The sequence below is a fragment of the Oryza sativa genome, chromosome 7 (genome assembly GCF_034140825.1).
Source record: "Oryza sativa Japonica Group chromosome 7, ASM3414082v1".
NCBI classification, from domain to species: domain Eukaryota; kingdom Viridiplantae; phylum Streptophyta; class Magnoliopsida; order Poales; family Poaceae; genus Oryza; species Oryza sativa.
Genome location: NC_089041.1, coordinates 13,849,975 through 13,910,922, shown reverse-complemented (window position 1 = coordinate 13,910,922; position 60,948 = coordinate 13,849,975). Strand labels below are relative to the sequence as shown.

Here is a 60,948-nt window from a genome sequence, read left to right as displayed (position 1 = left end):
CTCAAATTTCAAACAATAATCACTTAGTCCTGCTTACATGTAAACTCAGCTATCACCACTACAGATTATTATTGTCTTAAAAGTTGGGTCCCTTTTAATAAATGGAATTGTTTTAGTACCATAAAAAGAGCCTAGAACATTAGTAATACAATAAAAAAATCACGAATACTTCAGACATATATAGTTCTCCATGTCTTATGTCCAAATCTATTATAGATAACCATCCGTACCAATTAATAGGGTAATACGATTAGAATTAAATGTGAATGTCTCCCTAACATGTGAAGTCGGCTGACACTACCGAGTACCATGTAGAAAAATATTTGCTCGAGTAACAATCTCTCACTAACATAGGAGTTAGTGGGTTTTGATATATCTTTTTTTATTATAGATCCGAACTTTTGTTTATTTTTCTTTATTTTTTCCCCGTGCAATAGTACATTCCTAGGTAGCATCCATATATGTTTTTTTCAGCGAATAGCTTGTACTAAGTATGTAAGCTTAGGCGGATAGATCATAAGCATACAAACATAACAACTTTTAATCTGAGCATCGAGAGGGGATCATTATTTTTTTTCCTGATCTTGCATAGGTAGGTATTATGTATGTTTTTTTTTTGGAGAATGGTGTGTCCTACGTATGTATGCAATTTTTTTTGGCTTTTATCTAGCAAACATTTTGTACGTATTTTTCTTGTCATCGCACAGACACTACTTCAATCTGCTAATGACATTGACAATGGGCACAACACTACAATTCTGTACTGTGATTATGGATGGATACTTTTCGATAGGTGTACAAATTAATGCACAGATTATGCGTCGTGCTAAGTTGTTATATGTATAAGATATTCATAAGGCAGGTTTGTTCATCTTGCCGAGACCAACTTCTACAAAACTTCTTGTGCATAAGAGTTGTTCAAAACGAAAAATTCACACACAAATAATTGTGTCATACGTGCACGTGCAGTAGATTAGTAGGGAGGTTCTTTTTCTACACCCTATTACGTACACGGAAGAAGATTAGGAGTGGTGGAATTTTAAAAGATCTAATATAACGGTCTAAAATATCGGGTCCACCGACTTAAATGAAAATAGAGGGGTTGAATTTTTCCTGCCACGTGGCGATCTAGGAGCGTTTATAGGATGTCTATGTGGCGGCTTGAGAGCGTTTGTAGGAAGATTAATGGACTTTTAGTATATAATAGATAGATGCTTTATTTTTAAATAATTGTTAGGGTAACTAATTAGTCATCTATAACATTTTACTCCTTCATTTTAAAAACTAATATAAATATTTAAAAAATATGTCATATTATGAAATTATAGTATATTTTAAATATGAGCATGAAACTTATGAAACTTTTGTGTATCATAGTCAAATCATCCAAGATATACCCGTTGTTAACGCCAATAGTTATTTGAAAACCAGCCGAGTATTACCCTTTCATATATTCTTTTTCTAATACAAGATAACAAAAATTAGTGTTAGATCAGATAGCGTCTTGTTTTCTCTTAAATTAAAATAAATAGATCGTTTGTTTTTGCTAGACATAAAACAAGTAGAGTATATAACAACTTATACGGATATGCACGCAATTGATCAAGTGATCAGGCTGGTCATCATTAGCTAATTGTCACAAATTAAGAATTAGAATTGTACTAGTAGTTAATCTATTATCTATTATATACTAAAAGTCCATTAAACTTCCTACAAACGCTTCTAAGCCGCCACGTGGTGCTCCTAGACCACCACATAGCATTGTTTAATCTTACCGTTGATTTTCACTTAAATTGGTGGACCCGATATTTTAGACCATTAGATTGGATGTATTATTTTCTTAAAAAAATAATACTTTTCTCATGTTTACTGTGGGCCGGGAAACCAAACAAAAACTCCGTATACGTATCCCATCAAAAAGTATTCCGTAAGTACGTACGAAGCTGCGTAGTAAAAAAAAGTAAACATAGGTACGTAGTGCATTGAAAAAAATCGATGGTACATAAAATAGGATTTTCTACAATTTAAAAATAAAATATATTACTCTATAAATTTATGGAAATTAATATAAAAATAAAGTATCCAATAAATGCTCTTTAAATGTTCTATCTTTAAATGCTATTAGGCCACCACGTGGTATAGTCTGTTCTCACCGTTGATTTTCATTTAAATTGGTAGACCCGTTATTTTATACTATTAGATTAGATCTATAATTGCCGTCGATTTTCATTTAAATTGGTGGACCCGTTATTTTATACCAATACAATTAAATCTATGTACATCGACATCTACTTAAAAAATACACGTAAGTATTCCAGAAAATATCATTCAAAAACTACCAATTAAGTATGTGCATAGTATTCCTGCCAAAAAAAAAAGGAAAAACAAACATATGTACGTACTTATGTACTCCCGTTGCACATCTTTTTTTTTCTTATTTAGATTAGATCAAAAGCAGACTAATCCCTCCGAACACCCCGTGCACGCACATGGGCACGCACACTTCCTCCATCGTCCAATAATCCTTTCTCTCACCTTCCTATATTCTATCTAATATTTTAATTTTTTTAAAAAATATTATAAAGAAAAATATTACCTATTAATGGAAGTAGATCCATAACATTTAACCGGTGAAACCATTAAATCCACATATAAGAAAACACTCTTCTAACTTTAAACATATACGTACTTTTGCCATTTGCGTGACAACCAAATAACAACAAAACAATAAAAATATACTAAAACCATAATGAATAATAATACACATGTACTATGCTATTTCATGTACTACATTCTAACTTTTAACTATAATTCTAAACAAGCATTAGTCCCGATTCATAGCGAAAAATTATTATATTTTGGTATAGAGGGAATATGTTATTTCGAGTTGTATTCTAATTAGACACATGTCATCGAAAAATCCATGAAAAACATAAATGAATTGAAAATTTTAGATTATATAATAGTTAAATTAGATATGACTTATATTTTCGAAAAAAATAACTCCAACAATAAAAAATACACATATATCAAAATGACACTTCTAAATTTATCATAAATGTACTTTTCATGTATTTTGTGTTCTCTATTCATATATTATTGGAAAATTAAAGAACAAATATATTCTTTTGACACCATATTGATGTTTTTAATCTCCTACTTAGCCTTCGTTCTGTCTAGCATTGGTTGAGCATGTCCAGGGCACACGAATCGATGTAGGTCATTAGCAAAATATTAATTAAGTATTAAATATTATAAAATCAAAAGTGAATTTATTTGATTTTGAAAAAAAATTGTATAGAAAATATTTTACAAATACACACCATTTAGCAATTCGGTAAACGTAGTCACGATAACTAAGTGAGTAGCCAATCATATAAGCGTTTTAAAACATAACTATAAATATATTACGTATGTACTAAAACTAATATGTAGCATACAATATATATTTTTTCAATTATGTCCCCACTAATTTATCCCTATGTATATAAGTTCTATATACATACCACTATCTACCAATTGCCAAGTCATGTTGCTTACATGGTATCCATGCACAGTGCGTCTAATAATTAGCTGACATCCAATGAACACGTTTGTCATGAAGCACAGAGGATAAAGGACGATACTAATGCTGCTTTTCATTAGTTAGAGTTGGGAACGTTTCCCGCTGGCACAAAAAACGGAGCAGTTTATTAGCGCATGATTAATTAAGTATTAGCCTAAAAAACTTAAAAAATGGATCAATATGATTTTTTAAAGCAACTTTCCTATAGAAATTTTTTTTGCAAACACAATGTTTAGCCGTTTAAGAAACGTGTGTGCGGAAAATGAGTGAGGAGAGTTGGGAACTCTCAGTTCCAAACTCAGCCTAATGGCATGTATGAACAAATGATAGTTAAATAGAGAGTGCCACCAAGCCACATCAAATAATAGTTGACTACAAATAGATTGTGAGTATGAGTAATAACATTCCTATACTTCTACAAATACTTCTAAGGCTGCGTTCGGGAGTGAGGGTGTACGCAAAACGGAGCAGCATTTAGTGCATGATTAATTAAGTATTAGCTATTTTTTTCTAAAAATAGATTAATATGATTTTTAAGCAACTTTCATATAGAAACTTTTTACAAAAAAACACTGTTTAGTAGTTTGAAAAGCGTACGCGTGGAAAATAAGGAGGAGAGGATGGGAACAGCCACTGCCGAACACAGCCTAAGATGCTATGTGACGCTAAATATAAGAAAAAGGCAAAACATCTTGTCATCAATTTACACTTAAACCGATCAATCCATTTTCAACCATTAGATTAGACATACTCTAATCCCTTGCTTCTAAAAATCAGCTAATCTATCCCGATGTACGTATGCACTCATATGTTAATATAGGATTCTTATAATGGATATAGTGAGATATGACTTTTTTTTATAACAAATAAATAAATTACCCGCGTATCTGCGTTGGCTTTCTAGTTAACTAAAAAGCTGTCCTCTAATTCCCCGCAAAAAAAGATTGTCCTCTACTCTAATCTAATGGGCTGGGCGCCGCTAATGAGCCGTGACGACGTGTGCAGCTAGAGAATAAAACGGACACCTCACCTACCGCTCTCCCCTCTCGTCTCGGCCTTGTGCCGTCGCAGCCATCGTTGGTTAGTGCGTTCCTCTCACTCCCCCGTCGTCGTCGTCGTCGCCATCATGTTTTTCTCGCATGTCACTTGTTTCCCTCGCCAACTAATCAGTCCTAGAAAAGCTAGCTTTGTTACCAGAAAAACTGCACTCGAAATCTAAGTAGAGATTGTTCATTAGTTAATTAATTAATAATTGATTGAGTAATCTTGTATGATTGCCTAAGTAGCCGAGATCGTCGAGCAGCTGCCCTTGCATGATAGCTTTCTTCCCGGTGAAGCAGAAGCGCTTAATTAGCACTGCCTTTTCTTTTTGCCATTTTGCAATCATGCCATTGGTATGTGCCGGTTATTGTCTGCCATTCCAAAGTTGGGATGGGAGGCTTGTGTAGCACACGTGTTTGCTTAGCTCTGCAATTGCTTCTAGATCCTATATAGCGGGTTAATGAAACCGATCAGCTTTCGTGAAACTGTTGGTAGTCGGTTCGTAAAAATCGATCGGTTTTAGCTAGTTTCGTACGATCTTAACCGAACTTGTCTTTTTTTATCGATTTTCAATAGATTGGTGAGTGGTGGGTTTTAATTGAAAAGGAAAAAAGTAAACCTCCTTGAGGTTTGAGTTTTATATAAATTTTACGGGAAAGGTTAAAATCTCATGGTAGATAATATTTTAAGTCCGTATGAGGCCTCACCTTGTAATAGGCCATGTCGCTTACAATGTTGGAGAGATTATATTCTATACAATTGAGTTAGCTCCATTTCCGTTTGCCATTGACATAATTCATTTATGCGACATGTCATTGGGTTTATCAATTACTTTTATAATATACTACTGGAGAGAATTTCTTCAAAATAACCAAAATACCCTACAGTCATACAAGATTGATAATTGATTTATCCCATTAAAAATTAGGAAAAAATGATTTTTAGTCGAAAATATTTCAAGATTTTTTCAATAGATTTTTTTGAAAGGTTATTTTTTGTGTGGCATGACATAGAAATCACTTATACAAAATATAACAAAAAATATTTTGTACTAGGATCGTTTTTTAAATAATAAACAACAACACAAAAGTATTTTACGTAGCATGAAACAAGTAAATTTTATAATGAATTAGCAAAAATAAAGAACTCTTAAAACTTTTGCACGAACTTCTGTAATGTTATAGGAGGCTAGACAAAATTTTCATAACTATTTGAATCTTCTAATGGGGTCAATCAACTTTTAAGTCTTATATGTATCTAACGATATCTTACACATTTTCAAAAAAAAAGTATTTGACCAAATGACATATTGTAGAAAAATTAATACACTTAGTGGCATATTATAGAAAGAGACATATATAGTCGATAATAAATCATTGAGCTAGTATATGGCATAGAGTAGATTCTTCTATAGTGTTCGCATAGGGAAATAAAATTTAAGGATTTAGTGCTAATTCTCATTCAACTTTAGTACAAGATTTTTTAACATCTACGTAAAATATTGAATTAGGTTTTACATAATACTCCCTCCTTCCCTAAATGTTTGATACCGTTGACTTTTTTAAACATATTTGACCGTTCTTTTTATTCAAAAACTTTTGTGATATGTGTAAAACTATATGTATACATAAAAGTATATTTAACAATAAATCAAATGATAGAAAAAGAATTAACAATTACTTAAATTTTTTGAATAAGACGAACGGTCAAACATTTTTAAAAAAGTCAACGGCGTCAAACATTTTGGGATGGAGGTAGTATAGTACAACAACCATGTTAGAATGATACCCCTGTTATGTATGTAGTATCTATAATACCTCCATGATATCTAACGATACCATGATACTTGACACCTCTCATAGACAATACCCTCATGATATATTTTAAGTTACCTCTTCATGATAGCTGATATGTGGATGATACCTGAAGGTACTATCATACTAAGTATCGTGGTGCCCTTCATGATATCTAAAACTATCATCCAGTACCTCCATAAATGGCATTACCGCCACCGTAACTCATCTTTCTAATTGATAGCCAAAGCATCATAGGGTTGGTGAGAAAGAGGACGAGAGCCCTTCCCTAGTCCACCACAACCGATGTAGAGGGAATGGCATACCACCGATATGAGAGACATTAGAACGGCTGTTGGGGGAGGGAATAAGAGAAGGGGATTGGTCAAGCACCGCTTTGCCCTGAGTGCCATCAGAGTGAGGTGACAAGCGGGTCACAGGGGAAAGGGAGGAAGAGAAGTACGTTTATATCCATTTACCAAAGAGAAAGAGGGTGTTGGAGGCCTACAAGCAGGGTTCACCAAACCGTTTTAGGTGGGGTTACCGTCACCCCACGGTTTAACGGTTACCGCGAGGTATACCGTGATTTCAAAAACTAAGAAGGTTACCGCACGTGATAACTATACGATAATCGCATAGTTTTTTAAACCCTGCCTGCGAGATAGAAGGAACGTGTCACAAAGAGGAAGGCAGCGGCGGATGCACTGTTGGGGCTTGTTGGTGCGCAAGCCCCACCTCCAATTCTTGTCCATAATTAGAGATTAATGATTATAATTAAGTCTAATTAGTAATTATTGTAAAATTGGGATCACATTATGCTAGTTGAAGTGCGTAGTGCCTAAAAATTGGAAATACACAATTCATATACAATGCAATATGAATAGACTATACCAATTCATTCATAGATTTTTTTAAGACATATGTTAATATAGCTACAAATTAAAATGGAGAGACATATGTTTTCTTTTGACCATATGTGTATTTGGGTTTCATCGGAAAATACCACGTTGTGTAGTTTCATTTGAAGTTGAAATGATGTTGAATCTCATGTGCTAAATTCATGAAAAATTGCCATATTGGAAAACAATGTGAAGAAATTTACAATATGAAGAGTTACAAAGGATTCGAATCCTCTAGAAAGCCTATAATTTTAGTTCAATCCAAAAGAGCTCTTAAGGTTTTCATTCGGATAAATGACTTTATAGCTACGATAATATAGTCATATAGAAAAAAAATAGCTAACTCGTAGTTAAATAATACGATAAACATGTAATATATCGAAGGAAACTCGATACTATAATTCATGAAAAACTCGAATGGTACGATCCTCCGTCACCCCAGAATAAAAGGGGTGATCTAACTTATAAGTAAATGTTATAGCGTGAAATACTTATATCAGGAATATATAGTTATATTATTGCACCGATAACATTTCTTTATATACCAATAACCGTTTTAGTGGATATACTACCATAACGGTTGTATACATATTTAAAAAACACCCGTTAACATTTGTAACGAGTACAAACAACGCTCAATAACGTTTACCATCTTTTTATTAATTTAGTGGCTTATTACCAGTGGGACACCCACTTTTTCTTTTATTTTGCAAAGAAAAAACAACGCAGTACACATGTCGACTGTGCAGCCTCTGCTACGATTCCGCGAATAATGGTCCGTGACATATCCATCCTTAATCCATCAATTTATATTACTATTATTATTCCAACCCTGAAGAAAAAAGAAATCAAGTTAATCTGATCCCCAAATCATTTCGATTTCGTTTAGTATTTTTTTTGGGAGAGCGTTAGTTGGTGCGCTCCTTTCCTTTCTTTTTCCTTCTTCCCCGCACCGACACTCCCCCGTCTCTTCCTCTCCCCCATTTTTTTCTTTAAAATTCCATCACTAATCCTCGCCACCTCCCCCCTCACCGACGCTGCCGCCGCGCACACGCATCCCCGGCCCGGCCTCTCTCTCTCTCTCTCTCTCTCTCCCGCTCTTCCTCTGCTCCGTCGCGGGGGAGGCGCATTTGCCAGGGCGCGGAATCCCCGGGAGATTCGGAGGGAGAGAGAGAGATGGAGATCTGGTTGTAGGGCGAGGAGCGGTCGGCGGGCGGCGTAGGAGGAAGAGGGCGAGGGTGAGGGTGTGCGTGGTTGATTAGCGGGGGGGAGGAGGAGGAGGGGCGATGGAGGCGAGCGCCGGTCTGGTCGCCGGCTCCCACAACCGCAACGAGCTCGTCGTCATCCGCCGCGACGGCGATCCCGGGGTACGTGTGAGCGGTGCCGCTGATTTTTTCTTCTTTTTTTTTTTAATTTTTTTTGGGTCTGATTTCGTTTTTTTTTTTGTTCGTGGCCGCCGCGCAGCCGAAGCCGCTCCGGCAGCAGAACGGGCAGGTGTGCCAGATTTGCGGCGACGACGTGGGGCTCAACCCCGACGGCGAGCCGTTCGTGGCGTGCAACGAGTGCGCCTTCCCGGTGTGCCGCGACTGCTACGAGTACGAGCGCCGCGAGGGCACGCAGAACTGCCCCCAGTGCAAGACCCGCTTCAAGCGCCTCAGGGGCAAGTCACACCCGCAATGCCGAATTGGTGGCAATTTGCCCCCCCCCTCCCCCCCCCGCCTAGTTCCCCCAATTGCTCACTCGATTCGCCCCTGATCGATATTGCAGGTTGCGCTCGTGTGCCCGGGGACGAGGAGGAGGACGGTGTGGATGACCTGGAGAACGAGTTCAACTGGAGGGACAGGAATGACTCGCAGTACGTCGCGGAGTCGATGCTCCACGCCCATATGAGCTATGGCCGTGGTGGGGTCGACGTCAACGGTGTTCCGCAGCCATTCCAGCCCAACCCCAATGTTCCCCTCCTTACCGATGGGCAGATGGTACTGTCAAAAATTTTGCGCAGCGGAATAGCCTGCTACTCTTGGCTCTTCGTAGCCGAGTACTCAATTGGTTGTTTCAATGTGCTTTCAGGTTGATGACATCCCGCCGGAGCAGCATGCGCTTGTGCCATCTTTTATGGGCGGCGGGGGAAAGAGGATCCACCCGCTTCCTTATGCGGATCCCAATCTACCTGGTGCGCACTTGAGTTATGATCAGCTATTTTTTTACTTGTGATGTTTTATGAATAGAATCAGCTAAAGGTAGTTGTGCTACAGTTCAACCAAGATCTATGGACCCATCCAAGGATCTTGCTGCATACGGTTATGGTAGTGTTGCGTGGAAGGAGAGGATGGAGAGCTGGAAGCAGAAGCAGGAGAGGCTGCACCAGATGAGAAATGATGGTGGTGGTAAAGACTGGGATGGCGATGGTGATGATGGAGATCTACCACTGTATGACTTTGGAAACTTTTTTGGCTTCTCTCTGATATTCTATTTCATTCCATATGTTAAGTCAAACTCGAGTGCTCCATTCTAGTGATAGGATATACTATCTACAGATAATATAAGTAAGACAAAATAATATGTATTGATAAAACTGTCCAATTCATACATAGGATTTTCTCCCCTGTAGAATTGCTTTATCACTTTGGCTGGACAAAGTATGTGATTGCATGAATGCCAATTTTTTAAATATTTTCTAAGAATAACCGAAATGTATTCGTTTATTTGTATTTTTTAGTTCAAGAATTTTTCGTTTGGTACTGATCCGAATTACCAATTGTTAACTGATTTTTACCAGAATGGATGAAGCTAGGCAGCCATTGTCCAGAAAAGTCCCAATTCCTTCAAGTCAGATTAACCCCTATAGAATGGTTATCATAATTCGGCTGGTGGTTTTGGGGTTTTTCTTCCACTATCGAGTGATGCATCCAGTGCCTGATGCTTTTGCCTTATGGCTGATATCTGTAATTTGTGAAATCTGGTTTGCCATGTCTTGGATTCTTGATCAATTCCCCAAGTGGTTTCCTATCGAGAGAGAGACTTACCTTGATCGATTGACATTGAGGTTGGTTACTGTTACTAGCTAGGTATACTTGTTATCCATCATTCTGAATTACCAAGACTAATTGTTTGCTTTTATAGGTTTGACAAGGAAGGCCAAACATCTCAACTTGCACCAATCGATTTCTTTGTCAGTACTGTTGATCCCTTGAAGGAACCTCCTTTGGTCACAGCAAACACTGTTCTATCTATCCTCGCGGTAGATTATCCAGTTGATAAGGTTTCATGCTATGTCTCTGATGATGGTGCTGCAATGCTGACATTTGAAGCATTATCCGAAACATCTGAATTTGCAAAGAAATGGGTTCCTTTCTGCAAAAAGTACAGTATTGAACCACGTGCTCCAGAGTGGTACTTCCAACAGAAGATAGACTACCTGAAGGATAAGGTGGCACCATACTTTGTTAGGGAGAGGAGAGCAATGAAGGTGAATAATTGGGTCTTAAAAAAATTGCTATTTGTTTTGATTTTATAGTAACATTAATTAGGCCAAGCTTGTCTTTTCAGAGAGAGTATGAGGAATTCAAGGTGAGAATCAATGCATTGGTTGCTAAAGCTCAGAAAGTTCCCGAGGAAGGTTGGACAATGCAAGATGGAACTCCCTGGCCTGGAAACAATGTTCGCGATCACCCTGGAATGATTCAGGTATGTTCGGGTGATTTGTGATGGTGCACAGTATATATGCTGGCATTTTGATGGATCCCCTCTTTCCTATTCTTGAATTATGATGATAAAGAAGTTAAAACTTTCTCAATGAATAGGTCTTCCTTGGCCAAAGTGGCGGCCATGACATCGAAGGTAATGAGCTACCTCGATTGGTGTATGTTTCAAGAGAAAAAAGGCCAGGCTATAACCATCACAAGAAGGCTGGTGCCATGAACGCATTGGTAAAAGATAATTTCTTTGATGTTTTTTTGGCTTTCCATAACCTGTACTCCTGTATTAACAAAATATAGTGTATGTTTAATTTTTTTGCTTTGTTGATTCACAGGTCCGAGTATCTGCTGTACTAACTAATGCTCCATACATGCTCAACTTGGATTGTGATCATTACATCAACAATAGCAAGGCTATAAAGGAAGCAATGTGTTTTATGATGGACCCTTTGGTTGGAAAGAAGGTTTGTTATGTGCAATTCCCTCAAAGGTTTGATGGGATTGATCGTCATGATCGATACGCCAACAGGAACGTGGTCTTCTTCGATGTAAGATTTGCCCCATATTTCTGAGATACTCTCCTACACAAGTTATTTAATTTTCTTGCAGTTTATCTAACATTTGCTTGTTACAGATCAACATGAAAGGCTTGGATGGTATCCAAGGCCCCATCTATGTTGGTACTGGATGTGTCTTTAGAAGGCAGGCATTGTATGGTTATGATGCCCCCAAAACGAAGAAGCCTCCGTCGAGGACCTGCAACTGCTGGCCTAAATGGTGCATTTGCTGTTGCTGCTTTGGTGACAGGAAGAGCAAGAAGAAAACTACGAAACCTAAAACAGAGAAGAAGAAAAGATCTTTCTTCAAGAGAGCAGAAAATCAATCCCCTGCATATGCACTTGGTGAAATTGAGGAGGGTGCTCCAGGTACGTGAACTTCTGAACTAAACATTGTGGGTGGTTTTTCCTGAAACACCTTTGTAGTAATAGCATATTTAATCCTTCAATATTTTTGGCAGGAGCTGAAAATGAAAAGGCTGGTATTGTAAATCAACAGAAGCTGGAAAAGAAATTTGGCCAATCTTCTGTTTTTGTCGCATCCACACTTCTTGAGAATGGTGGAACCTTGAAAAGTGCGAGTCCAGCATCTCTTCTAAAGGAAGCAATTCATGTCATAAGCTGTGGGTACGAAGATAAGACAGACTGGGGGAAAGAGGTAAGGACTGGAGCCTGATTGCTGTTAACTGGTTAATTGATTGAAACATTTCTTAACTAGTTAATTATATCTTTGTTGCAGATTGGCTGGATCTACGGATCAGTTACAGAAGATATTCTAACTGGTTTTAAGATGCACTGCCATGGTTGGCGGTCAATTTACTGCATACCTAAACTACCTGCATTCAAAGGTTCTGCACCACTCAATCTTTCTGATCGTCTTCACCAAGTTCTTCGGTGGGCTCTTGGGTCTGTTGAAATATTCTTCAGCAACCATTGCCCTCTTTGGTATGGATATGGTGGTGGACTAAAATGTTTGGAAAGATTTTCCTACATTAATTCCATCGTGTATCCTTTTACATCCATTCCACTCTTGGCTTACTGTACATTGCCAGCCATCTGTTTGCTAACTGGGAAGTTTATCACTCCAGAGGTAAATCTTATTCAACTTTCAGTTCTGTTCCGTATGCAGTTGCTGTGATTTGAGCCTTACATTTCCCTTCCTGTTCTGTTGTGCAGCTTACGAATGTTGCCAGTCTCTGGTTCATGTCACTTTTTATCTGCATTTTTGCTACTGGCATCCTGGAAATGAGATGGAGTGGTGTTGGCATTGATGATTGGTGGAGAAATGAACAATTTTGGGTCATTGGAGGGGTCTCTTCGCACCTCTTTGCTTTGTTCCAGGGACTTTTGAAGGTCATAGCTGGTATAGATACGAGTTTCACTGTGACATCAAAAGGTGGGGACGATGAAGAGTTCTCAGAGCTATATACATTCAAATGGACTACCTTGCTGATACCTCCAACCACTCTACTCTTATTGAACTTCATTGGGGTTGTTGCTGGTGTTTCGAATGCAATCAATAACGGGTATGAATCATGGGGACCCCTCTTCGGGAAGCTCTTCTTTGCATTTTGGGTGATCGTCCATCTTTACCCATTCCTCAAAGGTTTGGTTGGAAGGCAAAACAGGACGCCAACAATTGTTATTGTCTGGTCCATTCTTCTGGCTTCAATCTTCTCACTCCTCTGGGTCCGGATTGATCCTTTCTTAGCAAAGAATGATGGTCCACTTCTGGAAGAGTGTGGTTTGGATTGCAACTAGGGAGTTGGGAACTCCCCCATCGGTGTGTGCTGAAGGAATACACACTTGGTTCTGTGTAGATAGAAACACGAAAGGTGATGTTTTGCTTTTGTCCCATGGTGGTAGCTCAGCCTCATATCTGCAATATTTGGGCAAACCGGAGGCTGCGGCAACCTTGTGAACTTCGGCCACCAAGTACAGCCAAACTGCGTTTGATTGTCCAGCATTATTTATTACTGCTTTGGTGGTAAATTTAATTGGGTGAGCTGAACAGAAGGTGTTGGCATTGCTGTTCATGTACAAACTTGTGTCTCAATAAGGCAGGCAGGAATGGATCTGCTATGGAGTAGAAAGGTGATGCACAGTATTTATGTAGTGAAACGTGTGTGGGTGCCCATTGAAGGGCTTGTTCATTCCTTGTTTCTCTTTTTTACTTATCTAGAACCAAATGGATCATTTAGTGTTAGTAATGTAGTGCATCCAGTGTTGTAAAGGCGCCCTATTTTTGGTTGGTAATTGTAATCAATATATACTTCTGTTGTCTTGACATTTTCAAAGAAAGGTTGTAAGGATGATCGTGATCAGATATAATATACTCGTTTCTTTTTGTGAAACAAAATATGTTGAACACAGCTAGCAGCATTTATTTCTAGAGCAATATACTACTATACCTATGCCTTCAATCCATCATGAAAGTAATCTGTTGGTATTGATTTATGGAGACTTGCACAAGGAAATTACGGGGGTTAGCCAAAGTTTGCCTCATTTGGCCACAAGTTTGGCACATGAGTTTTACCAAGATAGTGTAGTGTTTATTTCTAGCTATAAGTTAGTCATATCAAAGTTTTCTTCAACTTGGCCCTATCTCATAGTGACAACAAATTATGGCAAGGAAGTTATGGTGTGGCTTCAATATTTTTTGCCACAAATTTGGCAACTTAGCAGCTTTGGCATATCCTTAACTAACCAAATAGCCTCTACATCTGTTTGAACGATCCTCTGCTTCTCATGGTCATGGGTGAGGAGCGAGGACTAACAAATGACACAAGGCCCTATATATAGCTCATGAAGGACATTGCAACAGTGTGTGGCTTAAGGCCTTGCATTGGTTAAAGTTTTGGTCCATCCATGTGCATGGCAGGGATTGAGGTCCAAAGGATTCGTATTCATCAAAGTCTCAGGGTTGCGTTAAGTTTCAAAGAAGTTTTGTGCGTGCGACTGCAAGTATCAAAGAAGTTTCGCTAATTTTGAAAAGTTTTTAGCAAGTTTCATCTTTGCCTCAATAAGGTTTCAAAGGAAAGCTCGTGACTATGAAGAAATGTTTTTTTTTTGAAGTTTCAAACAGTAGTGATGAGAGAGGTTTGTACTTATGATGTGCGTGCGTGTGTATTTTCTATGTAAAAGAAAAAAAATCATACTAATGGACATTCAAGGCAATGGAGAGAGCAACACCATCTATTTCGGCTTCTCAATCTTGTTACAATCTTATAGCTACATTTCCTACTTCATAAATTTATGTTGGAGCTACATCTTAATTTGGAGGATTGATTTATTTCTATTATTAACTAAAAATGCTATTTTGACTCCTTGGCTGCCTTCTCCATTAAGGGGGAACTTAGAGTAAGCGCTAACCACGTGGGAAAACAGTTTGAGATTTTTTAGAAAAATATCGCTAAGGTCGGTCTTATCGCTTTTTTACCGCCGGTTTGACCGAAGCACAGCTGTTGGCAGGATCCACTACGGTCTAACCAGTCTCCTCGAGTAAAAACTAGATTTTTGCCACTTTGATTTGCAAAAGCAATTTCTCCAGCAAATCTAAAACAAAATCCAATGAAATGGCCATCTTTTTCACAAAACGAACAAGTATACTTTTCACGAGAAGTAGATGGTTTGGAAATATCAAGTTTTGTTTTTTTAGTGCAAAAGAAAGAGAGGGTAAACTTCCAGCAGATTTAAAAATATTTTTAGGTTTAGATTTCGTCAAAATTTCACCTTTATCAGTTATTCAAAACAACAGGTTGGTGTTTAGTGAAATAATCATGAGCATCAAAACCTATACCTTTATTGTAACTAGTCACTTTAGATTGATCAAAAATCATGTTCAGTTTGTTTTTCTCATCAGAAAATCTTTCCAGAGAACTTTTCAAATATAAAACTTCTTTTGTCAAATTTGTACAATTTTCACAATCAATCAAAACACCTTTGTTTTTGCGCCATCTAGAGCAAGAAAACACTTCATCAGATTTCACAATGTTTTCATGTACTCAACACGAACTAAGACATCTTTTATCTTCATGTTGTTCAATGAGCATGTTAAGCAATTCAAAATACCATTTTGTTGTTTTAACTTTTGGCACAAATCATGTTAAACATCGAATTAGCATTAAAGACAATTTGAAAGCGCGTGTGTGCATGGCAATTCAAGAGCAAGACAAGATTTTAATCTCAAATCATGTGTAACATTATCAACTCTAATTTTTGAAATCTCAATCATTAAATTCTCATAATTATTACAATCATCAACGTTAGGAATAAGAGATTTTAATTTAGCAATTTTAAAACTAAGAGATTCAATAGTAAACTCATGTTTTTTAATCATCTTCTCACATCTTTTGATTTTGGAGCTAAAAGTTAAAATAATTTCTTCAAGAAATTCTCTTGGGGGATTTACCTCATTGTATTCCTACTCTAAATCGGATTCACTATGAGCCATGAAGCACATACCATCATACTCTTTTCCTTGTTATTGTCTTCATCACTTAAGATCTACATCCTCAAATGCTACATATACTTGATTCAGCACATTCTTGAGAGCTTCTTTGGACTTCCTTCCCTTGAACATACTTCTTGGCTTGTCGTCCTTGAGCTTGTCTCCATTGTTTTCTTTATTGGCTCTCTCAAGCTTGGGGCGGTGTAAACGGATCTGATCTAGCCCTCCACATTCAAAACATCAAACTCGGCCTCCTCTTTTTTTGAACTTGACATTGTTTATAGCTCTAGACAACTTTTTAGAAACCAAAACCAAGGCCTCCTCGAATTGCTCGAGTTGATCATCGGACATTGGCATTAATAGCAAATAAAGCAGTAAAGGTCGATGTAGAAGAGCCATCAACATAATAAGTCGAAGGAGAAACTAAAGCACTAGATTTAGAATCAACTTTACGAGAAAGAATATTCATCTCATCAGTTTTTAGTTTAGTGTAAAGTGAATCTAAAGTCAAAGTGGACATATCAACAGATTCCTGAATAGATGTAACTTTCATCTCCTAAATCGGCATATCAAGCCCATTAAAAAAGTGTCAAGAAACCTAAGGTTGCACAAAACTTTGTTAAAAGGTGTAAGGCAATCATCCAAAGCCTCTCTGTTGATGGTCGTTATCGACCAGTTTCGACCATCAATATTACCCAATATATGAAGACTAGTTATGCCTGTAATGCATAATTCCCAAATAAAATATCTACTTCTACTTTGTGCTATGCTACTAACATGTATGCAGGAGAAGCACGCATGAATGGAGGAGAATTGACAGCAAAACATGCGATCAATCAAGCCGACGCTGTCGAGAATCAGACTTAAAGACAAATGGGCTAAGAACACCAAATTCAGAAGATCCAACAAGCCTAAAATTCACAAGTCTACGGAGAGGAGCAAACGAGGAAGCCATCTGCTGAAAATGGGACAGGTTGGCCCAGCCCATGGTTCGGCCGAACCATGGGTTCGGCCTAACCTGCCGTGGCGCCATTTGATCCATGGTTTTGATGGACGATTGAGATGACTTCCCAATGATGGTTGGAGGGTATTACCGACCTTTCCAACCATCGCAACCATCATTCTCAAGCTATATAAACCCTTCACTCCCTCCATTTCTATACACACCTCAAGAAGAAGATGAACAACTCTTAAGTTTAGTTTAGTAGTTCTAGTACTAGTGGAGTAGGAAATAGAATAGTCTTTATAGTCTTCGAGTCTTCAGGAGATTTCGGGTATGGCTCTAGTAGCTTTCCTCTTTTCTTTTGTAAGACTTATCGAATTAATAGAATATTCTTCTTTATACATCTTCGGTATTTTATTCCATTCATATTATTTGAGTACCGACTTTACTTTATACTTGAATCAATATAGTCATGTAACTAGCTTTCTAGATAGGTGTATTGGTGTGGGTTTAGTGTCCGAGTATTCGGTTGCTCTATGTCGGTTGCAAGGATGTAGAGTAGTATTTAGTAATGTAAGCGCGGTGCTTAGATTATTAGATACCATTAATTGGGGTAATATACAGTGGTTTTGATGGACGACTGAGATGACTCCCCAATGACGGTTGATGGTGACAGCTGATGGTGACAGCTTAGTACGAGTGTTCCTCTGCATGTGTATATTATCCTAAGTACAATTTTCTAAGGAGGGTACTCCTCCGTATTTAGCCTAGTTGGATGGCCATGACAGGTTGTCATAAGAAACTCGATAACTAGGGGTGGTCTCTCGAAACACCAGGAGGACACTAGGTACGGGGTATTGGTTGCATGATTGTATACTAGCAAGTATAGACTAAAGATGTATGTATACTAGAAGTACAAGAATGATATATACTTTTCTTATTCTTTCTTCACTTAGCTTAAACTATATTTTAGTGAGAGTATCTTAGTTCTTTCTTCTATGTGTCACCGTACCCTTTGAACTGAGTTAACCCCTGCATAGACTTTGATGTATATAAGTAATATATGAATTGTTAGCATAGTACTCTTTTATCATATCTTCCCTTGGTTGATTCATGTGTAGGTGAGTCTTGATGCCTCAGGAGAGTGTTGTCGGTGATGGATCAGGAGTCAACTTGCAGAATATTACGTCCGGATGATCAGGATATCATACGTGATACTTAGACTAAAGATCAATGCACGTGATTGGTGAAGATTCCATATGGCATATGATGGAGATATTGTGTGCGTATGGGATGAAGACTCGAGTTTGGAAGGAGTCTAAATTTGGTGTGATTGGAGTTTGTAAAGTTTGTTTCTTGTACGGGAAGGTTTCCTAAGGGATAAGGACTTCTTGTACAAGTTGGGCTCATCGCTTTAGGTTGCCTACCTCGGGTATAAATAGAGAGGAAGGGTGATGCCTCCTGGTATCGATTCTGAGAGAATTGAGTTTAGAGAAAAGTTAGGGTTTTGAGTTTAGCTGAGATTTTCAAGAGGAGCTCTGTTGTTGCACTCTGTAAACACGAATAGAAATAATAAAGTTTCAATCTACTTTGAGATATCTTTAATTTCTGTTTGCTTGGGTTTAGCGGTTACACCGGTGGCATACCGTGCACCAGTCAGACTGGCGGGAGCAAGGCGGTTAGACTGGCGATAGTTTCAGGCGACAGCGGCGATAAGTGCAACCATACATGCGGCATAGGCACGATCAGGCAAGCGCAAGACCTGCGGTCAGACCGATCTTCATCAAAAAGAGGGTGACTTGTAATTCCACTAAAACATTTGATTTATGGGTAATTCAACCATTCAACCCCCCCCATTTGGTTGGTTTAGTTCTTGCTGTTCGATCCTACAAATGGTATCAGAGCCTTCTTTTCTTCTTTGAATTTTTACCGATCTAGAGCTTTAGCCATGGCTAACAAGTTTACAACTAAGCCACATGTTTTGATGGACTTGATTCTCCTTATTGGTGCAAAAAGATGAAAGCTTACATTATGGCTGAGGATTATGATATTTGGAAAAAGATTGCAAATCCTTATGTGATTCTTGATGAGATTAAAACTGCTGCTGTAAAAACTGGGTTTGAAAGTAATTGTAAAGCTCACAATATCTTGCTTAATGGAATTCCTCGTTCTGATTTTGATCGTCTTTCTCATTTTGAAACTGCACATGAGATTTGGATTGCTTTATACAATTTTCATCTAGGAACTTCAAATAACAAGGAACTTCTCAAAGATGTTTTCAAAAAAGAATTTACATAAAAATTGAGGTGAAACATGGAGAGTGTTGGTATTTCTTAGCGACACTACGGGAAATATAATTCCCAGCAATAGCACTAGAAATGATCCCTGTATATTATGGTTACAGATATGATCTGCAAGCGCACGGATATACCATTGTAGAATTTCACCTGGGAGTATTCCAAGGTATCGTATTTATTTTATCCCCGTGCACAAGTTCTCTCCAACTTGACTCAACATTAGCACAAAACAGTATTACATACACATAGTGTCCATTTAGAAGTTATAAACATAAATTAAGCACGAGTATCAAATAATCAACCCGAAACTGAAACTAACACAGAGTTGGCCGGGCAGACCGTCAGGCTGGCCAATCTGACTGTGCAACACAAGCCAGTCTGAATGGCGGCCACACCCCGGTCTGACAGGCTCCAATCAGCCAAAACACATGTTCATCACTTGAAAACACTGTTCATTGTAAGCCCTGTTTGGCCGGTACACAAACCCCACTTTGACTGGCACCAAAACCACTTCTCCAATAATCTCTAAATATCAAAACCAATAATCTCACATGCCAATTGTTAATCATAAAATAATAATCAAAACACATTTTGATTTCACATTCATAACTATCATATTCCTTCAAATTAAAAAATGTATGTAATATGTCAACTGAACTACGGTTAGCTAACTATATCAAAATGTAAAAGGTCCCATTATTAGCAATTTGAGAGATTACTAAATTAAGGTTTGATTGAAAGGTGCATATCCATAAATCTCTTAATATTTCAGAAACTTGTCCTTCTTACACAAGCGCCATTTATATGTGAAATTTCATTAATATAGCGAGTAGAAGCCTCTCCCGCTGTTTCTCGTAAAAAGAATAGTTCAAGATGTATCTAGTTTATAGAATCAGCCTAAAAAAATGTCTAACTGCAATTCGGAATAGACTTATTTGTTGCAAACAGCCCCAAGCTATACTGCATTTGCTTCAAATCCAGCATGCAGCTCCTCCAAGGTTTTGAGTGCAGCTTCGTCCTGATGGACGAAAATTGGATGATCAGGCTTCATGGACATCAGTTTGCCCGGTTCAGTGACTTTGAGCACTAGGTTGTTATCCATGCTGTGAAATTGAAGCCCCCAAACTCCATGATCGAGCATAGGACGAAGCACAGGTTCCATGAAGTGATGAGGTTTGTCGCAACTGTGCTAGGTAAGTGTTTTCCCCTCCAGCGCAGAGTGCAACCAAGCACTTGCACATTCCAGAGGCTTCCCAACCCCAAAATGGCCGGACACAACAAGATAGCTAGCAACGCATTTTGATCTTGATGCATAGCGTACATTGTTGGGTTTGCACCTGGCTGATCAGTGGTGCCCTGGAATACTTTTCTAGACATGCCGATAGATGGATAACTAAGAAGAAATTGATCGTGGGATGGCAATTTAACCTAGCTAGGTAGGAAGGACTACGAAGGTGTCAATTGAATGGAGTGAGAATTAAGCAATCTAGCTCAATTAAGCTGTGCACATGCCTGTCTGATCTTCTACCATCTTTCTGGTGTTTGAACAACCTGCATGAGTTATTAATTGGTGTCCTAATTATATCTAGTGGTCATCTATCCTTATAGTTACTTGTCCAATTAATGGTGCTATTTAATTACACGTGTAAAGAACAACTTTAGAGTTTAGACCATGCATGAACAGAGTTATTTGTATATGTGATCGATTGAGTTGTGGTGCTGATCAATTTCTCACAAGCACAACTCGACCATGATCGATCTATATATAAATACTTTAATTTCCTCTTTAATACATTCATTATTTAGTCTAGATATATTACTAAGCCAAAAGATACACTGATGTCATAGATGAAATATATTCTTAAAATGAAAACCATGTTGCCACATACAAGATACGAATTAAGCTAATATACACTTTTCTTTTGATGGGGTTCGAATCATCGAATAAGATAATAGTGTATTACTTTTATAATTGATCATCAATCTGTTAGAAGTATAATATCTTAGTTAGAGATAAGAGTCAAATATAAATTATAGAGATAAAATATATCCTAGAGATAGAATCCTAGAGATAAGATAGAGTACTAGAGATAGAATCCTAGAGATAAATCTACTCTTACTTGTATTGTACTCTAAGTCTCTATCCCATATGTACTCCTATATATACCCCATGAGAGGGTCAATCTAATAGATGAGAAAACAACAAAATACAACATATTAGATTTTTCCACACAATCACTGGAGAGACTAGAAAGAAACGCCCAAAACTGAAAAACTAACAAAAAAAAAAAGGATAGATATTGTCTCATGGTTCAGCGCTAGGACAGGTATTCAAGTATATGTACACTTCAGGTACATTTCGAAGTAAGATACTTGTAGAGAGCTTCAAAGCAAATCAATCTCTGTGTACAGTTGGTTTCAACAATCCTCCTTTATCAATGCAGAAGGCTTCTCGTCTTTTCAGAAAAAAAATCAAGCTCTATTATCTGCAGTAAATGTGTGGTCCTTCAAATAAAATGTTCAATATTTTCAGCTTCATATGTTGAGAGTTGAGACAGGATCATAAATATGTGGAACTCCATAGAGTGGGTACTGCATTCATGATTAAAGATTTTTATTGAAAAACAAGTCCTTCCATAGATGCCATTTATATGCGAATTTAATTAGTTTTAGTTTTATATGACCACCACAAAAATTATCTAATTGAAACAATTACTCTAAACTGTAGTGTTTTCGGTGCTAATGCTCTAATGCTTTACTAGTTATCTACTTAAACATCAGGTGTACCCAACAACTCCTCCGAGGTGGCAGCAGCATAACCTCAAGAGGTCCATGATCATCCGAAGGAGGCCGGGCGTCGGTCAAAGCACATCACCAGCGGTGAGGAATAGGCAAAGAGCTTCGTGCAAATGCGTATATCCTTGTTCAGCTCAGTGACTTGGGGCACCAGGTAGTTTTCCAAGGAGAAGCGGATGCCCTTGAAGTCATCAGATACAAAACAAAGCACTAATTTCATGAAATAGTTGTACTCTCCTCGAGATTGCGCGGCAACTGTCTCCAACTCCTGTCCAAGTTGCAACCAAGCGTGGTGTATTCTAGAGGCTTCTCGATCCCAAAATGGCTGGAGCAAGTGAGTGAGCTAGCCATGTATCTTTTGATGCATATTGCGTTGTTGTTGGGTTTGGACTTGGACTTATATATGGCCGAAAATTTGACAAATCGACCCTTTTCGAAACTAGACTATGTAAAAAACTTCAAAAAAGAATAGATCGTGAGCTCCACCAAAAACGTTGGCGCTGAGATCGGAAGGGTCAGTGCTAGGTCTGTCAGCATTGACCCCTTACCTATGTGACTCTTGAGTTGATCCCCTTGCAAACATGCTTATCCTCAATGCCAACTGCCTTGTCGCTTAGCTCCTAACCTCACCACCAACCCATTAGCGTTCAGGTTGGGCACTTAGCCCGCGCGTCGGTTGAGCCTCCCTCTTGTTCCTCCTGGCTCCTTTCTCTGACTAGGGTTTGCCAGACGCTGGTGCCCTATCTCCTCTCCCCAAATCTCCTCACATCCACGCCAAATGTAAAGGGGTTTCATGGGGATTGCTTTGGAGATCGATTCGCAAGGTAAACTCTTTTGAAAACCGTAATTTCCCCATTATTTGCCCATGTATATATATTGAGTAGTTTTGTTGAAACCCTGGATTGAGAATTTTGGCTCAGGATGCATGCATTGTGAATTAGGGAATGCGGGTCGGGATGTAATATGGTAGTTCCATCTTAATGTTTGTAGGGATGATTCAAGGTGATTTTACATTAATTTTTTTTCCGTATTTTGGCATGGGTGGGAAATGGATAGGGTTAGAACTATGAAATTTATTTTTTAGACATTTTGCAGTAGTTTAAATGTGTGAAGTTGAACTACCATGTTTATTCATGTGTAGTTTATATATATTTTGAAACATAAGAACATTGCGAGGTGTGGTTAGGGTTAGGGTTAGGCTCAGTTGAAAGTAAATTCCGCCTTTAAATTCTAGAAATCTCATAGGCATTATGTACGAAATATTGTGTAATAATGTCCATTTATATGGTCCCTCCAAACCAGGGGTCCCTTCGTATGTCTCCAAAGAGCAGTGGTTCTGTATGACGATCTTCCTCCGTGCATGCTGCTAGTTCCTAATTCCGCTCAACAACGCTGCCGCACGCTAATCGGTCTCATCTGCTTATCCGGTTATCGATCCCTCTGTCTATGTCTAGAGTTCAAGCGCAGGGCCATGACTAGCTCCATGAAAGAAGGCTGCTTGGTGCAAATGCTCGCATGATAGAATCCTCTAGCTCCAGCGGAGAGTGCAACCAAGCACTCGCACATTCCAGAGGCCTCCTAAACCCGACATGGCTGGCGAGAGAGAGCTAGTTAGCTAGCAATGTGTACGTTGTTGCAGGGTTTGCACTTGGCTGATGTGTTCAATGCTACCATTATGTTGGTCTAGAACATTTTGCTAGATAGGTATGGATGGAGAACTTATATTACAAGGAATTGAATCGTGACACGACGAAGTTTATAAATTGAATGGAGTGAGGAGCGGTTCTAGTAGCAATATGGGTGAATTAAACTATGCACATGCCTGTCTGATCTTCTAGCATCCTTCTGGTGCTTTGTTATAAATATTTAATTGTTACGAACACAACGGTGTAATCGGATCGTAGATCGAATAAGTAATTTAAGAGAAAATTGTATTTGAAGTATAGATGGATAGTGTCTATCATAGATAGAGTGGTAGCTGGTTAGACAAATCAGCTACCACTAGCTGTGTAGTCACGTCTGAAATTAAAGTATCATTGAAGAGAAAATGTTCAATATTTTCAGCTTCATTACATCTGTCTTCCCGGATCCTGTAATGCTTCCGGTACTAATGCTCCAATGCTTCGTTATCTGCGTCAACACATCAGGGTGACCTCCATGATGGCGGCAGCATATCCTTGAGATCCGAGAACAGGATGATCATCCTGAGGGTGACGTCGGCCTGCAGGTGGCCGTCCGTTTTCTAGCCTGTCAAAGCGCCTCATCACCGGTGAGTATTTTTAGAATGCAAACACTGAAAAAACTTCTCAAAAGGCAAAGACGACCTACATATCCTTGTTCAGTTCGGTGACTTGGAGTACCAGAAAGTTTTCCATGGAGAAGGGGACGCCCTCCAAGTCATCAGATGCAAAATGAAGCACTAGTTTCAAATCATGAAATAGATACATTTTTATGAGAGCGTGAGACTGCGCCACCGCGGTCTCCATCTCGAGTGCAGATTGCAACCAAACGTGCATGTATTCCAGAGGCCTCCCGATCTCAAAATGGCCGGAGCAAGCGAGCGAGCTAGCCATGCATCTTTTGATGTGCATTGCGTTTGGCTGGAACAAGCGAGCTAGCAATTTAGCTAAAAAGTTTATCTCCGCACATGGTCTGGTGATATGCTGCCATTGTGCTATATGAAAGTCTGAAGAAGCCATGAATTCCTGGTGCTGGACTTGGGCTATCAATGATGATGGAGAAAAAAATGATCATGGCCAAGCAAACTAATGGCACAGCGCCATATTTCACTTGTGATTGATTTTTGGGCTCCTTTCATTGTTTTTTTTTCTAGTAAGTATAAGTAAATCTATGTAATTGATTCTAACCGCAGGTTACATAGGACTTATACTTAGTTAGAGACCAATTCCCCTCAATTATGGTGCACCAAAGCAAAATTAGATTATACTTCCTCCGGTTTCATTTTAATTGACGTTTTGGATAATGATACGGTCTACAAAATACATCTTTGACCTTATTTTTCTGTTATAATATATATAATAAATAAATGCATGTTTACTTTTATTATAGTACTTTAAAAGACAAATCTATATGTTCTAGTTCCTTTAAACTAAATATTTTTAAAGTTATTGATAGTCTAAGTTATAAAAGTTTGACCTCAACCTTATCCAAAACGTCAATTAATATGGAACCGGAGGGAGTACACTATTTTTTCTCTAGATTTACGATTTTTACATGTTTATCTTTTTTTTGTTATTTCATTTTAAACATGGTATACCTATTAGTTGAAAATTGTGCAAGATTTGAAACTACAAATCTGTCGAAAGATAATAGTTAGTCTAATTAAGGAAACTTTCTTTTACTGCGTTGTTAAGACCACTCGCTTTAAGCTATTTGTTAACCTTTTTAGAAAAAAAATAATCAATTTATCCTTAAAGTCCAGTAGATAATCGGTCAACTAGATAATTGGCTGCAATAATCTGTTGAATAATCTAAATCAAACAGGCCGGTCAATTAGAGAAGATACCAATGCGCGGTTCTAGCAATTTAGCTAAAAGTTAATTTAGCAATTTAGCACATCGTCCGCTGGGATGCTGCCATCCCGCTTTGTTCCCTACACTACTTAAGTCTGAAGCCTGAAGAAACCATGAATTACTGGTGCTTTAATTATATTTAGTAGCCATCTAATGCACAGTGGTTTGTCCCGTTAGAATACGGATAGGAACAAAATAATATATTTATATTATTAATTACATGAATTAACATTGGAAGAATTTTTTTTAATGTTTACTGTATATGAGTATATATGAACAACAATAGCCAGTTGGCAACTAATTAAGCTAACAGAAATACTTACACAGTGATCATCCTCGTTAGAGAGAAATCCCCCAGAAGGGCAAAACGAGGTAACAAATAAATTAAGCCAAAATTACTTTCACACAGTTGATCATCATCATTACAGAGAAGACGGATTCCCCAGAAAGACAAAAAGAAGAAAAAAAAATCAAAAGATACATAGCCCCATAATTTGACTCTAGTCTAACATCATTTGAGCTAATTTCGGAGAATGCTTCATTATCTGGTTCACGGCCAGTAACTCGTTCTTGACGGCCTCCTTGGCGTCGAGGTCGTAGAACAGAACGATCATGCCGAGAGCGCCGTCGGGGTGGCCGTCGTCGAGGTCTACTTCTACCGGCCGCAGCTCCGGCGAGCGGAAGGTGAAAACCTTCATCAGCTTGTCCTTGCCGACGGCGACGTCGCGCACCTCTCTGTTGTTCGCCCTGAATCGGCCAAACTCCCCGGCGGCGCCGAAGAGACGGTAGCACATGGCGTAGTCGGAGTAGCCGCACGTGAGGCCGTACCGCCGCCCCTCGGCGTCGAACACCGGCACCTCCATCCCGTGCGGCCCGTCGCCGCCGTCGCCGATCACGCGGTCGAGCTCGCCGTCGGTGAAGGCCTCCGTGATGTGCCGTGCGGCGATGGAGCCCCTGGCGAGGCCCAGGCGGCCAAGCAGGAGGCTGGTCTGCTGGCCCCTGGGGGCCTGCCCGAAGTAGACGCACGTCGGCGTCGACGAGCCGAGCTCCGCGAGACGCGACTGCAGCACGGCGTCGCCGTCCTCGAGCACGACGGAGTTGCGGTAGTTCGCCGGCGGGCAGCTTCCGCTGGCCGACCGCAGCATGTCCCTCAGGGCGCCCGGGTTGCCGCTGATCACCTGTAGTGCGAAATTGGCTTGACCCATGGTCGTTGAAGCGACGATCGACGACGACTTTGTCTTGAACTTGCGGGGACGACGTACGGCGTTGTTGTTGGTGTGGCTGCTTAAGAGGACTGGTTCTGGGTGGTCGTAGGGAGTCACAGTGGCTGTCTATTTATCGAGGGACGGGTTGGAGTCCGATACGTACAGAGGCCAGACGATCGGCAAATCTCTCCGAGTCCGAATCCGTGCGTGCGTCGCGCGCACTATGCAAGTGTGTAGTCAGGGCAGACGAAATCGGAATCGGACTTGGTTTTGCGTCACGATGAAGCCCCCGTGGCCGACGCCGCCAACGCCATTCCCGCTGCCGCCGTCCGCAGCTTTTCGCCTCCGCCACACGACGCCGCGTTACCTCCCTAGCCACGCGTCGGTCGCCGCCGCCCTTCGAACCGCCATCGCCGGCCAATCCGGCGACGCCTCTTCGCATCCCTATCCGACGCCACGATGTTCCGTCGTCGACTTGCTTCCCTCCACCGCCTCCGTTGCCCATAAAAGCCGGCGAGGCAACCATTCTGTCCCCCATCAAATCTCAAACTCCTCCTCTCTGTCTCCCCAAATCCTCTCACTGCAGCCGGCCGTCGCCCTCACCCCGGAGAGCCATCCACCGCCAGCCGCCATTCCATTTCCGGCGCCGCCCTTGCCACCACCGCTGGGAGCGCCAGGTCGCCGAAGCAACGGATCCGGTTATGCCAGGCCGCCTCTTTATTTTATTTATTTCAAATTCAAGCTTCAGGAGCCCATATATCTCAAACCGTAGATTCAATTCAAATGAAACCTGGACCTTGATTTGTATTAATTCAAACCCTTTACTTTGATACCAAATTTTCTATTTTTAAAATTTTTGTTTGAATTCCTTTATTTATCTAAATACATTCTAAATTTAAAATCATTTCATTACCCTTTTAGATTTATTTTTTTCAATTTAAATTATCCATATCATCCTCTACCCTTATACAGCCTCCATACCAGTGTTTGAAATTTCGGTTCGAAATTTCTGAAATTTCGGTTTTGCCCACTGGGGTTCGGTAAAAGTACATGCCGGACAAAAATTTCGGACAAAATTTTTTTAAAAAAAATTAGCAAAAACGCCCGCACTCCTCCCCCAACCCTAACCCTAACCCATTTTTCCCCACCGCGCCGCCAAGAGGCGATTTTTTCGTCCTTCGGCGCCAAATCCCCCTGCGCCGCTACCTCCAGTTCACGACGGCGCTCATCCAGCAGGCTGCTCCGGTGGCTCCGGCGTCTTTCCTGGCTGAAAGCCTACGACGCCGCTCGTCCTGCAGCCGGTGGCGATGGCTCCGGCGCCCCTCTGCGACGCCGCTCATCCTGCAGGCGGCCGCGGCTCCGGCGCCCCTCCTGGTTGCGAGCGGCTGCGATCCTGCGCCCTGCGACGCCCCTCCTGCCCCGAGCCCCCGACGCCCCTCCAGTCCTCGCTGTGCCTCCCCTCTTCGATCCGGCAACTTGGCATCTCGGCGACAGGGTTTTCGACGGCATCACGGCGAGAAGGCACTGAAGCAGCGGTATGTATGTACATTGGATTTGCTCGCCTCCATCCCTTAGTCTCACTGATTCGTTGTCTCATTTTTCCACTTCGCCTCTCTTGGATTTGACATTATGCCCTTGTCCTGTTCTTGCAGCGGTGTACACACTGAGCTATGTGATGAACTTGTAATGGATTTATTGGTGTATGCAACTATAATAGACTAATTGCTTCCAAGATGACTTATTTCTTTTGAAATCATGAATTATATGACTGCAAAATTGTTCTCAGAGCGTCCCAGATTTTTTTTCCCATAAATTTCGGAATTTTCGGAATTTTCGGGTGAAATTTTCAAATTTGAATTCAAAAAATTTCATACGAAATAATTCCGAAATTTCTGAAATTTCGGAAATTTCGGTTCTATCGCCCCCCTCGGCAGAAAACGTGATTTCGAAATTTCAAACCCTGCTCTATACAGTTGCAGTGGGAACTCTAAGTCCATGGGGACGTTTGTGGTTAACATCGAACCGAGGGCGGTAGAGCCCAGCATAACCCTCCTAACCGTCAAACCGCTGGAGTTGCGCCCCCTCCTCTCCCTCTCCCCTCTGTCTGTTGTCACAAGGAGGAAGAAGAGAAAAAGACATATAGGAGAGACACCTGACAACCGGGCCCTACTGTCACGCCTCGAAGTTTCCCTCTTTTTTCCTTGCTTTAAAAATGGGTTAAATAAATTGCCCGAAGAAATTGTTTAATTAACCTAGAGCTAAACCCCTAATTAATAAATGCATTTAATAATCGAATTCGGCGTGGTGGAATTTTTCTTGAGTTCCCCATGCTCCAATACATTAACATGATTTTTAGTGGAATTTTCAGAGCCTTGGAAATAATTTTAACCAATTAAAATTGAGCAAGTGCAATATTTTTAATCCCAAGAAAATCCTTTTTCTCTTTTTCTTTTCTTTTCCCTCCTTTTTCTTTGTTGGGCCGTCGGCCCATCCCTCTCCCGCAGCCCCTCCTCCTTGTGGGCCAGCCCAAGCCACCCCTCCTTCCTCTCTCGGGACACCGACAGGTGGGCCCCACCTGTCGGTCGTCTCCTACCTCCGGGAACCGCCGCTGCCGTCGAAACCGCCCACGCCGCCGCCGCCGTTTCCCGCCGTTCTCCGCGCCCCACTCCGCCCGTGCCGCGCGCCCACGTCGCCGCCCCACTCCTCCGCCCTTCCTACCCGCGCGCACGCACGAAGTGGGCGGGATTCATTTTGAATCCCATCTCACTCTCCCTCTCTCTCCTCCCCATGTCGCCGGCGGTTTCGGCCATCTCCTCGGCCACGTCCGCCCTTCTCTCCCATAAAAACCCTCCCCCGAGTCCCCTCCCTAGTTTCCCCCATTTGCCATCCTCTCCCACGGCCCCTACCGCGCCCGCGCCGTCACACCCGAGCTCCGCCGGTTGTCGCCGCCTTCGGCCGCGTGCCGCCGCCGCTAGAGTCGCCGCCGCGCCAAACCGCCGCCGCCGTTAGCTTCGCCGCCGCAAGAGCTTTCCTGGCCGCCGCCTTGCGTCGCCGGAATCCCACCGGAGCGCCTCTCCCCTCGCGAGCCGGCGAGTTTTTCCCTCCCCTCCATCTCCGGCCGGCAATTCAAGCCGCCGTGGTCGTCGTCTCCTCTCCTAACGCCTCTCCATCTTCTCCTAGGGTGTCGCCGCCGCCCGTCCGTGCCTCCGCATCGCCGGTCATCGCCGCCGTCTTCATCCTTCGCACCGGCTGCCGTGCTCATGGTGAGGAGCTCCTCTCCTCCCTCCTTCCCTCTGTCCCGCACGCGCTGCCGCTCCCTGCGCTCGCCATCGCTTTCGTCTGCCGCCGCCGGCCTGTGCGCCGTCCGCCGCCGCCTCCCGCGCCGTCGCTTGCTGTTGCCGGCGCTCGCGCGCCGCCGCCGGTCACCGCCGGTGACCGCACGTGTCGCCACCGGCCGCCATGGCTGCCGGTCGGCTTTGAAGCCTAGCCGAGCCGTGCCTAGCCGCCTCCCCCGCGCCGTCCGATCGCCTGTGAGGCTGATCCGGACCGTCGGTCCCGTGGACCGGCGGTGGACCACCCGTGTGGTCCCAGTCCACGGTAGACCGGCCACCTTGTGCCGCTGCCAGTGGGGCCCACTTGCCCGAGCCCCCTCTCCCTCCCCTTGTGCGCTGACAAGCGGGGCCCACCTGTCGGCGCAGCTGGCCTCCCCCCCTTGGATGACGTCAGCCCTGGGTATTATTGCGCAATAAATTGATTAAGGACTTTTCTTTATTAGTAAAAACACAGTTTATCTTCTAAAATTCATAAGTAATTCATCCGAGCTCCGTTTAAGTCCATTCAAGTCTCAGTAAATTCATAAAAATGCAAAGAATCCATTAAAAATGGTTTTGTTTCTTGTTTCAGTAGTCTTATAGCATGTTTTACTTGTGTGCTTTGTTTGTCGCGTAGATTTCGGCCGTTTCGTCGATCCGCGTTTTCTCGAAGACGTTGCTGTGGTCTCATCAGTGCGAGAGCAAGGCAAGTCATGTATTACAATTGATCATATTGTACCCAATTTACAAATATCCCGCATTTCTATTAAATGTTGCATTCTTTTACAATGTAATGTGGGATGGGTCCTATTCCTCAGCCACATATTGGTTACCTTATGCCATTGATAACTTGGGTATCAAAATGACTAGATGTTGGCTTAGGAAATGCTTAGCCATGCTTAGTTCAACTAGTACACAAATGGGGACCACATTATTACATAGACTCTGATTATTAGCATAGCTTTGGACTGGTGCCACCGCAAGGGTGTCAGTTAATTAAAATATTCTGAATACCGGGCTGTGGGTGCATGGTTTTGCTGGTCGCACCCATGGCAGTTAAGGACCGGTTTCGGGAAACCCTGGGAGACTTACCGTACTTACCACAAGCGGGAGTGGGTAACTGCTTGATCTGAAGTATAGCTCGACCCTTTCCTAGGCACAGGTGGCGAGGGTGGGCGTGATGGAGTTGGGTCGGCCGGGGTGTCCGATTGTCCAGCTGCCGGATTCACCGCGGCGCAAGAGAGGAATGCCCACTGCCTTTTGAGGGGTGGGGGGTGAAACTTTAGCGTGGTGTGGATGGTTAGGGGAGGGTTATGTGGAGCGTCTTGTCACGATTTCCCCCTTTGCAGTATCATGGTGATACTTCGGGGCATGGCGACATGTGTGGAATCGTGTCTTGTGGGTACAGTTGTACACCTCTGACCAGAGTAAAACTATTCGAATAGCCGTGCCCGTGGTTATGGGTGATCAACCAAATTCACCGTGATTAGTCTCACCCCTAGTTTAGCTTAATGAACTGGTGTAGTTCAGGTGGTTGGTTGGGCCTGTTGCAACGTGGTGTAGCGTTGAACAGTGATTGGTTAATATTGCTTAATTACTACAACTGTTTTTACTGTTTTCAACTACTGGTTTTAAATGCCTGCTTTATGCAAATGAACCCCGTAGCCTCCTTTGGTTATATCCTGCATCATACCTCCTCTTCCGGTATGACTTGCTGAGTACAGTGGGTAGTACTCAGTTTTGCTCTCTTTTCGCCCACACCAGAGCTGAAGATCTTTCTAGTTGGAGCTGTCTTGTTGAAGTTGGTTTTGTCGCTGCCGTCAAGGATTGCCTGTGGAATGGAGTCGCCCCGCTGCTGAAGTCAAGCTTCCGACTTTAGTTCGTTTTATCTTTTCCGCTGCATTTGTAATCTTTTATATTTTTGTAAGACGTGGATCTGTCTGTCAACAATTATCGTTTGTGTACCCTGGCTGGTCCTGGACAGGGATTTAAAGCACATTCAGCTTAGAAATTCTGGTTCGTGAATTTCTGGGCGTGACACCTACTTCCACATTAAAATCTCTCTTATTTTATTTATTTCAAATTCAAACTTCAAGAACCCATATATCTCAAACCGTAGATCCAATATCAATGAATGTTGGACCTAAATTTGCCTAAATTCAAACTCTTTACTTTGTTACCAAATTTTCTATTTTAAAAAAATTATTTGAATTCCTTTATTTACTTAAATACATTCTAATTTTAAAATTATTTCAATACCTTTTAAATTTAATTTTCAATTTAAATTTATCTATATCTTCCTCTACCCCTTTGCCACTATACAGCCTCGATGGGAACTTTAGATCCTCCATGGGGACGTTCACGGTTAATGCCTCGACGTTGAACTGAGGACGACAGAGGCAGGCATAACGCTCCTAAGGCCGAAGTGTTGCTTCTCGCACTTCACACCTTAACGCATATAATGGTCGAAGCTTCGCTCTTCCCCTAGACCTTCATAGCACGCTGCACACTAGCATTTTGTTCTCTATGCGATCCTAGCCGCTCAGCTGCCACTCACGGCTATAGAGTAACACCTTTCCGTCCCGCCATCTTGCAGCAACCTCCTAGCTCCCTACTCTTTGTGTTGCTCGACTGTAGCATCCACTAGAAGAGCCAATATCTAGCCATTATGCTACCCAATTGGCTAGAAAATAAACCTTACCGGTGAACCCCACATAATTTTATTTATTTTCTAAAATTTATCCAAATACCAAAATTTATAAACCAATACCTTTCTCATTCGAAAATTTAAATATCCTTTGACCTATTTTCTTTTTCCCTCTTTTTTGCCCCAATTTTATTTATTCCTTTAGTTTACTATTTATTTGTAGTATTTTCCCTTATATATAGGCTTTATTTTTGTTCTTTTTCATATACGTACATTAGACAATACAGAAGATCCCGTTGAAATTATAGGAACTAATGACTTGACGTGGACCTAGCCAACTATGCTGAAGACACTAAAAATTTTAAGGCGCAATGCAAGACACAGCTAAAATTTTGAACACATAAAATAATACAAAATTTTCTTGCATAAATTAATCATATTACGATTTTCTAGTAATTTATTTACCACCTTATAGCTTGCTCTTTTAGCCTCTCATGTGTAGATTTTATACTTCATAATAACATTGTAGTGATCTAGAATAATATTTAATGTTTTCAAGCACTATCACGTCAGATCATAGAAAGATACATCGAACATCATTTTATGTGCTTTACTTTCCAAATATCTTTACAAGTTTAGGAATCTTGTTGAAATGGGCATTTCTGAGTTGAGGGTTATAAATATTGAAGTTATGGATATGTAAAGATTAGATAATTGTGATAGCTTTGGTGGTTTAACCGGATTATAAATTACCCTCTTATACCATGCAAAATGGCATAGTTTGTGTCCATCCACATGACCGAGTATTGGACTTAGCGTAGTACATTATCCCACTACATGAAAGACTATTGGTTAGCTCATTAGGAGCAATTTTGGGGTGAACATATGTATGAAGTATGGTTGATATGTTTTTCACAACAGTGGGACTCATGAAAGTATGACGATAAAGCTAAACTTGCCTAGGCCTGGCAAGAATTCGACTACTCTGATGGGTTTATACCCCACCATATAGTAACTATTAGTATGTAGACTCTCGAACAGCTCTTAGGGGCGAATCTACCATTGGGGCTTGTTGGGGCTTCAACCCTAGCTTCGTCCGATGATCCCAGGTACCTCTCTTCAACAGCGCTAGCAAATATTCTACGCAATCGGAGGAGGAAGACGATATGTTGGTGTTTGGGTTCTGGCACCCATGCAATACTAGGCTTAATGGGTCATGCTAATTTTGAACACATAAAATAATACAAAATTTTCTTGCATAAATTAATCATATTATGATTTTCTAGTAATTTATTTACCACCTTATAGCTTGCTCTTTTAGCCTCTCATGTGTAGATTTTATACTTCATAATAACATTGTAGTGATCTAGAATAATATTTAATGTTTTCAAGCACTATCACATGAGATCATAGAAAGATACATCGAACATCATTTTATGTGCTTTACTTTCCAAATGTCTTTACAAGTTTAGGAATCTTGTTGAAATGGGCATTTCTGAGTTGAGGGTTATAAATGTTGAATATTGAAGTTATGGATATGGAAAGATTAGATAATTGTGATAGCTTTGGTGGTTTAATTGGATTTTAATTACCCTCTTATACCATGCAAAATGGCATAGTTTGCGTACATCCACATGACCGAGTAATTGGACTTAGCCTAGTACATTATCCTACTATATGAAAGACTATTGGTTGGCTCATTAGGACCAACTATGGGGTCAACATGTGTATGGAGTATGGTTGATATGTTTTTCACAACAGTGGAATTCATGCCTAGGCCTGGCAAGAATTCGACTACTCTGATGGGTTTATACCCCCACCATGTAATAACTATTAGTAAGTAGACTCTCGAATGGCTCTTAGGGGCGAATCTACTGTTGCCACGGTTCATCTTCATCGCAATCGCTGCTTCCTACCTTCCTCGATCGCTCGTCCTCATCAGCACCTCAGCAGTGCTGCAGCTGCTGCTCGCTCTCTCCTCTCTGCCTACGCACTGCTCTCCTTGACCCTCTCCTCCTCTTGTTCTGTGAATAGTTATAGTGGATGGATCCCTAGGTCTCCCTCCTCATGTGCTCTATCTAATCAACCTTCTCATGATTATATAGGAAAGATAATGGACAATTTTTTTATTAGAAATCCAGCAGCTATGAACACCACCGGAGGAAGTTCTAGTGCAAATGCATCTAGACCAATACCGAGAGAAAATCCTGAAGTACCTCAACCACCAATGAGATGTGATTGTCGATCGTTTCCATAAGATGAAACACTGTCGTGCAAAGGGTAAAAAGTATGCTTGTATGTTCTAAACACTTTCAGTAATATTTATATTGGCTTGTGTTAACTTATGTTGTTTCTACAGGCAATAACATTATTTGGATTTTGGAAGGTGTATCTATATATTACTATTAAAGGTATGGGGCAATTTCGTTCTTACCCCTATTCTGATACCCAATTGTGATTTTACCCTCTTTTTTAGGGTTTTCATTTTGCCCCTTCTTTTTTGAAATGAAGCAACATTTTACACAATGGCCAGGGGTACAAAGGTAAATCTATAGTTTGCAAAATCATTATTTATTTTCTTTTCTATTTCCTTATTACAATAATTACAGCTCCACTGACTTCCGTGAGAACTAGGGGTAAACGCCTGGTTCATTTGAAAAAAACAGGGGTAAAAACAAAAACCATAAAAAGTAGGGGTAAAATCACAATTGCATATGGAAATAGGGGTAAGAACGAAATTGTCCCTAAAGATATTGTAATATCTCAGAGTTTTTATATGTTGCAATGAGGTAAGTTTGACTTGACTTTCTAAATGTTCTGAGTTATAGATGCATGCCCCTAGTCATTTTTTATCCTGCGTCTGCCCCCGTTGGCCGGTCAGACTGTTGGGCCGGCCAATCTGACTGTGCAACACACCCGGTCTGGCTGGCTCCAATCATATAAAACACCTATTCATCACTTGAAAACATTGTTCATTGTATCCCCTGTTTGGCCGGTAGGAGCCTCTCCCACTGTTTCTCGTAAAAAAAATAGTTCAAGATGATTCTAGTTTATAGAATCAGCCTAAAAAATTGTCTAACAGCAGTTCGGAATAGAGGCCCTATTTAGTTTAAAAAAAAAAAAAATTTCACGCTGTCACATCGAATGTATGGACATCTACATAGAGTATTAAATATAGAAAAAAAAACCAATTACACAGATTGTATGTAAATTACAAGACGAATCTTTTAAGCCTAATTGCGTCATGATTTGACAATGTGATGCTACAGTAAATATTTGCTAATGACAAATTAATTAGGCGGAATGACTGTACGTACGACTGTGTCTGTACGACCTGCATACGACTGCACATAACAGATTTTAACTTGTTTTGATTGGGCCCACGTGAATGCTTATGAACTCATGTGATTGGTTGATTTGGTGCAGTCGTATGAGAGTGGTGTGGCTCGGTCGGATGTATATCACTACTCTTAATTAGGCCTAATAAATTCATCTTTCATTTTCCTAGCGGAATCTGTAATTTTTATAGTTATTAGACTACATTTAATACTTCAAATGTGTGTCCGTATATCCGATGTGACAACCAAACCCAAAATTTTTCCCCAACCAAACAAGGCCAGACTTATTTGTTGCAAACAGCTCCAAGCATGCAACTCCTCCAAGGTTTTGACTGCAGCTTCCTCATGGACGAAAAACTGGATGATCATTAATTGCAAAAACGTTCAGGAACATCAGTTTTCCCAGTTCATTGACTTCGAGCACTAGGTTTTATCCATGCTGTGAATTGAAGTCCCCAAACTCCATGATCGAGCTTTGGATGAAGCACTGGTTCCAACAAAGGATGAGGTTTGCCGCAACTCCGCTGCGCTAGGTAGGTATTTTCCCCTCCAGCGCAGAGTGCAACCAAGCATTTGCACATTCCAGAGGCTTCCCGTCCCCAAAATGGCCGGACTGAGCAAGATAGCTAGCAACGCATTTTGATCTTGATGCATAACGTACACTATTGGGTTTGCACCAGGCTGATCAGTGGTGCCGGCCTGGAACACTCTTCTAGATAGGTAGATGGATACTCTCTCCGTTTCATAAATGTAAGACTTTCTAGCATTGCTTATATTCATATAAATGTTAATGAATCTTGACATATTAACATCTATATAAATGTGGGTAATGCTAGAATAACTTATATTATTATGAAACGGGAGAAAGCAACTAAGAAGAAATTGATCGTGAGCTGGCAATTTAACCTAGCTAGGTAGGAAGGACTACGAAGGTGTCAATTGAATGGAGTGAGAATTAAGCAATCTAGCTCAATTAAGTTCTGCACATGCCTGTCTGATCTTCTACCATCTTTCTGGTGTTTGAACTTTGAAGAACCTGAATGAGTTATTAATTGGTGTCCTAATTATATCTAGTTATCACCTATCCAAAGAGCAGGTACAATAGTATACTATAAGCCAACTATAAACATGTTTCGAGGAGATAAAAGATGGGAGAGAAGAGCAGCGGGCTACAGATTTGTATTTAGCTGCAACACAGACTCCAAGATACATGTGCGTATGATAGGTGGGACCAAGTATAAATTATGTAGTGTATGTTTAATTTACATATAACTATTATATGAATTGGCAACTAAATTGACTATAAATGATTTTGAGCCGATAATTGGCTATACAATTAAACTTGCTCTTATAGTAACTTGTCCAATTAATGGTGCTATTTAATTACACGTGTAAAGAACAAGTTTAGAGTTTAGACCATGCATGAACAGAATTATTTGTATATGTGATCGATTGAGTTGCACTGCTGATAAATTTCTCACAAGCACAACTCGACCATGATCGATCTATATATAAATACTTTAATTTCCTCTTTATTACATTCATTATTTAGTCTAAATATAATACTAAGCCAAAAGATACACTGTTGTCAAAGCTGAAATATATTCTTAAAATGAAAACCATGTGGCCAGTACAAGATACGAATTAAGCGAATGTACACTTTTCTTTTGAAGGGGATCGAATCATCGAATAAGATAATAGTGCATTACTTTTATATATAATTGATCATCAATTAATCACCGGAGAGACTATAAAGAAACGCCCAAAATTGAAAAACTAACAAAACAAAAGATAAATAGTCTCATGGTTCAGTGCTAGGACAGGTATTCAAGTATATGTACACTTCAGGTACATTTCGAAGTATATGTACTCAAGCAAGATACTTGTAGATATAGAGCTTCAAATCAAATCAAGCTCTGTGTACAGTTGTTTTCTACAATCCTCTTTATCAATGCAGAAGGCTTCTCGCCTTTTCAGAAATAAAAAATCAAGTTCTACGATCTCTGCAGTAAATGTATGGTCCTTCAAATTAAATGTTCATTATTTTCAGCTTCATATGTTGAGACAGGATCAAAAATATGTGGAACTCCATAGAGTGGGTACTGTGTTCATGATTAAAGATTTTTATTGAAAAACAAGTCCTTCCATAGACGCCATCTATTTGCGAATATAATTAGTTTTAGTTTTATATGATATCTAATTGAAACAATTACTCTAAACCGTAGTTTTTTCGGCGCTAATGCTCTAATGCTTCACTGGTTATCTACTTAAACATCATGTGTACCCAACATCTCCTCCGAGGTGGTGGCAGCATATCCTCAAGAGGTCCATGATCATCCGAAAGATCTTGTCCTACAGGTGGCCACAGGCCAGACATTTTCTAGACGGTCAAAGCGCATCACCAACGGTGAGGAATAGGCATAGAGCTTCGTGCAGATGCGCATAGCCTTGTTCAGCTCAGCGACTTGGGGCACCAGGTAGTTTTCTATGGAGAAGCGGATGCCCTCCAAGTCATGAGATGCAAAACGAAGCATTAGTTTCATGAAATAGTTGTGCTTTGCACGAGAGCGCGCGGCAACGGTCTCCAACACATGTGCAAGCTCCAACCAAGCATGGTGTATTCTAGAGGCCTCCCGATCCCAAAAAGGCTGGAGCAAGCGAGCGAGCTGGCCATGTATCTTTTGATGCATATATATTGCGTTGTTGTTGTGTTTGGACTTGGGCTCATAGATGGCTGAAAATTTGACAAACTGACCCTTTTCAAATACTTATTTCGACATTAGACCGTGTAAAAGCTTAAAAAAAAAGGACCATGAGCTAAGCACCAGAAACGTTGGTGCTAAGGTCGGAAGGGTCAGTGCTAGGCCCATTAGCGTTGACCCCGTAACTAGATGGCTCTTGAGTTGATCCCCTTGCTAATATGGTAGTCCTCAATGCCAACTGCCTTTGGCGCTTAGCTCCCAACCTCACCACCAGGCCCGTTAGCGCCGAGTTTGGACACTTAGCCCTGCGTGTTGGTTGAGCCTTCCTCTTCTTCCTCCTGGTTCCTTTCTCTGGCTAGGGTTCGCTAGACCCTTGCGCCCTCTCTCCTCCTCTCTCCAAATCTCCTCAAATCTACACCAAATCTAAAGGGAATTCATGGGGATTGCTTTGGAGATCTATTCACAAGGTAAACTCTTTCGGAAAACCGTAATTTCCCCATTATCTGCCCATGTATATTGAGTAGTTTTGTTGAAACCTTGGATTAGGAAATGTGGCTTGGGATGCATTGTGAATTAGGGATTGAGGGTCAGGATGTAACATGGCAGTTCCATCTTAATATTTGTAGGGATGATTCATGGTGATTTACCTTTTTTTCCCATATTCCGGCATGTATGGGAATGGATAAGGTTAGAACTATGGAATTTGTTTTTTTAAACATTTTGTAGGAGTTTAAATGTGTGAAGTTGAACTACCATGTTTATTCATGTGTAGTTTATATAATTTTTAAAACATAAGAACATTATGAGGTATGGTTAGGGTTAGGCGCACTTGAAAGTAAAGTCAGTGTTCAAATTCTAGAAATCTCATGGGCATTATGTATGAAATATTGTGTAATGTCCATTTATGTGCCCCCCCCAAACCAGGGGTCCCTTCGTATGTCTCCAAAGAGCAGTGGTTCTGTATGGCAATCTTTCTCCGTGCGTGCTGCTACGTTCCTAATTCCGCTCAACAACGCTGCCGCACGCTAATCGGTCTCATCTGCTTATCCGGTTATCCCTCTGTCCATGTCTAGAGTTCAAGCGCAGGACCATGACTAGCTCCACGAAAGAAGGCTGCTTGCCGCAACTGCACGTATGATAGGAGCCTCTAGCTCCAGTGTAGAGTGCAACCAAGCACTCACACATTCCAGAGGTCTCCCAACCCCAAATCGGCTGGTGAGATAGCAAGCTACTCCCTCCGTTTCACAATGTAAGTCATTTTAGCATTTCCCACATTCATATAGATGTTAATGAATCTAGACATCTATATATATTTAGATTCATTAACATCTATATGAATGTGGGAAATGCTAGAATGACGTCTAGATTCATTAACATCTATATGAATGTGGGAAATGCTAGAATGACTTACATTGTGAAACGGAGGGAGTAGCTAGCTAGCAACGCATTTTGATCTTGATGCATAGCGTACGTTTGTTGCAGGGTTTGCACTTGGCTGATGTGATCAATGCTAACATTATATTGGTCTAGAACATTTTGCTATATAGGTATGGATGGAGAACTTATATTACAAGGAATTGAATCGTGACCCAGCGCAGTTTATAAATTGAATGGAGTGAGGAGCGGTTCTAGTAGCAATATGGGTGAATTAAGCTGTGCACATGCCTGTCTGATCTTCTAGCATCCTTCTGGTGCTCTGAAGAATCCATGAGTTATTAATTATCTATGATGTACTAACTTATCCAATTGATCGTCCTTTTTACACGAGCTAACAAGTTTGACCATGTAAACAGAGTTGTGTGAATGCATACTGAGTTGCGCCGTTGATTTTTTTTCTCACGAGCAGAACTCTGTTCAATGTTCATGCATGGTCACACCGTGATGGTGCTATGAACATTTTTAGCTATGTCAGTGTATCTTTTGGCCTAGTAATGTTGACTAAATAATGAAGGTATTGAAGAGGAAATTAAAGTATTTATACAGATCATGGACCATCATGGTCCTTGAAAGCAAATGTTCAATATTTTCAGCTTCATTACATCTGCCTTCCCGGTACCTGTAATGCTTCCAGTACTAATGCTCCAATGCTTCGTTATCTGCCTCAGCACATCAGGGTGACCTCCATGATGACGGTAGGATATCCTTGAGATCCGGGAACAGGATGATCATCCTGAGGGTGACGTCGGCCTGCAGGTGGCTGGCTGTTTTCTAACCTGTCAAAGCGCCTCATCGCCGGCTAGTAATTTTTAGAATGCAAACGCTGAAAAACTTCTTGAAAAGCAAAGACCTACATATCCTTGTTCAGTTCGGTGACTTGGAGCACCAGAAAGTTTTCCATGTAGAAGGGGACGACCTCCAAGTCATCAGGTGTAAAATGAAGCACTAGTTTCAATTCATGAAATATATCTATTCTATATGAGAGCGCGAGACTGCGCCACTGCGCTCTCCAACTCGAGTGCAGATTGCAACCAAACATGCATGTATTCCAGAGGCCCCCCGATCCCAAAATGGCCGAAGCAAGCGAGCTAGCCATGCATCTTTCGATGTGCATTGTGTTGTTGGGTTTGGACTTGGCTGGAACAAGCGAGCTAGCTAGCAATTTAGCTAAAAAGTTTATCTAATTTTTTTAGATATGCTGCCATCCAGCTTGTGCTATATGAAAGTCTGAAGAAGCCATTAATTCCTGGTGCTGGACTTAGGCTATCAATGATGATGGAGAAAAAATTGATCATGGCCAGGCAAATTAATGGCGCAGCGCCATATTTTTTTTAGATTATTCGTGAAATTATTAAAACATATTATTTACTCTACAAATTATGAAAAAATATATGTTTTCTAAATTAAAGAACGGTTTTGCATTTCACTTGTGATAGATTTTTGGGCTCCTATATATCATTCTTTTTTTTCTACTATTGTATTAAAAATCATGTTCCTATATATCCAACCTAAGGTCAGGGTTTTCAATTTCGAAATTGAATATTATGCTGGGGGTTACCGAAATTAATGAAATTTCGGAAATTTCGAGCCAAAATTATTCTAAAATTTGAATGAATTTGAATAAAATTTGACCAAATTCACAAAAAAAAAGAGCAAAAAACCAAAAATCTCAGGTGAGATTTGAGCATGCCAGTAGGGGTGAAATTTTGGAAATTTCGAACCGAAATTTCAAACCCTGCCAACGGTTAGAATCAATTATATAGCACTTATACTTAGTTACGGACCAATTACACTCAATTATGGTGCACCAAAATTAGATTATACAATATTTTATTTCTCTATATTTATGATTTTTTACATGTTTTTTTATTCCATTCAAAACAGGGTATATCCTGATGAGGACCTACCTAGCTCCTCACATTCTTCTACAACTGCCACTCCCGATCCAACAATCTCCAATACGTATAAGGGACCTATGACACGACCACGTGCATGGGAAATTCGAAATAAGGTGAATCTGTTCCTAATTACTTTGAATTATGATATTAGTGAGCATAATTTACTACCTAATAGTTGCTCTTTTCTGTGCTCAGATTTGAAGGCCTTGTGCTTGACCAAAAAGGTCAGACCACGTTTATTCTAATGAAAATTGCAACAAATTTGCTCTTATTCTTCTTCTAGGTTTTGTGCCGCCGCTGCCAAACTAGAGAGAGGGATTGGGAGTTCTGCCATAGATTGTTCTTGCTTTTCCTTGCAGGGAATTGAGGGGGCAATAGATCCACTTTTGCGTGGTCAGGTGGATCAACCTATCAAAGCGTGTGGCTTTGCGAATTCATGGTGAAAGGTGCGTTGCACGGGCAGCGTATTGTTCATCCAGTTCGTGAGGTTTCACAGTGTATCCGGATCTTACGTCAAGAAGGTCGGTCATTCCCCGTATCATATCCATTAGTTGAAAATTGTGCAAGATTTGGAACTCCAAATCTGTTGATTGAAAGATCAATAGTTAGTCCAATTAAGGAAACTTTATTTTACAGCATTGCTTAGACCACTCGCTTTAAGCTACTCCCTCCATTTCAAAATATTTGACACTGTTGACTTATTTAAAAAATTTAAGCAATTATTTATTCTTTTCATATCATTTGATTCATTATTAAATATACTTTCATGAACACATATAGTTTTACAAATTTCACAATTTTTTTAATAAGACGAACAGTTAAATATGTGCTAAAAAATCAACGGTGTCAAACATTTTGAAACGGAGGGAGTATTTGTTAACTTTTTTAGAAAGATAATCAATTTATCCTTAAAGTCAAGTAGATAATCGGTCAACTAGATAATTGGCTGCAATAATCTGTTGAATAATCTAAATCAAACAGGCTGGTCAATTAGAGAAGATAGCAATGCGCGGTTCTAGCAATTTAGCTAAAAGTTATTTTAGCAATTTCACATCGTCCGCTAGCTTGTATGCTGCCGTCCAGCTTTGTTCGTTCTGAAGCCTGAAGAAACCATGAAGTACTGGTGCTTTAATTATATTTAGTAGCCATCTAATGCACAGTGGTTTGTCCCATTAGAATACATCCATAGGAACAAAATAATATTTTTAGATTATTAATTACATGAATTAATATTGGAAGATTTTTTTTAGTTAGGTCGTTGGCGAAGTGTGTAGTCAGGGGCTCAGGGCAGACGGAATCGGAGTCGGACATGGTTTTGCGTCACGATGAAGCCCCGTGGCCAACGCAGCCATCGCCATTCCCGCTGCCGCCGCCGTCCGCAGCTTTTCGCCTCCGCCACACGATGCCGCGCTACCTCTCTAGCCACGCGTCGCCGTCGCCCTTCAAACCACCATCGCCGGCCAATCCGGCGCCGACTCTTCACATCCCTATCCAACGCCGAGTCGTTCTATCGTTGACTTGCTTCCCTCCACCGCCTCCATTGCCTATAAAAGCCCGCGAGGCCAGTGGCGTAGCTAGGGGTGCCGGAGGGTGCCAATACCCCCATCCAAACACCACCACCACTACACCCCCTGTTTTTACTCTATATTCTATATTAAGAATAACTAAGATAAATATTTATTTAGTTTATTTGTGTAGCTTGAAAGTATTATCAGTTTAGTTAGGTAGCAAGTTTAAAAACATTAGTAAGAAATATAATATATATACTAAAATTACATATGTAATTTAGAGATTTACAGTGTAAATATATATTGACTATTTTTTCCATAAAAAATATGGCCGCATAAATATAAGTACTCCTTTAATTATGTATGATGTACTAACTTATCCAATTGGTCGTGCTATTTACACCAACTAACAAGTTTGACCATGCATTAATAGAGTTTGTGAATGTATACTGAGTTGCGCTGTTGATTTTTTCTAAACAAGCATAACTCTGTTCATGCATAGTCACACCGGCCGTGATGGTGCTACGAACATTTTCAGCTATGACAGTGTATCTTTTGGCCTAGTAATGTTGACTACATAGTGAAGGTATTGAAGATGAAATTAAAGTATTTATACAGATCATGGACCATCAAGGTCCTTGAAAGAAAATGTACAATTATTTTCAGTTCAAATATGTTCAACTGTAATGCTTCCGGGTGCTTGGTTATCTGCCTCAACACATCAGGGTGATGGCGGCAGCATATCCTTATATCCGAGAACAAGATGATTATCCTGAGGCTGACGTCAGCCTGCAGGTGGCCGGCCGTTTTCTAGCCTGTCAAAGCGCCTCATCGCCGCACCGGCGAGCATTTTTAGAATGCAAACAATGAAAAACTTCTCAAAAGGCAAAGATGACCTACATATCGTTGTTCAGTTCAGTGACTTGGAGTATCAGAAAGTTTTCCATGGTGAAGGGAACGCCCTCCAAGTCATCAGGTGTAAAATGAAGCACTAGTTTCAATTCATGAAATAGATGTATTTTATATGAAGCGCGAGACTGCGCCACTGCAGTTTTCAACTCAAGTGCAGATTGTAACCAAACGTGCATGTATTCCAGAGGCCTCCCGATCCCAAGATGGCCGGAGCAAGCGAGCTATCTAGCCATGCATCTTTTGATGTGCATTGCGTTGTTGGATTTGGACTTGGCTGGAACAAGCGAGTTAGCTAGCAATTTAGCTAAAAAGTTTATCTCCGCACATGGTCTGGTGATATGCTGCCATTGTGATATATGAAAGTCTGAAGAAGCCATGAATTCCTGGTGCTGGACTTGGGCTATCAATGATGATGGAGAAAAAACTGATCATGGCCAGGCAAATTAATGGCACAGCGCCATATTTCACTTGTGATTGATTGTTGGGCTCCTTTCATTGTTTTTTTCTCTACTAAGCATAAGTAAATCTATGTAATTGAGGACCTCTTTGAATCGCAGGAATGAGAAAACGTAGGAATAGGAAAAACAGAGAATTTTAATAGGAATGTAAGTGTAAAACAGAGGATTGAAAAACACAGGAAAAATACAGGAATTGCCGTTTGATTCGACCACGGGAAAAACGCAGGAATTAGAGGAGAGATAAAGACTCGAAGGAAAGTTTCCATGAGGTTCTACCTCATGCTAGAATTCCTTCAAAACTTGCATGGTATTAGGCATTTCATAGGATTCCATAAGATCCATTCCTTTGATTCAAAGGGCTAGAAAAAATTCCTATAGATATGAAATCCTCTAAAGTTCCTATGAATTTCCTTTGAATCAATAGGGGCCTGATTCCAACCACGGGTTGCATATGACTTGTACTTAGTTACTGACCAATTCCACTCAATTATGGTGCACCAAAATTAGATTATACAATATTTTTTTCTCTAGACTTACGATTTATACATGTTTACTTTTTTTTTGTTATTTCATTCAAAATGGGGTATATCCATTAGTTGAAAATTGTGCAAGATTTGAAACTCCAAATGTGTCGAAAGATCAATAGTTAGTCTAATTAAGGAAACTTTCTTTTACTGCATGCTTAGACCACTCGCTTTAAGCTATTTGTTAACCTTTTTAGAAAAAAATAATCAATTTATCCTTAAAGTCAAGTAGATAATTGGTCAACTAGATAATTGGCTGTAATAATTTGTTGAATAATCTTAATCAACCAGGCCGGTCAATTAGAGAAGATAGCAACGCGCGGTTCTAGCAATTTAGCTAAAAGTTTATTTAGCAATTTCGATAAACAAGGAAGGAAGCCCGTGCTGATGCACGGGTATTTTATGTTTTGATGATAAAAAGAACACTAAAAAAGAAGTATTATCTCACCATATTCATCTTAGATATTCACTGTAGGAGATGGTAAATTATCATATAATGGTAACTAAAAAAGAAGAAAAAATACTTATACCGTGAAAGTGAAATAGATGATAGACTTTGATACACTAAATGATAATAATGTCTCTCAAATTTCAAACAATAATCACTTAGTCCTGCTTACATGTAAACTCAGCTATCACCACTACAGATTATTATTGTCTTAAAAGTTAGGTCCCTTTTAATAAATGGAATTGTTTTAGTACCATAAAAAGAGCCTAGAACATTAGTAATACAATAAAAAAATCACGAATACTTCAGACATATATAGTTCTCCATGTCTTATGTCCAAATCTATTATAGATAACCATCCGTACCAATTAATAGGGTAATACGATTAGAATTAAATGTGAATGTCTTCCTAACATGTGAAGTCGGCTGACACTACCGAGTACCATGTAGAAAAATATTTGCTCGAGTAACAATCTCTCACTAACATAGGAGTTAGTGGGTTTTGATATATCTTTTTTTATTATAGATCCGAACTTTTGTTTATTTTTCTTTATTTTTTCCCCGTGCAATAGTACATTCCTAGGTAGCATCCATATATGTTTTTTTCAGCGAATAGCTTGTACTAAGTATGTAAGCTTAGGCGGATAGATCATAAGCATACAAACATAACAACTTTTAATCTGAGCATCGAGAGGGGATCATTATTTTTTTTCCTGATCTTGCATAGGTAGGTATTATGTATGTTTTTTTTTTGGAGAATGGTGTGTCCTACGTATGTATGCAATTTTTTTTGGCTTTTATCTAGCAAACATTTTGTACGTATTTTTCTTATCATCGCACAGACACTACTTCAATCTGCTAATGACATTGACAATGGGCACAACACTACAATTCTGTACTGTGATTATGGATGGATACTTTTCGATAGGTGTACAAATTAATGCACAGATTATGCGTCGTGCTAAGTTGTTATATGTATAAGATATTCATAAGGCAGGTTTGTTCATCTTGCCGAGACCAACTTCTACAAAACTTCTTGTGCATAAGAGTTGTTCAAAACGAAAAATTCACACACAAATAATTGTGTCATACGTGCACGTGCAGTAGATTAGTAGGGAGGTTCTTTTTCTACACCCTATTACGTACACGGAAGAAGATTAGGAGTGGTGGAATTTTAAAAGATCTAATATAACGGTCTAAAATATCGGGTCCACCGACTTAAATGAAAATAGAGGGGTTGAATTTTTCCTGCCACGTGGCGATCTAGGAGCGTTTATAGGATGTCTATGTGGCGGCTTGAGAGCGTTTGTAGGAAGATTAATGGACTTTTAGTATATAATAGAAGATAGATAGATAGATAGATAATAGATAGATAGATAGATTAAGATAAAAATACTTTCACACAATCGATCATCATCATTACATATGGATTCCCAAGAAAGACAAAAAGAAGTAACAAAAATAATCAACACAGAGAGACATTAGTCCCATAATTTGCCACAGATGGGTCTTGCCTACGACGACATTGACTCTAGTTTAACATCATTTGAGCTAGTTTCGGATAATGCTTCATTATCTGGTTCACGGTCAGAGTGTCGGTGTCCAGCAACTCGTTCTTGACGGCCTCCTTGGCGTCGAGGTCGTAGAACAGAACGATCATGCCGAGAGCGCCGTCCGGGTGGCCGTCGTCGAGGTCTACTTCTACCGGCCGCAGCGCCGGCGAGCGGAAGGTGAAAACCTTCATCAGCTTGTCCTTGCCGACGGCGACGTCGCGCACCTCTCTGTTGTTCGCCCTGAATCGGCCAAACTCCCTGGCGGCGCCGAAGAGACGGTAGCACATGGCGTAGTCGGAGTAGCCGCACGTGAGGCCGTACCGCCGCCCCTCGGCGTCGAACACCGGCACCTCCATCCCGTGCCGCCCGTCGCCGCCGTCGCCGATCACGAGGTTGCGCTCGCCGTCGGTGAAGGCCTCCGTGATGTGCCGGGCGGCGACGGAGCCCCTGGCGAGGCCCAGGCGGCCGAGCAGGAGGTTGGTCTGCTGGCCCCTGGGGGCCTGCCCGAAGTAGACGCACGTCGGCGTCGACGCGCCGAGCTCCGCGAGAAGCGACAGCAGGACGGCGTTCTCGAGCACGACGGCGCCGTCGCGGTAGTTCGCCGGCGGACAGCTTCCGCTGGCCGCATGCAGCTTGTCCCTCAGGGCGCCCGGGTTGCCGCTGATCACCTGTAGTGCGGAATTGGCTTGACCCATGGTCGTTGGAGAGCGACAATCGACGACGAGTTTGTCTTGAACTTGCGGGGACGACGGCGTTGTTGTTGGTGTGGCTGCTTAAGAGGACGGGTTCGAGCTACCTTGTCCGACACGTAGAGAGGCCAGAGGATCGGCAAATCTCTCCGAGTCCGAATCCGTGCGTGCATCGCACTATGTACTGAACTGAGCCGCTGACTCGTCTCGAACGGGCGAAGTGTGTAAGGCAGACAGAATCGGAATCGGACTAGGTTTTGTGTCACGATGAAGTCCCCGTGGCCGACGCCGCCATCTCCATTCCCGCTGCTGCCGCCGCCGTCCGCAGCTTTTCGCCACTCCGGCACACGACGCCGCGCTACCTCCCTAGCCACGCGTCGCCGCCGCCCTTCGAACAGCCATTGCCGGCCAATCCGGCGAGGACATCCGTCTCTTCGCATCCCTATCCGACGCCGCGTCGTTCCGTCGTCGACTTGCTTCCCTCCACTGCCTCCGTTGCCTATAAAGGCCGGCGAGGCCAGTCCACCATTCTATCCCCATCAAATCTCAAACTCCTCCTTCTCTCTGTCTCCCCAAATCCTCTCACTGCCGCCGGCCGTCGCCCTCACCCCGGAGCCATCCACCGCCAGCCTCCGTTCCATTTCCGGCGCCGCCCCTAGCCACCGCCGCTGGGAGCGCCAGGCCGCTGGAGCCGCGCCCCTCTTTCCCTGTTTCTCTTTCTCCCTCTCCTCTCTGTCTGGCGCAACACAAGGAAGAATAGGTACCGGACAAGCGGGCCCACCTCTTTATTTGATTTATTTCAAATTCAAACTTCACGAGCCCCTGTATCTCAAACCGTAGGTCCAATTCAAATGAAACCTAGACCTTGATTTGTATTAATTCAAACACTTTACTGTGATACCAATTTTTCTGTTTTTAAAATTTTATTTTGAATTATTTTATTTATCTAAATACATTCTAAATTTAAAATTATTTCAATACCCTTTCAAATTTATTTTTTTCAATTTAAATTATCCGTGTCATCCTCTACCCTTATACTGCCTCTATACAACTGCAGTGGGAACTCTAAGTCCTCGATGGGGACGTTCGCGGTTAACATCGAACCGAGGACGGTACAGCCCAGCATAACCCTCCTAAGACTGAAGTGTTCCATTTCCGGTACAGTCTCCAACCGTCAAACCGCTCGAGTCGTGCCCCCTCCTCTCCCTCTCCTCTCTGTCTGTTGTCGCAAGGAGGAAGAAGAGAAAACAACAGATAGGAGAGACCTGACAAGCGGGCCCTACTTCCACAATAAAATTTATCTTTTATTTTATTTATTTCAAATTCAAACTTCAAGAACCCATATCTCTCAAACCGTAGATCCAATTTCAGTGAATGTCGGACCTAAATTTGTATAAATTCAAACTCTTTACTTTGATACCTAATTTTGTTTTTTTTTGCGGGGGATTTTCTATTTTACAATTTTATTTGAATTCCTTTATTTACTTAAATACCTTCTAATTCTAAAATTATTTCAATACCTTTTAAATTTATCTATATCTTCCTCTACCCCTTAGCCACTATACAGTCTCTGTGGGAACTCTTGGTCCTCCATGGGGACGTTCATGGTTAACGCCTCGACGTCGAACTAAGGACGGTAGAGGCTGGCAACGCTCCTAAGGCCGAAGTGTTGCTTCTCGCACCACACACCTTGACGCATACAGTGGTCCAAGCTTCTCTCTTCCCCTAGACCTCCATAGCACGCTGCACACTAGCTTTTTGTGCTCTATGCGATCCTAGCTGCTAGGATCGCCTATAGAGTAACACCTTTCCACCCTGCCATCTTGCACCAACCTCCTAGCTCCCTAGTCGTTGTGTTGCTCGACTATAGCATCGACTAGAAGATCCAATATATAGCCATTATGCTACCCAATTGGCTAGAAAATAAACCTTACCGGTGAACCCCACATAATTTTATTTCTTTTCTAAAATTTATCCAAATACCAAAATTTATAAACCAATACCTTTCTCATTCAAAAATTTACATATCCTTTGACCTATTTTCTCTTCCCCTCTTTCTTGCTCAAATTTTATTTATTCCTTTAGTTTACTATTTATTTGTAGTATTTTCCCTTATAGGCTTTATTTTTTCTTTTTCATATACGTACATTAGACAATACAGAAGATCCCGTTGAAATCATAGGAGCTAACGATCTGACGTGGACCTAGCCAACTACGCTGAAGGCACTGAAAATTTCAAGACGCAATGCAAGACACAGCTAAAATTTTGAACCCATAAAATAATAGAAAATTTTCATGCATGAGTTAATCATATTATGCTTTTTTAGTAATATATTTACCACCTTATGGCTTTCTCTTTTAGCATCTCATATGTAGATTTTATACTTCATTGTAGTGATCTAGAATAATATTTAATGTTTTCAAGCACTATCACGTCAGATCATAGAAAGATACATCGAACATCATTTTATGTGCTTTACTTTCCAAATATCTTTACAAGTTTAGGAATCTTGTTCAAATGGGCATTTCTGAGTTGAGGGTTATAAATATTGAAGTTATGGATATGTAAAGATTAGATAATTGTGATAGCTTTGGTGGTTTAACCGGATTATAAATTACCCTCTTATACCATGCAAAATGGCATAGTTTGTGTCCATCCACATGACCGAGTATTGGACTTAGCGTAGTACATTATCCCACTACATGAAAGACTATTGGTTAGCTCATTAGGAGCAATTTTGGGGTGAACATCTGTATGAAGTATGGTTGATATGTTTTTCACAACAGTGGGACTCATGAAAGTATGACGATAAAGCTAAACTTGCCTAGGCCTGGCAAGAATTCGACTACTCTGATGGGTTTATACCCCACCATATAGTAACTATTAGTATGTAGACTCTCGAACAGCTCTCAGGGGCGAATCTACCATTGGGGCTTGTTGGGGCTTCAACCCTAGCTTCGTCCGATGATCCCAGGTACCTCTCTTCAACAGCGCTAGCAAATATTCTACGCAATCGGAGGAGGAAGACGATATGTTGGTGTTTGGGTTCTGGCACCCATGCAATACTAGGCTTAATGGGTCATGCTAATTTTGTTGGCCTGTAAAGGAGGGTTAGGCACGTAGTTGAGGAAAGTTGCGGTGCGGGTGGCAGCGGAAGAATACACAAGCAGAGCTGCCGCGGCCGCGACAAGACAATCACATATACCGATATACAGAACAAGGGCATCGACCGGCGGCCGCACAACAAGGAACCGCATACAATGGCATTAGATAGGCGACACAACTTTATTGATTTGAGACTTGATGTAGATTTTAGCGGTGACCCCTCCAACTCTTTTCTCTTCTCCTTTTGGATCATTTCTGTTTCATCACCAATCATTATGTGATTTGCCACATAGTCAACGTAGATATAGCAGTTAAAATTTTATTTTCCATGGTATGTTCCAAAAACCTAAAAGATGATTGGTAATTCGGTAATTCAAGTTGGGTTAAATATTTTGATGGTTTTCACATGTTCATCGAGCACCAAAAGAAGTTTCAATCTATAATATGGTTAGGTAGCTTATTAATTTAAGTTACACTAGCAATTTACAGGCATATTCTTATTTCCATGTTGTTTGGCCTTTTAGAACAATTTATATAAAACACCACCTCAGTTTTCATTCTAGATTCGCCATTGACAGCTCTGTTGTGTTCAACCTAGCTAGCTATGGACATTGTGTGGGTAAAGCTGGACTATCTTAGTAGAGGTGAAAATAAATCATTCGAATGTGTCGTACTCCCGGTCTTGGAGTTACGTCATATGGGTGATTCCTATTCCTGGGGTATAAGTAGTTTTAAACATAAAATGTTGTCAAGGATAATGGGAATTTATTGTTATTTACTTTCTTATTATTTCAATATCTTACGTATAAAATGATGAAACTAAAGTTTCCTTGCATTTCGAGGTAGTTTCATTCATATTTGTATACACATGCTTATAAAGTATCTTGATGGGTAAATAAGTACTCACTCCGGCGGTGGAGGGCTCGAGCACGGGCTCTAGCAGGCGGCGGCCATCCCACGCACGGATCCGGTGGCGGCGGCCGTCCCCCGCACGAATATGCGCCGGCCACCCTCCCCCCTTGTGGATCTGGCAGCGGCGGCTTTCCCCCGCGACGATGATGACCTCGATGGTGACAATGATGACCTCAACCACAAGCAGGTGGTCGCAGCGACCAGATGGCAATGGATCTAAGGTTTCGGGGCTAGGGTTTGGATTTTTAGAGTTTTTATTATTTTTTTGTGATTTTTATTTTCACAGACGATCGGCTTAAGCGCCCGCATGCCTTAGGATCGAGATGTCGACTAGAGGAGGCTGAATAGGCGATATTAAAAATAAATGATACCTAATCAAAACAAACCTAAAGTGCGAGACTTGGTGAAGGATAAGACTAACTAAGCAACTAGATTAAAGTTTTGCAATCCTAGGGTGATAAGGGCTCAAGTATGTTTCTATGAATGTAAATTGCACAAAAGTAAATGCAAAGACAAAAGACAAGCAATTTTTCACCCGAGGTTCAGAAACTCACCGATTTCCTAATCCCCGTTGAGGCGATCCAAACTTCGCCACCGCTCAATTCATGAAGCCACCGAGCCCCCTTCGACTAGGGGTGGGCAAGGTGGGATCCGGCCTCGAGGTGGACTACCCAAGCCTCAATTACTAGGGTAGTTCTTCCTTCGCTCCGAAGGTGATGAACTCCAAACCACTCACAAACAACAATGGGCCTTTTCCACAATCTTCTCGGAGAGGGAGAGGTCACCGGGCCACTCCTCCAATTGTAACAAGTAACCACTCGGCTCAAAGATGATCAAGTGCCACACTAGCTCAATAGATGATGCAATGCACTTGACATGGCTCAAACTACTCTGTAACAACCACAAAGGATGAACTAGAGCTCAAATGGTGTGAGAATGATTTCAAGGGATGTATGGAAGTGTCAAGAGAGCCCCCTTCTTATTAGTGGGGGAGTATTTATACCCCCACTTACAAAAACTAGCCATTAGGGTCGAAATCCCAAACCTCAGTTGTCAGAGGGTCAGGCCACCATGGGCCGGGGTCAGACCACTAGCCATTACTGTGCATTTAATGCATGGGCAACAACTAGCTGGTCAGACCGGCATCAGCTCTGGCGGCTCTGGATCACCAAGCCAAGGCCAATATCCCGACTCACCAGCCACTCAGTTAGACACACCGGTCAGACCGGCACTTAGCCCACTGTCAGATGGGCCTTAAGTAGAGAATTATTTATGAAATAAAAACAAACCAAGTGACAATGCAAATAACCTAATGGCATTTTAATCAACTCTTTATCTAGGTCATTACCCCTTGATAGTATGGCAAAGCTAGAAATAAACCTAGCAAAATTTGATCGCCCAACGCGTCAATCATTTAAAATAAAAACACTAGATTTACCATCTTTGTTCCATTGCTTTGTGCAATCAATTTTAATCATCGGTAGTCTTAACTCAAAGTATATCACTAAAATAGAATAGTTAGTCCACAATTAGTGCTTATCATTAATTACCAAAATTAACAATGAGGGCCACCCACATGGAAAAATGACGTTTTTTGCAGACCTTTAGGTGTAGACGGGTGTCGGGTCCTAGAACTAATTACTTGGATCCGACTATGATTAATGTATCAATCCCTGGATCAGTAAATATTGATACATACAATATAACTGGTTCTTCATTGCATACGTTAAAGTTTTACAATACTAAGGGTTTTACAATAATAGGTACTCACCTAATTGATCAACTAGAATTAATACACAGCAGAAGTTTCTATACATTCTGACTAGGGAGGTATAACCTTTAGGGATTTTCTAAATTATCGGGGTCATCGTAGTAATAGTCATAGGGGTCCTCCTCTTGACCCAAATCTGAAAAAGGGGTTATAGGAGCAAGGATGAGTATTCACAATACTCAACAAGTTATCATGGAAATATGTTATGCATTGGTATATGGTAGGGTTCTTTGCATAAAGCAGTAATAAACAATCTGGAAGAATTATAGCAAGAATTTGTAAATACGTAGACTTTAAATTTCTAACCAGGATACCATATGAGTCCTGGTACTCAACTCCATGAGTACGGCTATTCGAATAGTTTCAAAGATATTCTACTGCAGCAGATGTACGCTTTACCCGTAGTCCACAACTTGCTGATAATCATGGCCCAGTATTAAGTTATTAACAATTGTGGCACCTGTTCCATGAACTTATATCCTCATATGCTCTGAACGTAATGTTAACAGCAGCAAGAGGAGTTCTGGCGTTCCCGAGGTATTTAAGGGGAACTGATCGTATGACACCACGTCATCTCGATCAGGGTTTAGAAATATACCATATAATTTATACTCGAGTATCACAAATCATTTACCAGTACATGGTAATGGTTAAAAGTTGCCCTTCGCGGCTATAGTTGCCTCCTGCGCGAGGACTTAAAAATAAGAACCACTATATAGAGGTACCACATTGCTAATTAACATAATAACTAGGTCTGTCCCCATTGTAGAAACTGCGGACTTACCCGTTCGTTCGACATAAGTACCTGGTAATAACTATATCAATCGAGACAGTACTAGCCACCAGGAAATCATCCAATTCTAACGTACTGTCCCAATCTAAGTATAAGATATTTTAACCAGATTATAAGCAGAGTAAGCAATACTAAATTATCTGGGTTTCTATGGTTGAATTGTGCATATAAAATAGAATATTGAATAGAAGGCTATAAATAAATAGTTTGTAAAATATAGGCTTAAATGATCAAAAGGTATATGGTAACTTGCCTTGCTCGATGTCTTGAGATTGATTGATATTATCTAGTGTGTCAGAAGAATCCTCAAGACCCAGGGTTAAGCATATAAAATTCAAATTCAAAAGGAATTCAAATAAAATAAAAAAAATAAGAAAAATAGGGAAAATAAAATAAAATAGAAAAATAACAAAAGGGGTCTCAAAAGATAGAGAATGATTTTAGAAGAATATTGGTCCAAGTTTCATTGGAATTAGATCTATATTTTAAAAGATATGGGCTTCTAAAGTTTGAAAATCAATTAAATGTGAAATGGCACTGTGTGCGGGTCCCACCTGTCAGTCTCTCTCTCTCTTCTCTTCTTCTACCTCCAGCGGATCCCCAAATGCGGCCGGCGGTGCTAGGGTTTGGGATTGCGGTGGCGCTAGAGGGGGAAAGGGGTTGCGGCCGAGGAGGGGAGGGAGCTAGGGTTCTCCGGCGATGGCGAGCGGCGGCGGAGGGGTTAATTTAGTATGTGATTGAGCTAGCGGCTAGGGCGGCAGTGGCATAGTTAAGCCGTGAAGGTGATCGGGGTGATGTGAGTTAGACATGGCTCGGGGAGGGGTTCTAGAGCATCTATGAGGTACCTAGAAGGGTTTGAGCAGCTTGCCGACCTTTGGCAAGGTGCGGAGCATACTTGCCGACGAGCGCCTCCATTAGCGGCGGCCGTGCTTACGTCGGTAGCCCAGAGGGTGGCATGATAGTGCAAAGTGATTGCTAAAATGGAATCTAGGGAGTATATATATGGTTAAAACGGAAGAACTCACCGAGATTGGTTGAAATGACGGATTGCAGCCGGAAAATCTTCTCGGCGGCGAAGAACAGAGCAACGCGGGGACAGCGGTGCTCGGCTTGGTGCGGCGAGGTAAAACTCGATGCAGAGCTTCGGTTAGGACTTAGTATACTAGAACATAGTTGATATAAGGTGTTCTAAGGGGTATTTAGGATGGAGGATGGATGGAGGGGTGTGGAGTCGATCGCGCACAAGGTGTTCGACCGACGGGTGAGAGTGGTTGATGGAATGGATTGGTGAAGCAGAGCTTCGGAGTTGTGGGGCTATGATTGTTGATGATCGATGATGGACAAGGAAGGGATTGGGGTCCTATTTATAGGGCCAAGAGAATTGGAGGAGCTCGGACGCCATCATCGCCATGGATGAGCTCAAGGATTGGATATGGCAAAGGTGGCAGAGACTGTAAGAGGGTGGCCAAGGTCAATTTGAGTGGTGGGAGGCCACGTTTGAAAACTTACCGAAGAAGGATTGGCTTGACCATGGGTAGAAACGGCTGGCGACGTGTTGGCGCCAATCCGGGCGCGACGCGGGGCGGCAGCGAGGGTTAAAACGGCCGGCTCGGGGGTGAATGGTTTAAATTGTGAGAGGGGAAACCACCGTTTATCTTTAATCCAACCGTGTGGCAAGAATTGGCGCGATTCACCTCGAGTAGGAGCGAAATTGCACTCGGCAGCGGCTTTGGATGGGAGCGCACGGTGTCGAGCAGCGATTTCTTGCGGCGGAGGTCGTCCCGGCTTTGTTGTCATCAAGATTGGTGCGGCGGCGGCGGTCTGAGGGCGTCGGACGGGCGATGGCGCGCCAAGACGATCGGGCACGTGCAAGCGGCCCCAAAGCCGACGCAGGGTGGCTCGGCGCACAGCGAAGTCGGACGCCAGGGCGGCGCGCGCAAGAGGAGGAGAAGGCCTACTAAACCACGGTTTTTGAGTGGGATGTGGTCTCTAAGGATCAAATCTAGACTTTGCACAAGATTGGGAGAGGTTAGGCTATGTTAGTTGGGCTAGACATTTCACTGAGCACCTTGTGTGCGATGAACAGTGAAATTCAGGAGTTTTGAATATTTTCCTTGAGAAGATTTGAATTTAAACTATGAATTTGGAAAGGTTTCACTAGGGTTTGGAATATAGCAAATCCTAACTAATATTAGGGTAAACTAAGGAAATAATCTATAGTTTGAAATTTGAGAGAATTTGCTCAAATTCACTAGGGTTTGGAATAAAGGGAATAATTAGGGTAAATTAATAGGGTTCTAAATAATAGGGTTCTAAAGAAGTAACACTTGAACCAATCAAGAATCAAATAAATTTTTAAAGCACACTAAATTAATCAAAAGCCGGCATGATGCAGTCAAATTTTAGTTTTAAAATTTGAGGATGTTACAACGGGTCTCCGGTCCGCACGAGAAAATTTTTTTTGGCTTGTGATGAGCACATCCCAGCTACACTTGACGTAATAAAGGGTGATGGTTTACATCATACATCACATGAAGAAAACGAAGATGAAGTAAACCAAGTTGATGGATTACATCTCAGCAAGAACGATCAAACATATCATGCTCCAGTTACGTGCAGCCATGCTAGGAAAATACAACAAGAGGTGAACTCGCTCTTTGCTCAACTTCACCCAAATTTTAGTGAGAATTTTATACCACCTAAATGCTCTACCTTTCTATTGCTAAGGCTTACGCCCGAGGACATCATCACTACGCCAAGAAGGATGGGTTACGTTGAGGACGACAAGGGTTACATCGAGGAGGAATCAGCCCATGCCCAAGCAGCAGCTGTCTACGCCAACAAGAAGATGATTTATGCTACAAAGGCTCAACTTCTAAGGCTTGTGCGACCCAACCAGTCAAGATACGGGTTGCATGGAATACATGGTTGGAAAGAGGGGCACGTCTAGCTTCCAACGCATCAAACCCCACCTCAATATCATTTTCCAAGAAGAAGTTATGACATTTTTACTGAAGCCTACGCAGGAGCTAAAGGCTTGTGCGCGAACCCGAGAAAAGTCTTTGCATTCTCATTTATGTTAGCCTTGACAACCAGAACATGGCTTCTTATGTTCACACCTAAGCTAGAAGGGATATTCCTAGTATAAATACCTCTCTACTCCATCCATTAGATAACTATTGTTCAATAGAAAACCTCATGTATAAGAGATTGCTGAAGACTGGATAAGTGTTTTACCCCTTTGTCGGTCAGACTGAGACCGACAGTCGGTCCTGAGTTTTTTGGAAAGAAATTCGGTATTCACTTTTCAAAGACCGAAATGACCGAAAGACCATAGACTGATACCGAATTTTTCGGTCAGACCGAACGCCCACCCTGATGTGCATGGCAAGGATTGAGGTCCAATGGATTCGTAATCATCAAAGTCTCAAGGTTGCGTTAAGTTTCAAAAAAATTTCGTGCGTGCGACTGCAAGTATCAAAGAAGTTTCGCTAATTTTTAAAAGTTTTCAGCAAGTTTCATCTTTGCCTCAATAAGGTTTCAAAGGAAAGCTCGTGACTACAAAGAAATGTTCTTTTTTTTAAGTTTCAAACAGTAGTGATGAGAGACACGGGTTTGTGCTTATGATGTGTGTGCGTGTGTATTTTCTATGTAAAAAAAATCATACTAAAGGACATTCAAGACAATGAAGAGAGCAACACCATCTGTTTCGGCTTCTCAATCTTGTTACAATCTTATAGCTACATTTCCTACTTCATATATATTTATGTTGGGTCTACATCTTAATGTGGAGGATGGGTTGGTTTCTATTATTAAATAAAAATGCTACCCCCTCAGTCCCAAAATATAACAACTTTTACCCTTCAAGATTTGTCCCAAAATATAACAACTTCTCCACCAACATTTTCTTCCCAACCAATCACAACCCTCCACCATTCACTTTTCCCACCTACCTCCACTAGTCATCCAATCACAACCATCCACCACCCACTTTTACCTATTTTTTTTAATAACCGTGTCCAACCCTAAAACTTCTTGTATTCTAGTATAGAGGGAGTATTTTGACTCCTTGGCTGCCTTCTCCATTAAGGGGGAACTTAGAGTAGGCGTTGACCACGTGAGAAGACAGTTTGAGAATTTTTAGAAAAATATTGTTGAGGCCGGTCTAATCGCTTTTTTACTACCAGTTTGACCGAAGCATAACCGCCGGTCTAACCGCAGGATCCGCTACGGTCCAACCAGTTTCTATTTCTTATCAGAAAATCTTTCCAGAGAACTTTTCAAATAAAAAAACTTCTTTTGTCAAATTTGTACAATTTTCACAATCAATCAAAACACCTTTGTTTTTGCGACATCTAGGGCAAGAAAACACTTCATCAGATTTCACAATGGTTTCCATGTACTCAACACGACCTAAGACATCTTTTAGCTTAATGTTGTTCAGCGAGCATGTTAAGCAATTCAAAATACCATTTTGTTGTTTTAACTTTTGGCACAAATCATGTTAAACATCGAATTAGCATAATTTTTTTTTGATATTTACTCAATATGTTTTTGTTAAAAACAACTCATCCAAAGCACGTGTGTGCATGGCAATTCCAAGAGCAAGACAAGATTTTATTCACAAATCATGTGTATCATTATGAACTCTAATTTTTGAAATCTCAGTCATTAAAACCTCATAATTATTGCAATCATCAACATTAGGAATAAGTCATTTTAGTTTAGCAATTTCAAAATTAAGAGATTCAATAGTAAACTCATGATTTTTAGTCATCTTCTCACATCTTTTATTTTTGGAGCTAAAAGTTAAAATAATTTCTTCGAGAAATTCTCTTGGGGGATTTACCTCATTGTCTTCATACTCTGAATCGGATTCACTACGAGCCATGAAGCATACACCATCGATACTCTTTCCCTTGTTATTTTCTTCATCACGTAAGATCTACATCACTTGAAGGCTCAAATGCTAAATATACTTGAATCAGCATATTCTTGAGAGCTTCTTTGGACTTCCTTCCCTTGAACATACTTCTTGGCTTGTCATCCTTGAGCTTATCTCCATTGTCTTCTTTATTGGCTCTCTCAAGCTTGGGGCAGTGTAAACGGATCTAATCTAGCCCTCCACATTCAAAGCATCGAACTCGGCCTCCTCTTTTCTTGAAGTTGACATTGTTTATAGCTCTAGACAACTTTTTGGAAACCAAAACCAAGTCCTCCTCCTCGAATTGCTTGAGTTGATCATCGAACATGTCATTAATAGCAAATAAAGCAGTAAAGGTCGATGTAGAAGAGCCATCAGCAGAATAAGTCGAAGGATAAATCAAAGCACTAGATTTAGAATCAACTTTACGAAAAAGAATATTCATCTCATTAATTTTGAGTTTAGTGTAAAGTGAATCTAAAGTCGAAGTGAACATATCAACAGATTCCTGAATAGATGTAACTTTCTTCTCCCAAATTGACATATCAAGCCCATTAAAAAAGTGTCAAGAAACCTAAGATTACACAAAACTTTCTTAAAAGGTGTAAGGTCATCATCCAAAGCCTCTCCATATTTCATCTCAATTTTTATGTAAATCCTTTTTTGAAAACATATTTGCGAAGCTCCTTGATATTTGAAGTTCCTTGATGAAAATTGTATAAAGCAATCCAAATCTCATGTGCAGTTTCAAAATGAGAAACACGATCAAAATCAGAACGGGGAATTCCATTAAGCAAGATATTGCGAGCTTTACAATTACTTTCAAACTCAGCTTTTACAGCAGCAGCGTTAATCTCATCAAGATTTACATAAGGATTTCCAATCTTTTTCCAAATATCATAATCCTTAGCTATAATGTAAGCTTTCATCTTTTTGCACCAATAAGGAAAATCAAGTTCATCAAAACATGTGGCTTAGTTGTAAACTTGTTAGCCATGGCTAAAGCTCTATATCTATAAAAATTCAAAGAAAAAAACAAGGATCTGATTCCATTTGTAGGATCGGACAGCAAGAACTAAGCAAACCAAAGGGGGGAGGGGTGAATGGTTGAAGTTGTAAAATCAAAGTGTTTTTGATTGTTATTCTGTGATGAACAATTGGCATCTGTGATTATTGGTTTTGATATTTGGAATTTATTTGCGAAGTGGTTTTGGAGATGATTGGATTTACAAGTGTTTGA

General features: G+C 40.8%; 1 protein-coding gene and 1 long non-coding RNA gene across 2 annotated transcripts; both read left to right on the top strand.

Moving 5' to 3' along the window:
- Nucleotides 1–8,198: 8,198 nt before the first annotated feature.
- On the top strand, nt 8,199–14,171 carry LOC4343049 (probable cellulose synthase A catalytic subunit 3 [UDP-forming]). Its single transcript, NM_001403051.1, has 14 exons — nt 8,199–8,665; nt 8,763–8,958; nt 9,066–9,277; nt 9,369–9,471; nt 9,554–9,728; nt 10,078–10,344; nt 10,422–10,767; nt 10,848–10,985; nt 11,102–11,227; nt 11,332–11,544; nt 11,631–11,922; nt 12,015–12,211; nt 12,293–12,643; nt 12,730–14,171. The coding sequence occupies exons 1-14, from the start codon at nt 8,585–8,587 to the stop codon at nt 13,312–13,314; spliced, it is 3,282 nt and encodes a 1,093-aa protein (NP_001389980.1). The 5' UTR covers nt 8,199–8,584; the 3' UTR covers nt 13,315–14,171.
- Nucleotides 14,172–27,941: 13,770 nt separating this feature from the next.
- Nucleotides 27,942–28,511, top strand: LOC107281706 (uncharacterized). Its single transcript, XR_001547467.3, has 2 exons — nt 27,942–28,312; nt 28,430–28,511. It is a non-coding gene; the product is annotated as an uncharacterized lncRNA (long non-coding RNA).
- Nucleotides 28,512–60,948: the final 32,437 nt, after the last annotated feature.

What these genes read in the sequence shown, in the direction of transcription:
- LOC4343049 (NM_001403051.1), top strand. Translation starts at nt 8,585, where the DNA reads ATGGAGGCGAGCGCCGGTCTGGTCGCCGGCTCCCACAACCGCAACGAG. An exon ending in GGGAGAGGAGAGCAATGAAG is followed by an intron (nt 10,768 to 10,847) that starts GTGAATAATTGG and finishes TTGTCTTTTCAG; the next exon opens with AGAGAGTATGAGGAATTCAA. An exon ending in ATCACCCTGGAATGATTCAG is followed by an intron (nt 10,986 to 11,101) that starts GTATGTTCGGGT and finishes CTCAATGAATAG; the next exon opens with GTCTTCCTTGGCCAAAGTGG.